We start from the raw sequence: 72,089 nt of genomic DNA on the forward strand, positions 1-72,089 counted from the left end.
TTTGGGGAACAGCTTTCCCCAAATTTGAATCTCCAGATGTTGTTGTACTACAAATCCATGATACTCAGGGGAATGTTTGGAGTTGTAGTCCAACAACATCTGAGGGCCCCAGATTCAGAAAAAGATTGTCTGAAATGCTCCACGTAGATTATCATCTAGTGTGACCCATTCAGACAATATTGCCTTAGCAATGTTCCAGGTTCACTGGCTATCTAATCGTTTTCAGGCCTGATTCAAAGTGTTGCTCTTGACCTTAAGGCCCTGTGTCCCCCTCTCTGAGAGGTTCCCCATTTGTGGAATGCTCGCATGGCTAGATGAGCCACAAAGTCCCTCCCAACTCTACAATTCTGTGAATCTATAAACATCTGGAGGGCTAAAGGCTTGATAGACCTTCTCCCTCTCTCCCTTCCTTCCTAGCGGGCTGCAAGGAATATGCAAGTGGCTGTCTGCAAAAGTCTGAACTGATGGCTTGCAGAGTTAACATTAGACCAAGGGCCACATAAAGGGCCATGCTTTCTCGTAGCCACTTTTGGCCATGTCCCACCACCTGAAGTCCACCATACTGAATGGCCATGCCAGAGAAGCAGATCACCTCTCCCTAAGTCACAACCTTGTTACCCTTTCTCTCCTTCTTGATGTGCGGCACACTTTATAAACAGCTTCTCTAAAAGGGAACACCAGAGCCATGCACAATGTGTTCTTTATCTTGTGAGAGCCCCATTTCCTCTGACATGGGTGGAAGTATGGAGCTGATAACGCCGAGGTTGCAAGCTCGATCCCCATGTGGGACAGCTGCAAATTCACACATTGCAGGGGGTTGGACTAGATGATCCTCGGAGTCCCTTCTGACTCTAAAATTCTATAAGATTCTATGTCTCCCCTCCTTTCCCCCTCCCTTTTTCATCTACTGCATTTTAATGAGACAAGCCAGTCACGTCTTGTATGGATTGCATTGCCGGTGAAACTGACAGAAGGACAAAATGAATCGGGCAGTATATGATTTGTGTACTATGTATAGATATATATATATGCACACACATACACTAAATACCAAGGGATGGAAGTATAATAAAGTAAGAATTCTATAAAAGTTTTATGATTTTAATACTTTCTGCTAGTAAGTTCCATTTTTCTGGGGGCTCGGCCAATTTTCCTGGAATACAGTTTGTCTGACAGCTGAAATCGGGGTGGTTTATTATTGGTGTCTTGTTTTTTTAAAGACCCAAGTCTGTGGTGCAAAGAGTAATTCACAGAGGCAGAGTGTTTGTGGAGGGGGAGCGTCGGGGCTTTAAAACCAACCCTCCTTTTCTGCCCCTGATGCCATTGCAGCCCGGTGAGAAACACAAGCAAAGCACAGTCTTGCAATCTTGAGGTTCAAGTTTCTTCAAATCCATTTGCTTGGCTGGTTTTAACTAAGTAAGTGCATCCCATTGTATCAGCTCAAAGCTTGTGGATGCCTTCCAAAGAGCACAGGAGGAAGGGAATTATTACTGCAAGACTTATGAAGAGTCTGGTATGGTGGATTAAATCAAAGTTGTGTGGGTAGATGTTGTTGTTGTTTAGTCGTTTAGTCGTGTCCGGCTCTTCGTGACCCCATGGACCAGAGCACGCCAGGCACTCCTGTCTTCCACTACCTCCCACAGTTTGGTCAAACTCATGTCCATAGCTTCCAAAGAAATAGATAGGTAGATAGAGGACAGTAATTATAAAAATACTGATTTACTTTGCGGAGTTGTTCTGGGGATTATAACTAATACAAAACACACTGAATGCTTCAAATCAACATATAAATGCAATGGAAATTTGGGGTCCCTTTGAACAACGTGCAACAAGACACAGGGGGCTGTTTTGAGGAGGTGACAAGAGATTTTCCATCCACGAATTTCCTTAACTTAATCTATTTTAGGTTCTAAGCCCAATTTGGGGCAATTCTCCCTTCCCCCAGCAGCCCCCTGTGTCTTGTTGTTCAGAATTCAAAAAATCAATTTAAGGGGGAAATCCATCCAATAAACATTAGATGATCACCAGGGCTAGCTGGCTAAATTAGTCCTATTTGGGCCAATGAGGAGACCAGGGGAGAATTAGCTGTGGGATCCCAGAGCAGATAATCTTCATAAAAAGGGGAAAGGGAGGGAAGGAAGGGGAATAAAAGATCAGGCTAAGTTCAAATTGAAAGCCAGGAGGAATAGCTCTGTCTTACAGGCCCTGTGGAAGGAGGTTAAATCCTGCAGGGGCTGGTCTCATGGGAGAGAGCATTCCACCAGGTCGGAGCCATCACTGAGAAGGCCCTGGCCCTGGTGGAGGATAATCTGACTTCCTTAGGACCTCTTGGGACCTCTAAGGTATGATTATTCATGGACCTTAAGGTCCTCTGCGGGGCATACCAGGAGAGGCGGTCCTGTAAATATGAGGGCCCTAAGCCACAAAGGGCTTTAAAGGTCAAAACCAGCACCTTAATCCTGACCCAATACTCCACCGGGAGCCAGTGCAAGCACACAAGTTGTCCATGCATACTGCTTCAGGTTACTTTCTTGAATTGTTCTGCCAAATAACAATTCTGGCAAAATTCAAGACAATGGCTTCCATCCTGAGGCATGTCAGTTCACCTACAGTCACCTTAGATGTCCCCCCACCAAAAAAACAACAACAACACATGACTCCCTGATGGATGCTAGTGGTGGCTTTTGAACAATGAGAGCTAGTGTGGTGTAGTGGTTGGAGCATCATACCAGGACCTGGGGGACCGGGGTTCAAATCTCCACTCAGCCATGAAGCTCACTGGGTGACCTTGGGCCAATCACTGCCTTTCAGCCTAACCTACCTCACAGGGTTGTTGTGACAAGGAGAATTGTGTACACCACCCTGAACTCCATTTGTGCTCAGAATTGTGCTCGGAAATATAAATATAAATATAAATATAAATATAAATATAAATATAAGTATAAATATAAATATAAATATAAATATAAATATAAATATACCACTCAAGGCCATAGAGCAGGAGCCAGTGAGCAATTGGATCCAGTAAGAAAAGGTGTGATCTGGGGAGCATATGATGCTTGGACCAAATCTGGAGAGCCAGATGAAAATTCCTGGAGGGCCACAGTTGACCACAGGGGCTTCCCACTCCTCTTCTAATGTAAAAGGTAAAGGTAAAGGACCCCTGGACTGTTAAGTCCAGTCAAAGGTGACTATGGGGTTGTGGTGCTCATCTCACTTTCAGGCCGAGGGAGCCGGCGTTTGTCTACAGACAGTTTTCCGGGTCATGTGGCCAGCAGAACTAAACCGCTTCTGGTGCAATGGAACATTGTGACAGAAACCAGAGTGCATGGAAATGCTATTTACCTTCCCGCTAGAGTGGTGCCTATTTATCTACTTGCACTGGTGTGCTTTCAAACTGCTAGGTTAGCAGGAGCTGGGACAGAGCAATGGGAGCTCACCCCGTCATGGGGATTCGAACCACCGACCTTCTGATCGACAAGCCCAAGAAGCTCAGTGATTTAGACCACAGTGCCACCTGTGTCCCCCTTATCATCCACTTATCATCTAATGTTTCATCCAAGAAAGACCCTTCAAGTTCACTTCCCGTTTTGTTCTGGCTGATGTGCTGGCAGTGACTCTAATCCAAATTGCATTAAATCGCAAAGGCACCATGGGATGAAATCGCCAGATGAGCAGCAGGATCTGCCATGTGAACAACAGCTCTCTCTGAATTGGGCTGAGCTAAACCCCAGAAACGGATGCATGAGTCTGTGCGCACCGTGTAGGCTGATTTCGACGTGATGCACTAATTGTGGTGCCACCTGTGCTGGCTGTGTGTTAACCCTGTTATAAAAATATCACAAAATCATATTTTCCAGCTTTGCCATTGCTAATTCGTCAAGCAGCTGGGTTTCCACATAAAACTAAATGAGACCATTTCTTTGTACCTTGCCAGTCCTCCAAAATAATAATAATAATGTGTGTGTGTGTGTATAAAATCACATAGCTGAATGCATGAATGTAGTTAAACAGCAGACAAGTAAGCCTTAGGAAGATGAACTATTTCATTCCCTGCAAGTGTCCCAGTTTTCCAGGGATAGTCATGGAATTACAGAAGCTATCCAGGTTTCAGTTTGACCCTGGAATGTCCTGTTTTCCCTTTTTCGTCTCCTCCACATCTCAGAGAACAATTAAAACTGGTGCATGGGTTTGTGTAGATGCAAAAATTGAGACCTGTTTACAGTGCTTTTTTTTCCCCTTGAAAAAATATAAATGTTTAGGGGTACTCTCATTTTGACTCAAGAAAATCACCATTTTGTAGTTCAAATCGAGGGAAATAAATACAGTAAGCGTACAAAAGTACAAAGATTCACAAAATGTTTAGGGGTATACGTCCCCCAGTGCCCCCCCCCCCAGAAAAAAGCACTGCCTGTTTATAATGAAAATATCTGCACTGAAATGAAGGAAATGGCGAAGCTGGAGTATGAAGTCCTTCCTGTAATTTTGAAGGAAGAGGTCACCAATCCGCTTTAAATTCTTTCATTGAAATGGTTCAGGAGCCGGCCCTAATTCACTCCCTTTTAAAATGTTGCTTTCAGGAATGCCTGCATTTTAATGTGCAATTTCCCACAATATATACATTTTTGTACACGTTTTGGGTCGGAGAATGGCATTAAGAATGCTGCGAGAATATTACTGGCGAAGAATTGGAAGAAACAAGATTTACCAACTATCAAAGAATGGCAGATGAAGATGATGGACTATATGGAGAGAAGAGACGGTGGAAGAAGATTGGAAGAAGTTTAAAGAATATTTGAAAAAATATGTTAATATTTAAATCTTAGAATAGCTTTGGAAAGGGATATAGGCTGTAGGGTTAGAAGTAGAAGATAGTGTATTTTAAAATAGTATTGTTTGTAAGGGATAATATGTGAAGATTTTTATGGTAAAAGTAAGTGTGATAGAAAAGAAAATGGTTAAAAATTATGACATATGTAAACTGCTAAAGATGAGGTAAAATGAAAATCAGATGGGAGGACTTGGGGATGCTCATCTAACAATGTTTAGAAAAAATAAGGACAAGACAAGAATTTGTTTGTTTTTCTGTTTGTGTTGTTTATTTGTGTTATAAAATGTATAATTTTTTGGGGGGTGGGGAAAGAAAGAAATTCAAAGTACTGCATGGAGGAGACGAATATCAACGGCTATCAATCAGCTACGCTCTTTCCTCCACAGTGGGAGAAAGCAAGGCTTCTGAATTTCAGCTGCTAGAAACCACAGGACGAGAGAGGGCTCTTGTCTTGAATCCTTCTTGTGGGTTTCCCACAGGAAGCTAGTTGGCCACTCTGAGAACAAGATGCTGGACTAGTTGCCTATTGGCCTGATCCTGCAGGGTCTTCTTGTGTTCTTTTGTCAATTTCAAAGGAAATCTATGTTTCAGTTCATGCATTCTTCCTGGAAGCACAAATGAGATAGGTTCTTATTCAAATGTGGGCCAAGCCAAATTTCTCCCCCTAACCCTAACTGCAGATATCGAAACAACAGGTTTATAGCAAAAATGTGCATAATACACTCCAGTCGGCAAGCACACACCCAAGCCATGTGCTCACAGCTGTTCCCGAGAAAGGCTTGGGTGGAAGCCAGGGGAACAGACAGAAGTGAGAGCAGAAGAAAATAAGGCTGGGGAAGATCAAGGAGAGCTTCTGAACTCCTGCATGGAGACCCGTGATAATCAACTGGAATTACCCATGATTCATCTGGAGGTGTGGGAAGCAGCTGTCTGCGATAATACTAGAATCTGCATCTGCTAAAAGCAAGGGAGGGGAGCAACCCATCAAAGGAACACTTTGTAGTTGGGCTTGAATAGAAGACTGAAGAAGTTCTCTAGACTGGCAGACTCGGTTCTCAAAGTGCGAAGGGGGCCTCCCTAGGAAAGATGCCTTGGAAATGGCTAAGAATGGGCCTTAACTGGGTTGGAGATCAGAGTCTGGAGCACCTCTCATAGAAGAAGCTACAAGACTGAGCTCAGATTCCTCCAGGATCTTTCTGGTAACACATGTATCTCAGAACCTGGAACCTTTTACATACAAAGCAGAAGCTCACTCTGCCACTGAGCTATGGCCCTTCTTCCCAGTTATAGCTTAATCAATTGCTGTATCTTAATCGAGGATTAATGGTGGGCAATGAAAAAGAGTGCCTTGGAAACATCCACACACAGATGGGATTGCATAGATCATACTGCAAGGTCAATCTTGTTAGGCATAATTGGGACTTAATTACAGAAGAAAAGATCCCATTATCATTGACTGTGAGAGGATCATTTCAGCTGTACTTAAGGCTAGATGGTCAGAAGAACAGAACTAGACTTGTAGGACCAACATGTTGAGTAGTGTGTGTGATCTGAAATTTTCTGAATGGGGTCCTCTTATAACTTCTGCCATTATTATTTTTTACAATGTACAGATTCAGTACATTTTGAAAATAATCTTCACAGAAATTAAATGGTTTTACAGTGGATGAGCTTGGGCAGAAGTTAGATGAGCTAGGAATAATTAAGCCTCAGACCATAAGTTCATCACCACCTGGGAAAGGGAGAGAAATCCATCCTCCCCACTCTAACCCAGTCTGTCTCCAATGCTTTTATGGATATAACATTACAGAATTAACAGCCTGGACAGGATTTGCAACTTCCGCTTAAAGCATTTGGAGTGGAACGAATTCTGGGTTGACTTCACCCCTTGGCCAGATGGTCCATTGTTTGCTCAGATGACATGCCCTATATGATCATGGCTTTAATCCTGGAACACTTCCAGGCCCTTTCTGCACCTACAAAGTGACCCAGGGCTGGCTGGTTCCCACTCCATCATACTCTCAGATGAAATGCTTTATTATTCTTTTATTTCATTTAAAACACAACCAAAAAACCCTCTCCACTGCGGTTTGTCAAACGATGCCAAGGCGGTGTACGAAAGGGGAATGGCCATGACTCAGTGGAAGGAAGGGTTGTGGCTCAGTGACAAAGCATCTGTCTTTGCATGCAGAAGGTCCCAGGTTCACTCCCCAGCACCTCCAAGTAGACCTAGGAGAGACTCCTTGCCTAATCCTGGAGAGCCACTGCCAGTCTGTGTAGGAAGTGCTGAGCTAGGCTGACTAACGGTCCAACACAGCATCAGGCAGCTTTCTAGGTTCTAGAGTGTGGGGGAAAAAATCCATATAAATAAAACTAAAAAGCAACAAATGAGCATTAAAAAATAAAGCAAGAGAGACTATGCCGAAATGGCAAAACTAACTGGGAAGCTCAGAAACCAAGAGGACAAGAACTGTAAAAAAGAATGGGAAAAATTTATAATTTACGTACTTACGAGACCACTGTAAGCAGGTCAAAACATTAGCAGGATTTTAATCACGCTTGTAAAGTAACAGAAAGTATGGATAATTTGGGTGGTTAAAATTTGGATAAGTATTGATATGCCATTGTAAATATTATGATTAGGACCTATGGAAGGGATGGGGGAAGTCAAGAGATTCAGAGCAATCTTGATATATGATATATATGAATTATTTATATATATATATGTTTAGATTTGTTAAAAAACAAATATAACATTTATATATATATATATATATATATATATATATACACACACACATATATAATATATATATATATATATATATATATATATATATATATATATGCAGGTTTTGGTGTCCTCGGGTGTCTTCCCGTGTAAAAGTTGGGGTGTCTAGGCGACGTTTCGACGAGGTCTCACTCGTCATCTTCAGGCTGGTGCTTTCGGCTTCTTGTTACTGGAACAGAGCGGGATCTCAATGTTTGAGTTCCTATAAATACTGTAGAGGGGGTGTGGTGTCTAGCCTCCAATGTTCTGGGCAGAGAGGAAGTTCCCAGGCTAGTGTGCCTTTTCTTCTTTTGTTCCTTAATTACTTGAGAGATAACTTGAGTGATTTCTTGAGTGATATCCTGAGTACCACTTAGGTGTATATATATATACACAGCTGGCTTTCTCTTGATATATATATATATATATATATATATATATATATATATATATATATCAAGAGAAAGCCAGCTGTGTACACACCATACACTGAAAGCACATGGCTTCACCCTAAAAGTGCTGGGAACTGCTATGGGCGCTGGGAATTGTGGTCCTATGAGGGGTAAACCATGGTTCCCATAATTCTTTGGGAGAAGCAGTGCACTTTAACTGCACCCTGATTCTATGCAGACTTAATCACGCTTGCTGCTTTGATTGCATATTAGATGTAGAAAAGTAGGAGAATACGATATGATACTATAGAAAGTGGGAGGGAATGGTGTCAACATCTGGTAATCACAATTTTCTTCACAGTCCCCTTTTCATCATCACTGTGGAAGACAGGGGCTTGCAAGTCTTTGCCATGTCCTATGCAATTGAGTTGCAAGTATCAGCAGCTCCACTACTAGTGAGCACTGATCTTACTTACATATTCTTGTGAAAAATATTGGGTACGTACCTTTCTTTATACACTTTGTTTTGTATATTCTGTTTTACTATACAATGTGTATGTGGGTAGCTCAATTCTGTTATCATTCATTGGTTGTATACTTTGTACTGTATTTTCAGCTGATGAAGACTATCACGAAACAGTAGTATCATTCTGGAAACACTGCCCTTGAGACTTTTGGGACATCTTCCACTGAAACTTTTGAAAAACTATTGAGAAAAGTTTACTTTTTAGACTTTTGAGACGTCTTCTGTTGTAACCTCTGAATAACCATTGTAAGACTGACCTTTGACTTTTGACACCTATCTTGAACACATGCCTTGGCGTTCTGCGCCACTAGTCTATTACATTGTATATATGAACTCCTATTGATTTATTTCTACTTTTTGAATGATATCATTATTCTATTATATATGCTCTAACAGTTATTAGCCTACATGTTGTGTCTATATTCAGTGATTGATGTCCTCAGCATGGCAGACTTCCAGTCCTGTGTTGGCTTTTGGTTTACAAAGATCCCAAGAAGCTCAAGATCAGTGTATCTGCCAGCTTCGTGACACTCTTCCTAATTCGACGAAGATGCTTCACAAAGTGTGCACAACAGGGTCTGGTAATCACATGTTTTAATGGACAGCCATCCAGGTGGTGAAAAGATGTGTGGAGAACCCAGTGCAGCTGCAGAAATAGCTTCCTGCTGGTATCACTTCCTGAACTCCTTTCTGATGGCTTGCTCCTGCATCTAACAAAGAATGTGGAAATCAGTTTTTAGGGGCAATTAATACATGCAGAAATAGTGCATGGTGCAAATTCTTCCTGGCCTTTATCATTTCAACCTATGGGTGGATAGGACTTTAATGTGTGGGTGGATGTGCATCTGTCTGTTGATAATATTGACCTGCTGCTGGCATCTGTCTTTGCGTGGCAAGGTCCTGAAATGACACGACCAGGAACTCCCCGTGATGCGGAGCTACCTAGAAGAGTTTGGATTTGCTATCCCGCTTTATCACTACTCAAAGGAGTATCAAAGTGGCTAACATTCTCCTTTCCATTCCTCCCCCACAACAAACACTCTGTGAGGTAAGTGGGGCTGAGAGACTTCAAAGAAGTGTGACTGGCCCAAGGTCACCCAGCAGCTGCATGTGGAGGAGCAGAGACACGAACCCGGTTCACCAGATTACAAGTCCACTGCTCTTAACCACTACACCACACTGGCTTCACCTAAGCCCCGTCTGCATGGGTTGGGCTCATGATCTGCCCGCAACGTCAACTCCCTGCGAGGGGAATCGGCTTTCTCAGGGGGTGTTAGAAGAGTGCTTCTTTGGAGCTAAAGCCAAACCATTGGAGAGTTGCAGTACCTGCTGTGGCTGTAGACACTTGTGGAGGAAGGGGAGTGCCCCCCAGTATGCACTCCCTGCCCCTGAAGGTGATGCGCCCCACCCACAGGACATGAGCCAGCCCCGCCCCCGCCTGCTCTCTGCCCCCGGTGCCGGAGCATGAAGCTTTGCCACTGGCTGTAGAGAACGATAGGAGAGAGACATGTTTCATTGCAGGTGGGGCAGATGAAAGCACCTAGTTTTGTTGCCACAGGTGCACCATGGTGTTTCTTCTCTGTGATTCTCCCAGCTGTCATTCCTCCTCTCTTCACTGCCTTGGATACACGACCTGACTCCCTGTCTCTTGGCACTGTGGGATTCCCTCATGGTGGGGTTAATGTTGACAGCCTTCATGTCACATTGAGGATCCTGCCATCTTCCATTCTGTGGACAAGACCAAACCAGCATAGACAGGGAGAAGTGTGAACATGCTGGGATTGTGGACTTGGGAGAGCGCATCTTTTGAGACTCATTCCTGCCACGTGAGGCCCCAAATCTTCCTGGCACGGTGCATACGGAAGGCATTGAGGCGTTGTTCCTGGCAAGTGTAAGTTTCCCGCAAGTCACTTCCATGAAGCAGCATGCAAGCTTGGAAAACCTACATCTTCTTCGGCATTAGCATCACATGCTCCCAAAACCTCTGGAGAAGGGAGCCATTGTCGAAGTTGCCTTGCTAATATGCTTGTCCAGCTCAGTGTTGATGGAGAGATTGCTGGTGATGGTTGAGCCTAGGAAGACAAAATGATCTACCATCACAAGTATGTAGTCTATCAATCTATCTACTTTGCATATTGTACATAGAGAGGATCTCTCTCTCTCTCTCTCTCTCTCTCTCTCTCTCTCTTTCTCTTTCTCTTTCTCTCTCTCCCTCTGCCTCTCCCCCTCCCCCTCCCCCTCCCCCTCTCTTTGACCTGAAGAGCATCCTGGATAGCACATCAGACAAATGGGCCAAGTTCTGAGCCCTGCTGGATACTCTAATGTGTCTCACTCCAAATACTCTATTCCCATAGTGATGAGTTACATTTGTCTTTGCAACACAGAAGCAGGAAGCTGAAGTCATTCAAACGGGTTGTTCCTGGATGCATTTACAAAGGCCCATAGCCGTTCTTACAGTAAGAGAGCTTAAAAATTGTCCCACCTTCTCTGAAATCTCTTAAAGATGTTCCAAGTGACCTGGGCAACCTTTGAATACTTACACCACTTCAAAAATATTATGAAGTTAATAGCAGGGAGCGCAGCAACTCAAATTCACAGGGCTAAACTAATTGTGATGTTAAATGCATTTTATTTTATTGCTCTTAGAGTGCGTGTTTCAAATGGGTTTATTTTTAAAAAAATTCTATGCTGCCATTCATTTCAAAATTTCTAGGGGGTGGTAGTTACAATTAGGAATAGAGGAGAAATTCAGTTAGGTTCACACTGAAAAGTGAAGTGACCTAATTTATGCTTTCAGAAGCGTGCACCAAAGTGCAGCCATTATTTAAAATTTGTACTTCTCTGAATTTTGCAATTCAGTTTTCCAGCCAAGTGATGTGTACAGAAATATTTATACTAGGGTAAAGCATGCATAAAATTGCATATGTTAGTGAAAATAACTAACTCAAATGCATTATACTGGGGAAAACTGCTTTGGGGAAAAATGTATATATTGAGCATGTGTACATGAGGAGGAATTTGCGCTTAAGCAATGATGAATTTTCATGAGAACTTAAAAATAATAATCTCAAACTGATTTGGAAATGTGGAGAACGGAATTTAGGTTCAACTGAACTTAGTCAGCCTGGAAAAGTAGCCCATCTAGGAGAAGGGAAACTCTGATCCTAAGCCTCTGCTGCCTTGTGGAATATCCTCAGGGGAAGAAAAGGCTAAGGAGTGAACCAAACACAAATCTGGAGTGGAGTCCCTAAGACAGTTGAATGGTGCCTTGTATGCTTCCTTCTGGCAACTCCTGCAGTAAGCTGGTGCCAAATATATTGCTCTGCTTTCCTTTGATCACATCAGCAACACCAGGAGGGGGTCTTGTTGCCTGGGCAGCCCAGGACCTCCATACACACTGCTTACATTCTGGGGAGGTCACTTGTTGTTGCTTTTAGTTATTTAGTCGTGTCCGACTCTTCGTGACCCTATGGACCAGAGCACGCCAGGCACTCCTGTCTTCCACTGCCTCCTGCAGTTTGGTCAAACTCATGCTGGTAGCTTCGAGAACACTGTCCAGCCATCTCGTCCTGTCAGTCCCTTCTCCTTGTGCCCTCCATCTTTCTCAACATCAGGGTCTTTTCCAGGGAGTCTTCTCTTCTCATCAGTTGGCCAAAGTATTGGAGCCTCAGCTTCAGGATCTGTCCTTCCAGTGAGCACTCAGGGCTGATTTCCTTCAGAATTGATAGGTTTGATCTTCTTGCAGTCCATGGGACTCTCAAGAGTCTCCTCCAGCACCATAATTCAAAAGCATCAATTCTTCAGTGATCAGCCTTGTTTATGGTCTAGCTCTCACTTCCATACATCACTACTGGGGAAACCATAGCTTTAACTATACAGACTTTTGTTGGCAAGGTGATGTCTCTGCTTTTTAAGATGCTGACTATGCCGTGCAGGGAGGTCACTTAGATCCTGCTAACTCAGTGATTTGACTTCACCCCTGGAGGTGTACTCCACTGTCTCTTGAGACAGACAGATGCCAACAACAGTGCATGGCTCCTTTATGTTCAGGACGTGCCTTCGGCTGAAACCATGATACTGGGCTGAAATGATCATGCTGAAATTAATGGACATGATTAAAGCTGCAAACCAAATCCCACTACCTGGGAATGAGGCCCATTAAATTTAATAGGCTTTACTTTTGAGTAGACATGGTTAGGACTGGAACCTCAATCCTATCAATGTCAGTAGGTTGTGCAGAAGGCAACCCTCTCTGTCTTTTCCAAAAATGAAAATGTCAATCCAACTTTGGGGAAATGGGGCCCTAGGCATTGAAGATAACATGCAAGATATTTGCTATCGGGCTACATCAAAAAGAATACAGAATTAGGCCATCCAGCAAGATCTGCAAGCAGCTTCTTTCAAGATAAAGTGAAATGATTAACACATTTTGTGATACCATTTGGGAAACAGAGAGTGTGTGTGTGTGTGTGTGTGTGTGTGTGTGTGTGTAAGCAAGGAGCCAAGTTCTTTTATTGCTTTCTGTACATCCGGTATCTAAAATAGCTCACTGCTTTGAGCCTAAGAATAGCTCTTTCCTCCACCTCAGATCTCTTTCATTTCATCTTTTTCTCCTGCCTCTAAGACAGATGTGCTTAAACCGTTCTTAATATTGTGTAATGTTCTGCTTTAATGCCAATGTTGTGTTTTAATTGTTGTAAACAGCACTGGAGCTTTAGGGTGAAAGGTGGGTAATACTAACTCTACAGACCCTCCAAGTGTCCCTATTTTCCAGAGGCAGTCCCAGAGTTAGAGAAGCCATAGCTATTTCTGATTTGATCCTGGAATGTCCTGCTTCTCCTTGGAACTTCTCTATTTCCAGCAGAGAAAAATGTTGGAGAGTATGGTAGGATCATAGCTGTCAACGTTTCCCTTTTTTAAAGGGAAATTCCTTTATTCCGAATAGGATTCCTCGCAAGAAAAAGGAAAAGTTGACAGCTATGGGTAGGATGCCCATATTTTTATCAAAGAAATGTTGGAGGGTATGATACTAATACTAATAAACATTCCTCAGAAATGCCTGGACTGCCTGAATCCCAGATGGGGATGACGGAGTACCACTTATTCCTCTCCATAATGCACATGTGATGAACCCCTGATTCTTCCACCCTTCTTCATCCATGTGTTTGCGGTATGTCCATCCAAACACCTCTACTCCCCCTGTGAGGGTCTGCAATGGACAAATGGGAGCCCATCATTGTAATTTGCAAAATTACCATTAACAGCTGCCCCTCTGAAGGTCTGGATTTCAGTCAACCCTAATGGATCAGAGAGCAAACAAATTTACTGTGGATTTGCCCTTATCTTTGTGTGACACGTTTTGTCAAGTAATACGGGAGTTCCCCTTTCCCTTCTGGTAGGTCACCAATAAGAAGTAACAAGCATTTGGTAGATTTATAGTCCTTTTATTACAGCATTATCTTGCAAGCGCAAAAAGGCAACCCTCCGCAAGGATATCAGTTGCTCACTCTGACTCCCCCCCCCACACTTCCTCAGCAAGAGCGCCAACAGGAAGTTGCCCCTCCCCTGCATTTCCTTTGTTCTCTGACATGCTCGGTCCTCTGAGTTTGGGGGGAGGGAGGGATTCCCCCCACTCTTGATTGATGTCTTGCCCAGCTGCTCCCTCCCTTCTGGTTGCTTAGCTACTATCTCATAGTTGGGTAGCTCCTGTCTCAGCTGTGCAGCTTCTGAGTCTGCCTGTCTCTCTGCTTCTGGAAACTCTGGAATATTTCCCCTCCTCTTCTGTTAGAAGCTGGTCTTCCTGTGATTGCAATCCAGAGCCACCTCCGACAAATTTCCTGGTGAGGAAGACTGTTGAATTGCATGTCAGGAAGGTCCATGCAATAACGCAATGGAAAGATCTTTTCTTTTTTTAACTCAACTATTGTTACATTTAGTATTCCATTCCTCCTTCGTGGCAGGACCTGTTGTGATGAAGGTTAGGCTATAAAGAATATGCCAAATATATAAAGTGGTGTGGGGTTTGTGCAAATAGAATAAACTTGACTTGGCCAGGCTGAAAAGATGTTATTAAGGACTCCTTCAATAAATGTTCCCTGACCTCTGAATGAACCAACAGGTCTTAAAAGCCTTTGTGCTAGCCAAAGCAAATTATTGTAGCAAAGAAGACATTTAAATGATTCTTTCTTTCTGTCCCCCCCATTTCCTAGTGCTGCTTGAAGCAGGACATTTCATCCTGCTGAGGCCCCTTCCGCACCACACATTTAAAGCGGGATTATGCAATTTATAAAGAGACATGGCTTGCCCCTAAGAATTCTGGGAAATGTAGTTTGTTAAAGTTCTCGAGAGTTCTTCCGAGACCCCCTATTCTCCTTGCAGAGCTGCAATTCCCTGAGTGGTTTAGCAATCAATCCTTCTTCCCCGGGGAAGTCTGGAAAAGCCACTTCCTGTTCCCGGGGAAATGACACTGTGGGCTAGGAGCAAGCCCTCCCCACGCACAAGGGGGGGGGGATAGCTCCTCCACCATCAGGGGGTCCTCAGCCACATCATCCCTAGGCTGTCCAATCCAGATGGTCTGGGGGCATGGCATGGGCTATTTAAACAGCCCGTGGCCAAGGACTCACCCCCCTTTTTTTCCTCCCTCCCTCCCTCCCTTAGGTTAGGCTCTTTATTACTTGACCTTGCTATGGACCTCGGTTGGTTGCCTTGGTTGTCCAAGGGGCCTGGTAGGAATTTTTTCCACTTGGCAAATTGGCACCGGCCATTTGGTTTTTCGCCTACCTCATAGCAAATCGTCACAACTTTGTAAGGTTTGGCGGTTAGGCATTGGAGTATTTGGTTGGAGGGGAGGGGAGGTAATGGCCATCACTTACCCTTCCTAATTCAAGGGTATTCCATCAAAGGAATCCGAGGGACGTGGTCTCTGTCCGAAGCCCCAGACAGGGGGCTAGGACCATGGCACAACCCCTAGCAGTGACCCTGGGGGAGTTCCTAGTTGATGTGCATCAGCAGGGCTCCCCCTACTGCTGGTTAACCCTTCCAAGACTTCCTGCGGACGGGCAGGAGTCAGATATAGTCGTGTGGTTTCCAAAGCCTAAGCCAATACCACTCACATTCTGTAACCAATAAAGTTGTGGTCTTTTTCGCCCATTAACCTAAAATGCTGTTTCGTGTGTCTTTATTCCACTTCCCGGGATGGTTTGGACCTTGCCACACAATGGTAGATTGCACAAGAACGAGAGCTGATGTGCAGCCAGAACTAGCACAACCATTGCCTTGGATTCCTTTGTGGTGTGACGTTTAAACTGTACCATCCACTAGTGCAAGGACTCTTGTGTGCTGGTGGACAGAGAATATTAGGTTCAACCCTAATTAGGCAAGCAGTGCCAACCCAATTTCATGTGGCCTTGGGGAAAGCAGGTGAGCAAGCACTCTGATGGAAATAGTGTTTTCCTCTGAAAAATCCACAATTCATTACTTGGGCCCAGGCTACCTGAAAGATCATATCTCCCTACAGAAACCTTCCCAGTTGCTAAGATCTCCAGTTGCTAAGACCTTCTCTCGGCCGCATCAACATCAGTGGCATGGTTGGTGCTGATATGAGAGAGTCTTTCCTGTGGCTGCTCCTATGTTGTGGAATTCGCTCCCAGGAGAAGTTAGACTGGCTCCTTCTTTGTTATCCTTCTGCTGGAAGCTGAAGAACTCCCCGTTCAGACAGGCTTTTGGAAAATACGATGCAAATGTTGCATTCTTACTTGGCTGCTGTCAGGACAAACTGTGTCTTAATTGCTGGTTCTAAATGTGTTTTGGTGTATTTTAACTGCTTCGTTTGCATTACTATGTATTTCATAATGATGTTTTTAAATGTTGGAAGTCACCTTGAATTCCAGCTCAGGAGGAAGGTGGGCTACAAAAACATTAACCAGATTTATTAAAGAAATAAATTAAACAAGATTAAAAATTGGGCATGGGGAGAAGACTGTTTGCCCTTATATGGGACCAATAATCTCAGCTGCTTATTCTCTTCAGAGTCTGGCTACATTTGATCATAGAAGGTTGGAAGTACAGTTGGAAGGGGCCAAAAAACATCTAGTCTAACCCCCTCCAATGATTGGTTTGACGAGTTATGGCTTATTAAACATTTTTGGAAAGCAACAGACAGATAACAATCTTATTTTATTTATTTCATTAATTGTTGTAGTTACGATATTATGGCAAAAAGTTCTGGGATTTTTTTTTCTTTCTTGATTGTAATCGTATACAAACCATTCATTTAATAACGTTTCTTTTGAAAATTAAAAAGAAATGGGTGGGAGAAAGAGATGGGATCACCAGGACTTATGCTACCAATCCAGTTGAAGGTGCAAAAAATAAGAAAGCAAGAACAGCTTGCTTATTTTATTCTGCTGGATCTTTGCACAGCTTCTTTGAACAAAGCTCAAGGTGCATTTCTTCATCACCCCCCGCCCTCCTTTGGTGAAGAACTGTATCTAAGGCCAACAAGTTTTTGCTTGCTTGTGTGATGTCTAGCCATATTGAAGGGCAAAAGATGCAGCTGCAAGGAGAATAGGACAGGATCATGCCAACAGAGCACATAACATACTGCAGGAAAGCTGGTTGCTATTAGCCTCAAGATGGAGAGCCAATAAGCATTCCAAATGTAACACTGTTGTCAGCGGTTCACAAGCCTGACAGCTTGGAGAAACCAGTGACTGGACACCACCTTTTATTATTATTGTTATATTGCAGGGATAGGGAACTTATGCCCTCTCTCTTGCAGACAATGTGGGACTCCAACTCCCATCAGCTCCTGCCAGCAGGGCCAATGGTCAGGGATAATGGGAGATGGAGCCCAAGAACATCTGGAGAGCCAAAGGTCCCCTTTCCTAGTTCAGTAGGCATAGCCCATTGGAGAACAGCCATAGCTCAGTGGTAGAGCATCCGCTTTGCGTGCAGAAGGTCCCAGGTTCAATCCCTGGCATCTCCAGGTAGAGCCAGGAGAAACTTCCTGCCTGGAAAGCAGCTGCCGGTCAGTGCAGACAGAACTGAACTAGGTGGACCCAATGGTCTGGTTCTGATCCTATGCCCCTATTTTTATTTCACTTTAAAGACATCACTGCAGTTGCCACCAATTTTACCGGTGGTAAAATCCTGGAGGGGTTTCCCATCATAAATCTGAGCAACTGAGATCATACCTTTTAAATATCCCCGGAAACAATTTAGCGTTTGTTTGCCCCACTCCCCTAGGAATAATGAAACCCATCTATAGATCAACTGACTTTCAGCTTTTAAATCGAACACTCTTTCTAAGGCAGAGGGAGGGAGGGCTGCATGCCCTTGAATGATTTAATGCTAATGTTACAGACTACAAGCGTACTAATGAGGTCAAATTCTACAAACATGTGGAGACAATTTGAGAGGAAAACAGAAATTGCACTCCTGAATTCCACCAAGTGGAAGTCATTTAGACTTTGCTTGATTTTTTATTTTATTTTTTTAAGAGATGTATATGCTCAGGCTGATTATAGGTGGAAAACAAAAGCGAAGCTGTGAATGAGACTGAGAGCTCAATGAGATATATTCCAAAGGCAGTGCTTGCAACTGACAGCCGACTGTCACATCAACACTCATTGAACAGCTGGAACTGGTTCTCAGTGTTTAGCTGACTACCTGTTTGTGATTCAGTCAAGAGACAATGGAGTGCACCTCTGGGGGTGAGGTCAAATCGCTGTGTTACCAGCACCAAAGTGACCTCCCTGGGGCACAAGTCTGGGCACAAGTCTTATAACTGTATACCTGGAAGGGACCACAAGGGTCATCCAGACCAAGTCCCTGCAATGCAGGAATCTCAACTAAAGCAGCCATGACACACAGCCATCTAACTCCCATCAGCACCAGCCAACCAGCATAGCCAGTGTTCAGGGATGAAGAGTCACAAGTTCCCCATCCCTGTATGAGAAACGTAGGAAGTGTCAGGAGCTCGGCCTACACTCGAGTAGGACCTTGACAGAGACACATGCCCAACTGGCATGTTCTCTTCCTCCTGGTCGATCGTTTGGGAGCTTCAAAAGCTTTCTTCTGCCCAAACACCACAGTGACCGATGCCAACTGACATCGGCACACTTAGGGATCCGCAGAGTTTGCACATCATGTGCAACAGACCTCAGCAACTCAGCATTTTGACTAATCTACTTTATTTACATATAAACACACATGGAGCACTGCAACATGGCTCCCTCTCTCTCTAGCATCAGACAGCAAAGAGAAAAAGAAAAAAAGGACAATAGTCCCACTTCACGGAACACAGTAACACAAACATCCTGTCTCCGTCACTTCCCACTCTTTGGAGTCGAAACATATACCGTCATGTGATAGACAACAATCCCATGACTGCAATCATGGAGCAGGAATTCTAACAGGAAGTTGCCTTACACTGAGTCAGACCATTGGTTCCATCCAGTTCAGGGTTGTCTGCACCTCTGGGCAGCAGTTCTCTAGGGTTTCACAAAGAGATGTTCCCAGCCCAATTTGGAGATGCCAGGGACTGAACCCAGGAACTCTTGCATGCAAGGCAGATCCCTACACCACTGAGCTATGGCCTGTCCCAGTACTGGCAGTGGAGTCCTTGCTGGAGTCTGGGCTTTGACAGCTGCCTGGTGTTGACTTTCTTCTGCCGCAGGTGCTGCTCCCTGTGGTCTCTGCCTGTTCACCTGCCACCTCTGCAAAGTCCAGCAAAGGAATGAGCAAGGAGAAGGAGTGGTAACTTCAGCATCCCTTCTCCAGAGCAGAGGTGGATTTAATGGAGTGCAACTAGTTCAGTCGCACTGAGGGCAGAGACTCAGAGGTGCCACAGGGGATGCAGCAATTATTATTTAGAACGGTGTGTGAGAGGCAGGGGTGCCAAATTTTGGGGTTGCACAGGGCACCCTGCAATCTGAGACCCCAGGGTCACCACTGCTCAGACCAAGAGGCCAGCAAAAGGCTAGTAAGGTAAAGGTAAAGGGACCCCCGACCATTAGGTCCAGTCTTGACCAACTCTGAGGTTGCGCCGCTCATCTCGCTTTATTGGCCGAGGGAGCCGGTGTACAGCTTCCGGGTCATGTGGCCAGCAGGACTGAGCTGCTTCTGGCGAGCCAGAGCAGCGCACGGAAACCCGTTTACCTTCCTGCTGGAGTGGTACCTATTTATCTACTTGCACTTTGATGTGCTTTCGAACTGCTAGGTTGGCAGGAGCAGGGACTGAGCAATGGGAGCTCACCCCATCATGGGGATTCGAACCGCCGACCTTCCGATTGGCAAGTCCTAGGCTCTGTGGTTTAACCCACAACGCCACCCGCATCCCTAGTAGCTCACATCTAATCCCCAGCAACAGCTCTGCCAGGGCTCATTTCAGGTGCAATCTTCTGGTGCAATGCTGGCCTCATGTGTGTTTCGGCAGCGCTGGCTCCTCATCAAAAAGTCCTTCTCAGAAGCTGCTTTTATAAACAAGAGCCTCAGACTCGGCTTTCGAATCAAGAACAAAAGGCCTAAGAGCATCAAATCCTTCAACTCCTCACTCACAAAACACACAGAGAGATTTTACAAAAAAGAAACCCAATTGTTTGCTTTAAACCCATTTTTCTCTGGGTCATCAGCAAAACTGTGCAGTCAAGTATTTGCTTGGTTTATCCAAGGAGACATAGCTGACCCTTTCTAAAGAAAGCACCAGCATGTGTCAACTGGTTCCTTCCCAAGGCTCTGCTCAGAGCATGGACACCTGCTGGAGATTTGAATGGCCAGCTAAAGGATGAGGTAGTGACAGGTGCCTCCTGAGAGACCTTCTCTCTCCTGCTCTGCAAATATTCCAGTGGTGCGATGCCATTTCCTTGTGAAATCCCCTGCTACCCGTTGCCCACGTCAACGAAAGCATAGTACCCCGTTCTCTGCCTAGGCAGCATCACTGTTTTCGGAGCAAAGAGAGCGAGATGAGGCCAGATGCCCTTTTCGGCTGAAATACTGTACCACCGCGATACACAACATTCTTTCCCCTGTTTCTCCTGGAAGTTAACAGTGAAGCGGGTGCTTTATAGGTGAATAATTTCCAGTAAAGCTTCCCACAAGAATGTGCTGTTCGTGCAGAAGGAAAGGAGAGTGGAAGTTTGTGTGTGTGTGTGTGTGTGTGTGTGTGTGTGTGAGAGAGAGAGAGAGAGAGAGAGAGAGAGAGAGAGAGAGAGAGAGAGACTTGCATCAGATCTAAACAGCAGATATGCAGGTGACGGAAAACACAAACCACACACAAACACACAATATTCAACAGACTCTCTGAGTGGCTGTAGTTTCTTTAGGACACTGGGAATCCTAGGTCTGTGATGAGTAAACCTGAGTTCCCAGAATTCTTGGGAGTGAATGAAATTTGCTGATTTAGAACAAGCTTTTAGTGATAAGATAAAAAGTTTTAAAAAAACCTAATGTTTTCTGTCATGGATTGCTGCAATTGTAATTTTTAAATGTCAAATGTATTGTTTCATTAATGCATTGTGTACAGTGTCCTAGTCTGTGTGTGCTTCCTAGAGCAAAATATACATCAGGAGGCTTAGTTTTGTCAGAATCGACTCTGCACTTCCAGAATTAACACTAAATACTTTGCTTCTGGTAAATAAGCCACCCTAGCTGCCAGAGGGCCATGCAAATTTGTGTCTCCTGGCTTTTTAGACTTGAGTGGCACTGTGGGTTGAACCACTGAGCCTAGGGCTTGCCGATCAGAAGGTTGGTGGTTCAAATCCCTGCAACAGGGTGAACTCCCGTTGCTTGGTCCCTGCTCCTGCCAACCTAGCAGTTCAAAAGCAAGTCAAAGTGCAAGTAGATAAATAGGTACCACTTCGGTGGGAAGGTAAATGGCATTTCCGTGCGCTGCTCTGGTTTGCCAAAAGCGGCTTAGTCATGCTGGCCACATGAGCTGTATGCTGGCTCCCTCGGCCAATAAAGCGAGATGAGCGCCGCAACCCCAGAGTTGGCCATGACTGGACCTAATGGTTAGGGGTCCCTTTACCTTTACCCATGTACTATCTGAAACCAAAGATGATTCCTGCATTGCTGGGAGTTGGAGTCCCAACTCTACCCTTCTGTGAGAAGGAAAGCAAACTCCCGTCTGAATCTCTACATAGGAACATAGAAAACTGACTTATACCACTGCTCCATTTAGCTCAGTAGTGTTCTCAATGACTAGCATTTGCCTTGCAGGAGTCACTTCCAGCCCTAATCTGGAGATGGCCAGGGTTGAACCTTGGGTTTTCTGCATGCAAAGCAGATGTTCCGCAGTCTCTTTGGGATGCTTTCCTTTTCTGCGCTCGCCTTTTGCTCAGTGCTGCCAGGGCCTTCATGATTTGACTGAATCTTGGCATGATGTACTGAGTTTAGTTAAACGCTGGTCCAGCAGCTCAGTAAGTAAACAAACCCAAGAGGCAGAAGGGATCCATTCTTCTCCCAGCTGGGCACCTTCCTACAAACACAGAGGGCTTTGCAAAGACAGCCAGTCCAACGAGGCGGGATTGTGCGGACACCTGGCAATGTCCACTGGTCCTCTCTGTCCCCGAGAGGCAGATCAGCGAGGTTGGTTCTCCTCCATTCTTCCAAAGATCAGGTTAAAACCCTGGGCTGCATCAAAGGCTCACTGCAATGAAGTGGAAAAGCAGCGAGCAGATGTTGGAAAGGGTGGGTTAAAGTCTGAAAGAGCAGCAAGATGAAATGAAGAGACAGATAAAACATGAATTTGGCGTAAATTCATTGCTGCTGCTCACTGACAATCGGTAAAACAAGAGAGTCAATGTAGCGTAGTGGTTAGCGTGTCGGCCTAGGACCGGGAAGACCAGAGTTCGAATCCCCACTGAGCTATGAAGCTCACTGGTGGCCTTTAGCCAATTACTGCCTCTCAGTCCAACCTACCTTACAGGGTTGTCCTGGGGATTAGATCTCTAATTCTAATGAACAACCACCAGGGCTTATTTAATTTTCCAGAAGCTTGTGTGCCCCCTTGCAGACCAGGAGTTTATAACTGAAATCATCATTGATCTGACAACTGTTGGAAATAAAATATTAGGTGAAATGACCCTCTGGCCTGCTGTGGCAGGGCTCTTCTGGCCATAGCTGTCAAAGTTTCCCATTTTTAAAAGGGAAATTCCCTTATTCCGAATAGGATTCCTCGCTATGCTTCTGGCTAACCCATCATGCATCCTATTTCCAGTTGTTGGTAGCCAAACTTTGCTAGGATGTCTACAAGCAGAATATATGAATTTCTCCCCTCCGGTTTGTCTTCACCTCTGGATATTCCAAAATACACTGCTGCTGAACAAGGAGGCTCCATTCAGCTGTCACGAACAACAGACTGATCCTCCATATATATTTCCCCCAATTCATCTTTGAAAGTAGTCCTCTTTTGCTTGAAAGTTGGGAGAAAAGAGAGAGGCAAACTGATACTATGCCTTTCTGAAAAGTCACTGTGGGATGTCTTGTTTTGTTGCTTTTTAAACTGGGCTGAGACAGTTCTGCCCTCTGCTTTCCCTCTGCCTTTTAAGCACGAGTCCCCATGTTGCAAAGGGCAAAGTGAAATCATTTCTTTATGCAAGTGGGTGCCTACCCTTTGAGAACAGTCTCAAAACTGAATCAGGCCTTTACACAATGGAATACTAGTGACACCTGGTGGACTTTTGAGGCATGGTGGCAAATAGTGAGACACATTTCTAAAGACCTATCAATGCTATAGGTTTAAAGTTGGTTTAATAGACATCTCCCCCTTGGCCAAAACCCCCACAAACAAACCCAGGGAACAGATGCTCTAGAGCAGCGGTTCTCAACCTGTGGGTCCCCAGATGTTGTTGGACTACAACACCCATCATCCCTGAGCCCTGGCCTTGCTAGCTAGGGGTGATGGGAGTTGTAGCTCAACAACATCTGGGAACCCACAGGTTGAGAAAAGCTGCTCTAGAGAAATCTGAGCACCCTTCTCATAATTAAATTCCAGGGTGTTATTTGGGTTGTTGTTGTTTTTTGTGGGGCGGGGGCATTCCAGCTGCATTAATATATAAATCTCCTTATTTATTCCCTGGCTGCAGACCAGCACTCATAGGAAGCAGAGTTCTTCAGGAACTGTAGCTCAGAGGATGGGATAGTTCTGCTTCCTGGTCTGCTCCAAGTGGGCCTGTAGATGTTGGAGCTCACATGTCTTCCCCTGGGGAGTCGCTTATGCCTTGGTGATTGGTCCACAGGCTTCTCAGGGGGTCAAGAGAACTGGAGACCCCATTGCCTCAAAGGAGGCAATGACTTCTGAAGGTGGCACCAGCCCTTTATCTAGCCAGGAATAGGGATGTGAAGATATATGGGGTGGTAAACAGCTTCTTTCCCTATTTTTCTTCCAGGTTTCTCCATCTCTAGCTAGGAGACATAACATGGAGGGGGAGGCTACAGTCAATGACCGCCTAACTGGTTCTGCTGCTGCAGGGACTTGCTGAGACAAGTTTGATGCTTGACCTCTAAGGCAAGGGCACTATCCATGGTCCTGAAATTGTAACATGATCTCCCTCCAAGGTGCCTCTGCTTCCCCCCAAATAATCTTGGAAACTGTAGTTTAAGGGTATGAAGAATTGTTAGGGCAGTGTTTCTCAAACTTGGGTCCCCAGCTGCTGTTGGACTACAATTCCCATCCTTCCTGATCACTGGTCCTGCTAGCTAGGGATGATGGGAGTTGTAGTCCAACAACACCTGGGGACCCTAGTTTGAGAAACACTGATTTAAAGGGTAGCCAGTCCCTCTCAAGAACATTTTTTGCTATCACATTCTCCTTCATAACATTTATTATTTACATTTAGATCCCATCTTTCCTTCAAGGAGCTCAAGATGGTATACATGGTTTTCCTCCTCCCTATTTTATCCTCACAACAACCCTGTGAGGTAGGTTAGGCTGAGAGGTTAGACTGAAAAAACAAAGATTATTGCCACTGGTCCCATCACCTCCTGGCAAATAGAAGGGGATGAAATAGAGGCAGTGAGAGATTTTACTTTCTCGGGCTCCATGATCACTGCAGATGGTGACAGCAGCCACAAAATTAAAAGACTCCTGCTTCTTGGGAGAAAAGCGATGACAAACCTAATATCTTAAAAAGCAGAGACATCACCTTGCCGACAAAGGTCTGTATAGTTAAAGCTCTGGTTTTCCCAGTAGTGATGTATGGAAGTGAGAACTGGACCATAAACAAGGCTGATCACTGAAGAATTGATGCTTTTGAATTATGGTGCTGGAGGAGACTCTTGAGAGTCCCATGGACTGCAAGAAGATCAAACCGATCCATTCTGAAGGAAATCAGCCCTGAGTGCTCACTGGAAGGACAGATCCTGAAGCTGAGGCTCCAAGACTTTGGCCACCTCATGAGAAGAGAAGACTCCCTGGAAAAGACCCTGATGTTGGGAAAGATGGAGGGCACAAGGAGAAGGGGACAACAGAGGGCAAGATGGTTGGACAGTGTTCTCGAAGCTACTAGCATGAGTTTGACCCAACTGCGGGAGGCAATGGAAGACAGGAGTGCCTGACGTGCTCTGCTCCATGGGGTCACGAAGAGTCAGACACGACTAAACAACAAGAAGAAGATAGATAGATGCATAGAGATAGATACAGTGGTACCTCAGGTTAAGTACTTAATTCATTCCGGAGCTCCGTTCTTAACCTGAAGCACCACTTTAGCTAATGGGGCTTCCTGCTGCCACCGCGCCGCCACAGCACGATTTCTGTTCTCATCCTGAAGCAAAGTTCTTAACCCGAGGTACTATTTCTGGGTTAGCAGAGTCTGTAACCTGAAGCGTATGTAACCTGAAGTATATGTAACCCGAGGTACCACTGTAGATGATAGATAGATAGATAGATAGATAGATAGATAGATAGATAGATGATAGATGATAGATAGATGATAGATAGATTTGTGGTGCCAGAGTTTGTGGGCGCAAGTCACCCATCATTCTTCGGCTCTGTGAAGCTAAAATTTATCAATATTTGACTGAACTGTGCCACTGCGGCACATCTTTTAAGTTTCCATATTGCATATACCTTGCATCCCTTATAATTACATCACCAAACTTGTTTTTTTTCTTTTCTGGAATCACTACTGGGAATAAACATAATTAAAAGCGGTGGAAGGGTTATGCCCACATCCCTCCTAGAGAGCAGTTCTTGGCTTCAGAAGCCTTTGCACACTCCATGACTTTCTTCATCTTTTTGAAACAGACGGGAAAGGAGCAAAGTCTAGCCTGCCTTTCAAGGCCTTTGGTTTATTTTTCGGTTTTCTTTGAGTTCATAGCCTTTGAAGACAGTGTTTACCTACAGCCCAGAAGCAATTCTTGGAGTGAATTTTTGTTTTCTTAAGTGTTTTACAGCCCCGGGCACCTTCCCAGCAAGGACAAACACTCCTTGGGGTTATCCACATCTGAGGATAAAGTATGTTAAGATGATAAGAAGAAGTTGCATTAGGCCAAAGGCCCATCCAACCCAGAATGCTGTTCTCACAGCAGCCAACCAGATTCTTATAGGAATCCCACTAGCAGGACCTGCAGCAACTGATATTCAGAAGAAATTTGCTGTCTCCAACCTTTGAGGCAGAGTACAGCCATAATAGTTTGTATCCATTGATGGCCGTACCCTCCATGAATTTATCCAATCCTCTTTTAAAGCTATCCAAGTTGGTGGCCATCATTGTCTCTTGTGGGAACGAGATGCAAAGCTGCATCTGGCGAGCAAGAGCTGCACACGGAAACGCCGTTTACCTTCCCGCTGGTAAGCGGTCCCTATTTATCTACTTGCACCCAGAGGTGCTTTCGAACTGCTAGGTTGGCAGGCGCTGGGACCGAGCAGCGGGAGCGCACCCCGCCGCAGGGATTCGAACCGCTGACCTTTCAATCGGCAAGTCCTAGGTGCTGAGGTTTTAACCCACAGCGCCACCTGCGTCCCAGATCCACCTGCATCACATATGGGTAGGCTTGTCTAAATAAGATCATCTGCAGCGGACGCCGAAAAAAATAAAGTGAAGGCACCTGCCAGAGATCAATAGGCAGGGAGTTCCAAAGTGTTGATGCTGCCATATTAAGTGACCGAGTTCTTACAGATGCGGTGCAGATGTTTTGCCCCTGTCCTGACTCTACCGCCAATAAGAAGATTATAAATTATTAATATTAATTGTTATTAATATTGATTATTAATATTAATTATTAATGCATATTAAGGAAATCCCTAATAAATGCAATAAAAAAAATACCTGCTCAGAGGTAAATTCTATTAGGGTTCATTGGACTTTGATCACTTGGTCTGGGACTTACAGCCATGCACCACACTCACATGCACGCTTACTCAGGAGTAAACCTAGCCGGATACAATGGGACTTAACTTCAGGCACGCGTGCGTGGGGTTTTCTGGCAGCAAGCAATGCCTGCAAACCTATGCACACTTACTTCGGAGTAAACCTCATTTGAACGCACTGGGATTCCCAAGGAAGCCTGCATATAAGCAGACTGCAGCGCTATGAAATCTTGTATTTAATTACCAGCTGAGCAATATGCCTCCCTTAAGGGCGCAGCGAACTACCCAACTACCATTGAGTGCAACGTAGCTTCCCACATGCCTTTCAACGCCAGAACTACAGCCCCCACAACCCCTTGCGCCAGCGTGGAACGCTTCGGGAGGCCGGGGTCCTCCGGTCCCATTGGCTTTCCCACCGCGGCTGCCCGTGGTCCCGCCTGATTCTCTTGCCCTTCGCGTCCTCTCCGATACAGCTTCTAGCCCGGGAAACCTTGCCCCGAAATAAGCAAATCACGCCCGTACCGTAATAGGCCACTTACCCACCTCTGTGGGTGTATATATGTATATACACAAACTTCCTTTGTCAGGCACTTTCGTCGTGTGCCTGCAGAAGCCCCGCTGGCGCATGCGCACCGGGTGGCGATGTCGTGACAGGAAGGGGCCGGCCTCGCAAGGCCCCCCCTTGTCATTGGCAGCCAGGGCGAAGGCGCCGGGGCGATGTCTTGCTGCGGGAGCGGCGCCGTGGGCGCGCGAGGCCTCGGTCGCCTCCTCCTGCTCCGTGAGTGAGGGGCTGCCGGCGGGGGGGGGGCGGGGCCAGGCCGGTGGAGGCGGGGCCAACGGGAGGGGGGGTCTCGTCACGTGACGCTGAGCTACTTTTCCTCCCCCCCATTTAACCCTTCTCTCTGCCCTTTACGGGGGGGGGGTTCCCTCTCTCTCTCTCCCCCCTTTCTGTTCTGAAATGCAATTAAAGGTAAGGGAAGCAGGTATGGATATTGCACATTCGGGGAATTTGCAACCATACAAATAATAATAATTTATACCCCGCCCATCATTAAAAACTTCCCTAAACAGGGCTGCCTTCAGATGAGTTAAGAGCTGTCCTTGGCCACAAATAAAACATGTAGGGCTGCATATGCCAGAATGGTGCATGCTCTAGTTATCTCCCACTTGGGCTACTGCAATGCGCTCTACGTGGGGCTACCTTTGAAGGTGACCCGGAAACTACAACTAATCCAGAATGCAGCAGCTAGACTGGTGACTGGGAGCGGCTGCTGAGACCACATAACACCGGTCTTGAAAGGCCTACATTGGCTCCCAGTATGTTTCCGAGCACAATTCAAAGTGTTGGTGCTGACCTTTAAAGCCCTAAATGGCCTCGGCCCAGTATACCTGAAGGAGCGTCTCCACCCCCATCATTCTGCCCGGACACTGAGGTCCAGTACTGAGGGCCTTCTGGCAGTTCCCTCGCTGCAAGAAGCCAAGTTACAGGGAACCAGGCAGAGGGCCTTCTTGGTAGTGGCACCCATCCTGTGGAACGCCCTCCCACCAATTGCCAAAGAGAGAAACCTGACATTTGTGACATTTTAATGCATTTTTAATCTTTGTTGGAAGCCACCCAGTGTGGCTGGGGAAACCCAGCCAGATGGGCGGGGTACAAATAATAAATTATTATTATTATTATATGAATTCAATAAATGCTAATAATGATAGTGTGGGGTTTTTTGGGTGGGCAAGAACCTCAGTTAAGTATTTTTTATGGATTTACTTGATTTAGTGGGTGGCTGCTGCCTCCCCTCTTGGCTACACCCATGTCTGCATATCAGAGCCACAGCTCAGGACCGCAGTACCTCAAGGATCACCTCTTTCCATATCAACCTACCCGGATCCTGAGATCATCTTCTGTGGCAACACTAGAACAGGGCCTTTTCTGCAGTGGCTCCCCGTCTGTGGAATGCTCTCCCCAGGGAAGTTCGCCTGGCACCTTCTTTGTACACCTTTTCAACCAGGCCTTTGGGTGATACGATTGGCATCCTATGCCCTTTTTAAAACGTGGCTCTTTTGGGTGTGTGTGTGTGTGCTATTGGGTTATTGTTTTTATTTTTATTTTATATATTGTGATCTTTTCTGTGAACTGCCCTGAGACCTCCGGGTATAGGGTGGTATACGAATTCAATAATAGATCAATTATATAAATTCAATCAATCAATAAGCAAGCTATGGGGTGTGGGTGTGTGGTAGACAGGGTTTTTCCCCCAGAGGGGTGTCCTTGAGGCTCCCAGCCTCTGTGTGTATACAAATACACATAGGTATTTGTGCCAAACTGAGTCTTTGACCTGGGTGGATTAAAGCCTAGTTATGTGTGTTTATACTTCCACTGGTGCAGAAGTTCAGCCGTTTGGTCGCTTACTGGAGAAAGATGGTTTGAGCATCTTGCACCCATCCTGGTCCGACTGCGCTGGCGTCCACTCAGCTTCTGGGCACTGGTTTAGACCTAGAAAGCCTTAAACGGCTCAGGACCACAGTACCTCAAAGACAGCCTCTCCCCATATGAACTGACCTGGACCCTGTGATCATCCTCAGAGGTCTTTCTTCGTTTGCCTCTTCCGCAGGTCTGGAAGGCGGCGACATGAGAAGACGACCTTTTCTGTGGTTCTTCCCTGTTTGTGGAAGGCTCTCCCCAGGGAGGCTCGCCTGGTGCAATCATGAAATTTAGGTGCTATCGATCTCAAGAAAACACTAGTTTCTGGCTTGGGCTAGGCTAATTTTGCCAGGGAATTTTAGTTCCAGTGGCGTAGCTAGGCGTGAACCCCAGATTTTTATTTTATTTTTTTGCTTCACCCCAGATCTCCGCCTTCTTCCCACCTTGTAAGAATTACTGTTATCAATCCTTTTTTGTTTCCATAGTCACTGGGCATGCTGCAAAGCATAGTGACACCTGCCAACTTAAGTTGATCTCTGCCCTAAATTTTTATTTGTAGGTTTAAAATAAGTACTTAGGAAGATAGGAAGCTGCCTTATATCGAGTCATACCCTTGATCCATCTACCTTAGTGTTGTCTACACTGATTGGAAGAGGCTCTCCGGGGTTTCAGAAGGGGCTTTCCAAGTCCAAAGATGCTGCCGGGGGGGGGGGGGGGGCTTGAACCTGCAACTTTGCTATGCAAAACATGTGCTCTACCCATGAGTTGTAGCCCTTCGCTGTAACACAGCTGGGTAGCTTCAGATGTATGCAAGCAGGTGTTTGTGACATGCTTGTACAGTCATACCTCATGCTTGTACAGTCATACCACCAATAAGAGGGAGGGGGGAGGAGAGAGAACAAGAAAACGTGCACAACACAGACACCTTTTTAAAAATTCTACACTCTTCATCCAGGCAAACGTGAACAGCACCCAGGAATATATCCAGGAACAAAAGAAAATATGAGAGCATGCAGAAAGGCGCCACTCAACTTTCATGATATTGTTCCACTGCAAATGTGTACTCTTGGTTTTCTCATTGTTAAACTATAGCTATAAAGCCATAAAAAGCAATTATGGTTGAGATGCGGTGCCTTTCCTCCAGTAAGCATTCAACTATGCACCAAACCTCACATGGCCTGTGGTTTTTATTTTACCTGGGTTTTGTTTTTTAGTTTAATGGAAGAGGGGGACTACATCTCAAGGAGCAGCAAAGTGTTTAACTACTGTACTGTATTTTTAATTCTGAGGTAGCACTGAGTGTGTGGTCTGGGGAATTAAGATCTGCACCAATGAGTGCCCAGGCAACAAACAAAACAACCCAGGGGGAGTGGAAGATTGTGCAGTATAGTGGAACCTCGGGTTGCGGGCGTAATCCGTGATGGAGGCACATCCGCATCAGTTTTTCTCTTTTGATTGCATCCTTTGCTGTTCCTGCATGAGCAGAATGGACTTTTGCTTGTGAAACGGGACCTCACCTCCCTTTTCTCTTCTTGCATATACATGGAATCTGCTGGGGGGGAGGAGGGATTTAGGGACCCTCTGGAGCAGATTTGAGGGGTGCACGGGGTTGAGGGTGGTGCAGAAGGGAGGATGATAAAATCCCATTGGCCAAGGGAACATTCACTCACACAGCATTGGATTCCACCCAGTTTATATGCATCTATCTAGTTTGACCGACATGAGTTTTTACTGAGTTCTTAGTAAACAGCTGTGACTTGTGGTTGCAGCCCAAAAAACCCCTCTCCAGTCTCCTGGCATGTGCAGGGGTTGAACACTGCAGACACGTATCTGCTTAAACTAGAGCACAATGAACAATGCTGGTTTATAGCAATTGCTACAGTAATTTGTTTTGTGAGTCTCAGACTTTGTTTGGTGAAGTTAATATTTCAGGATGATGAGTGTATAGTGCCCACCCATTCTGGAGTTCATTGGGACTAGAATACTTGGATTTAAGCCCATTGATTAAATTGTGCCATCTTAAAACTAAAGCATTTCAGCTTTATTAGATTGTTGATCAGCCTAATTAGAGCTAATTGGAGCTTCAAGGGCTCTGAGCCATCCCTAACTGCTTTTTGAATGACAGGTACTTGCACTTGTGCAAAAGGAAGCGCATAGTTTCGAATGCTGCCCCTTACACAATTTTAGATTTCATTCTCTTGCTGTTGAAAATCCAAATTTGATGGGGGGGGGGTGGAAACAACATATGACTTGATGTGTTAGAACACAAATTATAAATTATTATTGGGGCCTGAATGAAGTTTATGATTTCTTCCTTATACTGCAAATGTTAGGGTCCAGTTAAAATGTGATTGCTAGAACCTGTCCTAAGAACAAGGCAGAACTATTTGCAAAACTGCTTTGAAGCAGCACCCAGCAGGATTGAAAGTCTCCACTCATCAGTTGATAAGCGGAGACTTCAGTCCTGCTCCCTGCCATGATCTCAGCGGGATTCAATCCCGCACTGATGAGCCTGGGTCAAATACTGCTGCTTTTGCTGCACATGTCAGTTCCATGTGGGGAATTGACACAATCAGCCAGTGCAGAATTGAACACCGACCATCAGCTGATGTCACCCATCATTCAGAGTGATGTCAGCTAATTGGCAGATGGACATGGTTTTGGAAAAATAGCATCGTGCTCTGAAAGTTACTTTGGTAATTGCTTTTGAAAGCTCCTATTCTTTCAATAAAATTGTTTGAGTTAATATTAAAGGTGCAATGATCTTTCTTTTTTCTTTTTAAAAAGCAGACTAACATGGCTGTCCTGCAATTTGTCAAAAAAAGTATGATAAAGTTTAATTTTCTGAGTTGTGCATTTATCCTGCGTTCACAAAATAAGGTGATCGAGCTTTCTCTGTATTTTTTTCCCCTAGTGCAGAAAAATGGGGTACGGCATTGTTCCTATTTGGCCACACGAAAGAATCTCTACATCACTAAAGACACAAAGGTCGTTTGTCAGGGTTTTACCGGCAAACAGGTACGTGTTTGGCTGTACCTTTTCTCATACTGTTGAAGAGTGGTTTTCAAACTGGGTTTGAGGAGCCCTGGGGTTCCTTCGGTGAACTTTGCAATGGTCCATTAGCAAGATTTGGGATGGCAGACCAGCTTCCTTGAAAGACAGCTTGCTGCTGCTGTTTGTCTTCCCCTGTAATGCACAGCTGGGATGAAATTTCTGGTGTATTCTAGGACATGTTCCCAGCTTGTACAGAGCACTAGCTGCAAATGGCATATTGTGGCATATTGTGAGTGTGCAGTTGTGCTGGCTGTTAAAGAGGAGATCTCAGTCACTCTGCACCTCCCCAGACTTTTTAGGTCTCCTTGGCAGTGAAGCCAAGATTTGACTTCATGAGTTCTCTGAATCCAGGATTGTGGTTAAGGTCTCTCCTGAATCACAAACGGTAGCCAATGTTTGTTCAATGGTTTCAGGTCTTGTTTCAGAAGGAGACACCTTAATAACGATCCCAGGTTCAGAAGACATGCTAAGTCAATCCTTGATGTTCCACACTGACCCATACACCCCCCCTCCCAGCCTGGCGTCAAAAATGGGTGGTGCAACACCTCCTCTCATCTACTCAGAAGAAGGAGAAGCGTTCAGCAGAGCCTGCATAAAGGCTGCAAGCTCTTCTCCAGGAGCCAGCATAGTTTTGCAGTCACATTGAGCCATGTGATGTATGAACCATACCAGTGCTGCCCCATAGGCCTAACCACTTACCTGCACTCAGTAAGAACTGGGCACTCATTAAGACGTTTGGGGGCACCAGGTCTTCTGATACACACATGGATTTGTTGTTAGGAATGCTGATGTTTGTAGGGATCCCTGGAGGTAGAATAACATGAACATCATAAGAGGCCTGCTGGCTTACAGCGAAGGACCGCAGTAGCTAATTAGATGCTCCTGAGATCTTCCGAGTTTGAAGGCAACATCGCTCCCTTTTTGCCCAACGTGGGGCTCAAACCCACGGCTCTAATAACTAAGAGTTTCCTGCTCTAGTGACTGAGCTAGTGGATTGGGAGAAGACTTAGTCCAACTAATAGAGAGCCCAAGGTCATAGATAGTTAATTTTATGTGTTGTAATTAGAACTGGTCGACAGATCTAGTTCTGAAACCATTTTTCAAGTTGTAAACAGCAGTACAAACTAGAGGAAACACATGTTTTGTTTTCCTGCATACAGTTTGTATCTGCCTATACTGCAAATGGTGTCTTCTATTTTTAGCTTCTCATGCCACACTTAATGTTTGGAATGCTGATCCATCATGGGTCACAGAAATGAAGCTGTGCCTTAGTTCTAGAAAGCAGTAGGACATATTCCTTGTCTGTTAACTTGTGGATTTTTCTGGTTTCGACTTTTCAGTTTTTAAGGAAAGCAGCAGAATTGACTTGGGAGTATTTGGTTTAGTCCAGGAGTGAGGAGCTTGTGCTTTTGCAGTTATCATTGGGCTTCCATTAATCCCAGCCAGCATAATGGTCAGAAGTCATGGAATTGCAGTCCAAAAACATCTGTAGGTACACAGGTTCCTTACCCCTAGTTTAGTCCAAGACCCAGACTGACTATACAGAATTTACTGTTTAGAACAATTGAATATCTCTGTTTGGACCATGCCACTTAATATTGCAGGTTTGAGATGGCACATTTACATGCTTCCCAGGCTTGATAAAAATAGCCAAGCATTTATTCCTCTGCACTTAGAAATCTAGCACCTTATGCTAGCAGCGTATGCTTGTTTTTTTAAAAAAATTGGATCATGGTTACTGGCTCTCATGCATTTCTTTCACTGGCCTTGTGCAGGAGACGTCTAGCTTTGGATCACTTTTGTCCTCCTATCTTAACCTAGTTTTTGTTATGTTTGATTTTCTCTTGCAGGGTACCTTTCACAGTCAACAGGCATTGGAATATGGCACCAATCTAGTAGGAGGGATTTCTCCTGGCAAAGGGGGCAAAACTCACCTGGGGCTTCCGGTCTTTAACTCCGTGAGGGAGGTAATAATATATTGCTATATGAGAACTCATCTGACATCTTGGTTACATCCAGACTAGATCATCTAAATGTTTCACCCAATATCTGTGCAGTAGAAGGGAAATTTCTGCTTCGGATGATGAGAATATTCTTTTGGCATGCCAAACAATTTGAAAGATCGATGATTTCTTCTTCTTTTTTAAAATGTAATTGTATCTTAGGCTAAAGAGAAAACAGGTGCTTCTGCCTCTGCAATATATGTGCCGCCACCATTTGCCGCCGCCGCCATCAATGAAGCCATTGACGCAGAAATCCCCCTCGTTGTGTGCATTACAGAAGGTATTCCCCAGCAGGACATGGTGCGTGTCAAACACAGATTGCTTCGTCAGGACAAGACTCGGCTCGTTGGCCCAAATTGCCCAGGAGTGATCAACGTAAGGGCTCAAGCGAAGTTAAAACTAGCGGAGATCTTCTTAAGAGAGTAGAAGCCTATATATTTTGGCTAAAGGCAAGCGTGCCGCCTGATTAACATTCTTGCCTGTCCTGTAGGCGCCATCCTCGTGAGCTGTAGTGTTCTCCCAGTGTTGCTTGACTCCACTTTCCAGCTTCCCTGACCATTTTAAAAAATATATATGTATATAATTTTTATTAATTTTTTCTGTTTTACAATTTACAATACTCGTTTTTGCATCCTTAAGATATCAATGACTTCCCTTCTCTTTCCATGGTTCATTTTGCATATCATAAATCCCTGCGTATTTTACAAAAACTAAAGAATTCAGTATTCCATTAATACATCCATCAAACCTTATTTACACTGTTGAATTTATCTGAACGCTGCCAACGTTTTCAGGTGTGCACAATTCCCACCCCATATATTCAATAAACGTTTTCCAATCTTCTCTAAACGTATATTCTTGTTCTCTAATTCTATACAGTGGTAGCTCGGGTTACGAACTTAATTTGTTCCAGAGGTCCGTTCTTAACCTGAAACCATTCTTAACCTGAGGCGCGCTTTCACTAATGGAGCCTCCCACTGCCACCACCACACAATTTCCGTTCTCATTATCTATGATAAGCAAAATGAACCATGGAAGGAGAAGAAAGGAGGTCATTGATATTTTAAGGATGTTAAAATGGGCATTTTAGTATAACAAAAAAATATATAGAAAAGATGGGTTACTACTACTACTACTACTACTACTACTATAATGAAAAACCATCCTTTTCCAAACTTCGTTTTGGGGACCCCTGGAGCTTAATAGCGAGAAGGTCAGCTTTCTTGCACCGTGCTTTGCATGCTGCAGCTGATCTTCCTGGAGCCATGGGGTCAGTGTGCTCTGTTCATGCAAGGTGTAATGAACACTCCATAAGGATTGAATGCATATCCTCTTCCATCAGCATCTGGAGGGCACTAGGGTGCCTACCTCTGCCCTGGAACATGCCCCGCAAATCCGTGCAAAGTACAGAGGACTTGTAGCAAGTTTAGAGGTCGCTTTGGGCAGGCTTGACACACTGGGAAGGAGTCTTATAGAGGAAGGTTGTGGTTGTGACTTCGGATAAGTGTATGAAATGATGCCGATCACGTTTGTTTTGTTTTTAGCCTGGAGAATGTAAAATTGGTATCATGCCTGGCCACATACACAAGAAAGGAAGAATTGGTAAGATCTCAAAAGATTTTTCTGGTGTGTTTTTGAAAAATAATAACAACAATAACAAAAACCTGCAGTTGTATTCGCTCTAATACAATAGGGTGTGTATTTGGCTTAACACCCTAGCCTTCAAGATATTAGTCAATGTTGACGATGTGAACCCATGCCATGACATATTCACGCTTCAAAAGAGAGATAACCCCCAGGTTGGCTTGAGTGCTCCCTCCCCAACCTAAGGACTGGATTTTAGATTCCTCAAGTGGTGATGCGCTGTTATTTTTGCACATGCAGCAAAGGCAGACACTTCATATAAAAATGATTTGCCGTATGGGTGAGCATTACTGTATATCGAAACTCAAGCGCCATGCTCTTTTAAATGGGCAGTTTGAAAGTCGACTGCTGTCCTCTTTTAAGTTTCAAACAGTGGTTGGTAACACAATGGGCTTTGCTGAGTTCTTGTGGGATTTGATTTCTTCAGTGTCACAATCAGGACACCCTCCTGCACACTCTACACTTTTGAATAAGTAAACGCCAGACAACGGGAAATCTTTGCAAAGCTGCCCTTGGTGTGGGTTTGTTTCATTGGGGCTTATTCTTCAGGGGCTGCTGGTATAATGCTCCTACATTGCTCTTACGTTGCATTGTGTGGCTCAGGAATCTCTAGTGTAACTTAACTTACATGACCTTCAGCTTATGGCAAGGATACTTTTTGAATGTTATGTGCTGATCATGAAATTAGAACTTACAAGGTTCAAAGGTCAGCTTGTTACATAAGTTGCTATATGTAAATTTGTATAGCTATATCTATCTATATATCTTTTTTTTTCCCCCTCCTTTCCAAACCCTTCAGGTATTGTGTCGAGATCGGGCACTCTGACATACGAAGCTGTTCATCAGACAACTCAAGTTGGACTGGGACAATCCTTCTGTGTTGGTGGGTTTGAGAGAGGCTCAGTCAATGTGTAAGAAAATACATATGATCTTAGAAACCACTTAAGAAATGCTAACTCACATCCCACTTTGCATTAAATGTGCGTTTTGCAGTAGTGCTAAACCAAATTGCCCCCCATGGCAGCCTGTGAAGAGGGTGGGGAGACACAACTGGGGAGGTTCAGTCTGATGACTGGGGCCACAAATGGATGGATTATATGTATGAGAGTTCAATTTTGCAAGTGAGAGTGAAAGATCAGTCTCTCTTAGAAGAGGAGATGAGTGAATCCTCACTCTTTTATCCTGTATCTGTTTTGGCATCCCTTTGGTTCCACTCTAGTTGAATTCCAGAATTCCAGATTTAGGAGGTTCAGTCTGTAGTTTGCACATGTCTCCCAAACTGGTGTTATTGTGCAAATAAAAAGAAAGAGTTGCCTCCACGAATTCACTGTCTAATTTACTTTTGGCATTTTTGATTGAAAAGAGGCAGAAAAGGAAGCAGGAATTCTCTCTCACTTGACTTGAAAAATTCTGGCAGTTTACCTCTGGAACAGTTAATTGAGTCTGACATTTTGAGTTCTTCTCTGGTAAATGTGCCCAGCACAAGAGAATTTCAACACCAGGGTGAGAATCCAGAAGAGGAGGATTTCATAAGTTCCCAAAGGTTTTATCTTATTTTAACTGCTACAAATGAAGTTGGGGACTTAAGCCAAGTCTTAGATACTGCATTCCTCCTTCAAAGTTGTAGCCTGCTGAAGGATTGCCATGGTAGCCTTAGGCCTTGGGTACCAATTCCTCTGCTAAAAGAGGGTATTCATAAATACGATTTGTGCTAAATATGTAATGTAAAGGAAAGGAATGATGCTTCAATCTTCTTTTAACTTAATCTGAGGGCTGTATTCTTCACAATTTTTGCTGGAAACAGATTGTAATTTTACATCATTTTGGTAGTTCTGCATCTACCGTAACTGAATATATGGGGTTATGCCCAACTAACTTCTATGCAAAGTTGACCCATCAAAATTAACTGACCAAAGCAAATAATGTACCTTAATTTCAGTGGGTCTGCTCAGAGTATGAGTAACATTGGCTACCAAATAAAATGTTTCCCTCAGCTCTTTTGGTTGGTGTTTGCAGCCATATTTCCCAACCTGTAGGGCAGCATCCATCAAAGTAGTTGCACTTGTGCAAGGTTTTCCATTTTCACAATGGAACTTTCCCTCTCCTCTCCCTGGGCACCTTCTTCATCTCCCCCAAATCTGCTTCCAAAGGCAACCCCTGGAACAGGGGAAGAGAACAGAGTGGGAAGGAAAGTTCCTATACAGAGGCAAAGATCCTTGCTCTGGCAGGACTACTTCATTGGAGAATGCTCTGTATCACAAGGTACAAGTTGGGAACTGGCTTAAAGATCTGTGAAAAGGCAACTTAAAATCTCTGCATGTAAAGGTTGTGGTTCAGCCCTTTGGAGGCGTAGATATTTAGATGTAAAAGGCCCCAAATTCAATCCTCAAGATCCCTTCTTAAAGGTTTGCAGGTCATAGGGTTAAGAATGACTTCTCTTGAGAACCTATCAACATAGATGGTTTCAAGGCAGCTACTTATATTTTATAACTCCCTTTTTATTAGCCATATACCAACTTTTTGTTGTCCTTTTCTGAAACCAGAAATATTGGTAGGGGCAGAACTGAACGACCCAATTGCCAGCTATTTAATAGCTGAAATGACGCTCCAAGACTGTTTCTTATCCTTAACTGAAAGTGGGCAACTCAAGTTGGTGATTCTGTAGCTCCTGTTAGTAGAATTGGTCTCTGGAAGAAATGTGCTACTCTTAATAGGACTCTTTGAAACCTTTCAGGCATCGGAGGAGACCCATTCAATGGAACAAATTTTATTGACTGCCTGGATGTCTTCCTGAAGGATCCGCACACTGAAGGAATTATACTGATAGGCGAGATTGGTGGAAACGCAGAAGAGGATGCCGCTCAGTTCCTTAGGGAAAACAATTCTGTAAGCTTAAATGTTTTGAGAGAGTGTCTCCTGTGCACATTCTGCTTATTGAGCAAGGAGGAGGGATAACCGTTCTAAAAGTTCACCTGTTTGTATTCCACTCTTTTAAAGTCAATGGGTTGGGTCGAAAGGGTCCCCTTGGAAGGAATTTACACCCTTCGCTAGAATGTTGCACGAGGAAGATGAAGGTAAATCCCAAAGATGTACTTGAGTGACCTCTTAAGTACAAGAACTGAGGTTGCTTTCAGATGGCATGTATGTTGGAACATTCATCCTGATTCCTTTGCATAAAATTTGCGATGTCACACTTCGCAGCGCATTTTCCTGTCCCTTTCCTTACTGCCAAAACACCAAAAGCCCAGTCCGAGGTGGATTTGTTGCACACAAGCACCAAATCAACTATATTGTAACTCTGCAACCTGAATTTGCCACTGTGCAGTTGTATCCCATCAACAGAATAGCTGCCATCCAGAAGCATCCCAAATCCCTCTTCATCACTCAAACGAAAGTTGTCTATAGCACAATTAAGTACACCAAGCCCAGCAGAGAGATTAATCAATAACCTTTGGAAAGCCTGGCATTTGCAGGGTAAAAGCATTTAGTGGTTATTACATGCGGCTACATATTCGCTAGCTCCTCACCGTTCCCTGTTAAACATGATGGAAATAACGATGTAGACTATCTCACCAAATGGAAATAAATTTAACCTGCAGGCTCATTTCTGGTGGTACAATTTTGCAGCAAATACTGCAGTTCCCCAAATTGCCTACACAGGCAAATGGGCAATGAGTGAGTGAAATTTGCTCAAACAACCAGACTGAGCCCATACACTTGGGAATGGTTCACAGGATTGAGAGTCGTGTGTGTGGATTACTTATTTGTGACATACAAGGTGGTATTCAGAAGCTAATTGGCATGACTTGACATATGTGTGGGGACGCGTGTGGTGCTGTGCTCTAAACCACTGAGCCTAGGGCTTGCCGATTGGAAGGTCGGCAGTTCGAATCCCTGCAACGGGGTGAGCTCCTGTTGCTCGGTCCCTGCTCCTGCCAACCTAGCAGTTTGAAAGCATGTCAAAGTGCAAGTAGATAAATACAGTGGTATCTCGGGTTAAGAACTTAATTCGTTCTGGAGGTCTGTTCTTAACCTGAAACTGTTCATAACCTGAAGCACCACTTTAGCTAATGGGGCTTCCTGCTGCCACTGCGTGGCACTTGCACAATTTCTGTTCTCATCCTGAAGCAAAGTTCTTAACCCGAGGTAATATTTCTGGGTTAGCGGAGTCTGTAACCTGAAGCGTATGTAACCTGAAGCGTATGTAACCCGAGGCACCACTGTAGGTACCACTCCGGCAGGAAGGTAAACGGTGTTTCTGTGCGCTGCTCTGGTTCGCCAGAAGTGGCTTAGTCATGCTGGCCACATGACCCGGAAAAACTGCGGACAAACGTCAGCTCCCTGGGGCAGTAAAACAGGATGAGCGCTGCAACCTCAGAGTCATTTGCAATTGGACTTAACTGTCAGGGGTCCTTTACCTTTTTTTAACATATGTGTATTTTAATTTCAGTGGGTCTACAATGAGTAGGACTTGGTTGAATATCACCCACAGTGTTGCATGAATTGTTTTAGGGGCAGCTTTAAGGCATTCAGAATCCGTGTTTGTCCCATAAGGAAAATGTAATACCTGACCCAGATGTGGTTTTTTTGCACACAGTCACATTTTACTTGGAAGTGATTTCCCATGTTCATGGAATATGTTGGCAGGAAGCTGTGGTCAGGTCCAGACGTGGCCAGAGTTGCATGATTGTTTCTCTGGAAACTCTTGGGCGGATCATATTGAGGTTTCTTGAATAACTGGACCAGTCCCAGGAGCTTCTTCAAGGCCACAAAACATGGCTAGATTTGGATTTTGGTTTCTTGAGTCAGCCTTTGCACATCATTCTTCACTCAAAAGCTTTTATGGCCCAGCTACTACACATCTACAGTGGTACCTCTGGTTAAGAACTTAATTCGTTCTGGAGGTCTGTTCTTAACCTGAGGTAAAGTGCTAATGGGGCCTCCCGCTGCCGTTGCACTGCTCCCACGCGATTTCTGTTCTCATCCTGAAGCAAAGTACTTGACCCGAGGTACTATTTTTGGGTTAGTGGAGTCTGTAACCCGAGGTACCACTGTACTTCAATTTTACACTTTGGCTTGCAAAACAATTAGCAAACAGACCAAAGATGAAATTGTAACTGTGATCATCATCACCTCTCCCTCAAAGTGGGCTTTTTCTTGGTATATCTACCGCAGGAGCTGGCTTCTAAAATCAAAACTACTTAAATATTTCCTTGGTGGCCTATACGTGAGCTATACAAGCTTGATCCTTACGGGAATTTTGTTGCACTCGCTTCCCTCCTTTTCTCTGCCCAGAACGCTCAGGCCGTTTCCTTATCTCTGCCCCTAATCCTCAGGCTGGTGCTTCGGTTTGGATGTCTTTTTCTTGTCCAGCAATAACTGTGCTCACTGGGGTAGTTGCAACTCTGCTTTCTCTCTCTCGCCCCTCTATTAAATGATTCCTCTTTTGTCACAGGGTCCAGACGCCAAGCCAGTCGTCTCGTTTATAGCTGGAGTCACCGCACCTCCAGGCAGAAGGATGGGCCACGCGGGGGCTATCATTGCCGGTGGGAAAGGTGGAGCGAAAGAGAAAATCGCTGCCCTACAGAATGCTGGCGTCGTCGTCAGTATGTCTCCTGCTCAGCTGGGCTCTACTATATACAAGGTTAGTTCAGCAGCCATTTAGAAGTTCAAGGACACAGTGCTGCTCCTCTGCAACTTGATGGCAATGGAGCTTGCCAAGATGTTGCCAGAAACATTGGGCACTGTGAAAGATGTTCTGCTTCATTCCTATGAACAAGGTTTTTGTTGGGTTGGGTTTCTTTCAATGCAACAGGCGTGGTAGAAGTATGCAGATTTAGGTTGTTGGATGGCGAATTCGCAAGGCATGATATGCTGGCAGGCGAAGCGGGAAACTGGTTTTATCAAGGAAAAATGTATAACTGTGTCCAAAAGAACATTGGTTTTGCTTAATGAAAGCAAAAATCCCCTGATAAAAACAGGACGGAACTGGCGATGGACAACAGTAATAAATATTCTCAGAAAAGAGCAAAGACAAGGAGGAACTGGCAGTGGGCCACGGACAGATGCTAAAGTCCTGAAACATGTTGTATGTATTTCTGAGGTACAACAGCAAAGGTGTCGTGGTGGCCCAGAAGAACAGGAGGAGAGTGGCAGAAACTTAGTCGTTCTAAAAGCCAGCCCATAGATGTCAAGGGGGAAGAAGACTATAAAAAGGGCACTCTGCTTACCCTCAGCGTGGTAACTTGGTTCTCTTGAAATCCAAAGAGACAAGTGATATCCCGTATGCTATAGGAATTTCAATAAGACACGTCGGAGACCAGATCTGGGTTTACACACCTTTCATGTAACATTCATATAGTCAAGTATACATTAATAAATTGGTACCAAGAGGTTCAAACACTCACACATTCACTCAAATATTCACACAAGGCCCTTCATGTGGGTTGATCAAGCCTCATGTAAGAGCTGTGGGTGTCTGGTTGTAGAGCTGGTCCTGGTGACGCTGAGGGTAGGCAGAGTGCCCTTTTTTATTTTTTTATTACTGCTGTTCATCACCAGTTCCATCCTGTTTTTATCAGGGGATTTTTGCTTTCATTAAGCAAAACCAATGTTCTTTTGGACACAGTTATACATTTTTCCTTGATAAAACCAGTTTCTCACTTCGCCTGCCAGCATATCATGCCTTGTGAATTCTCCATCATCTTTTGGGCCTAACATTCATACTTGACATATACCGATATCTCACTGTGTCTGATACAAGGGTGGAGCTGCGCAGAGGCATTGCCTGGCTTCACGGCTTTCCCCGCATCATGATTTTTGCCGGCGCCTGCTCTTGTTAATCGCTGGCCCCTACAGGAGGCGGGAGAGAGCTGAGCCGGCAGAGTTTTCCACTTGCAATGTGGGTTAGGAAAAATAGCGAAAGTCATAGTTGGGACATTGAAGATTGCAGTCAGTTTGCCAAAAGTTGCCATGGACCCTCAGAGTCTAAAGCTGTCCATTGAGCTCCCTGCAGCGAAGCAACCTGGCCTCTCTGTGACAACAGAGCATGTTCCTAGTGTTCTCCAGCTACGTCACTGCAAGCCCATTGTGAGCCTGAGAACAGGCCAGCCAATATCATTGAGAAGAGCAGAGCAGCCAGAGAGGGCCCAGGGTATGGAAGAGATTGCAGATAAGGTGGTAAACTGACAGAAAGGATAGTTTGGCAAATGCTTGTCCCAACTCTAATGAAATCTTGCCTCCGTCTTTATCCCTCAAGGAGTTTGAGAAGAGGAAAATGCTGTGAGAGGAGGAGGAGGAGGGGATCCGTCCGAACATGCCACTGCAGAAATACCACCTCCCTCTGTGCTGCTCACCTGCTGATTTTTCTTTTCTCGAATATAATTGAGAACGGTCTTCTGAATTCAGCTTTAAAGCCATCAGGTTTCATTTCAGTGGCTCCTTTGTCCAGACATAATTGTACATCATAGCAAACGAATAAATCTACCACTAAATGTGATTATTTGAAATCCTGGAGCTTGGTAGCTTTTTCTTACAACTTTCCTCAAATCACTTTATTAAAACTCTTTAACTATCTGGAAGCTTTAAGAATGGATATACTTTAAAGTAAAACTGCTTTTTGTTTCTGCTATGGGCTTTTCAGCTTTTATTTTTGGTGGACAATTGTACTTGACATAGAAATTGGTGCCAAATCCTATTGGTCTAGTACATCAGGCAGAACTTAGTGGCGTGCAAACGAATTATTAAGCTTTGCTGAGTCCGTAGAGTCTTTAGGTCCAGCACTGGTGGCAATCACAGGTATCTTCAGGAGGGAACTGTAATGTATGCAGCTTTCACAAAACACCGAATTTATTCACCAGCAGTGCAGTGAGGTCTGAAGACTCAGTTGGACGTAGTAGAGTGGTCTTCGCCAACCTGATGCCCTCCAGATATTTTGGACTGCAGCTGCTATTAATCCTACCCTCCATTGGCCTTGTTGTAATCAACTCCAGCACTTCATGGGCATGCTGGCTAGGACAGGTGGGAGTTATAGTCCAGTGTACCTGTAGGGTGCCAGTTGGCAGAGGCTGTAAGTGGTGCCTGAGGCCAGCTGTGTCTTTCTCACACTGTGTCCAGATGTTTTATCTGAATGCCAAGCCCTGCCCATATTGTACAGGTAGGTGGGGCTGTAGCTTTTAGATCAACTTGCATAGATGAAAATGATTTAAAACACACTCCAAAGTGCATGCAGGGAGAGCAAAGAGGAGTGTTCTCCCTGGATGTTTTTAATTGTTTCATTGATCAGCAAATGCTTTAGCAAAAGGCATACTGGGTCTGTCCCACAGCAAGTGACCTTAAGCCATCTGAGTTGCATTCTGGGAGGGGCAAGGTGATGGTGAGGTTGGTGCGGTGCAAGGATGTCAGCGGAGCCAATCCTGGCAACACGTGTACACCGCACCAACCTCGCCACCGCTTCCCCCTCTCCATGCTAGTATGCAGCAGTGACTCAGCCACAGAACCCCCCTACTTGCTATAGGGAATTTGCTGCAGCCATGACAGATCTGATATTTTCCCTGTCCGCTTCTTGAAAACAAGCCACTGTCCATTGGATGATGGCAGGTCCTTGATTTTTACTAAACGGATCTCTTATTATTTCTAAAGCATGTAATGAGTTCTGTGTATAGTTGCTCAGAAGCAACTGCTGCTGTTGGTATCCTCCAGAATGTATTTTCTCCTAAGCTGGTTCCAACAGGCATGCCAACTTCATACATAAATCCTGCTTCAGAAAAAGTCCTTTCATAGCCCTTGTGTTTTTTCTTTTTTTTAGGTTCAGCCCCCTTTGCTTTTGTCTCTCTGCTGCTTTCTCTTTAATTGCAAACTGCTTGTGCAATTTTCTGTGTGGGCTATCAACAACACGGACTTCAGTTGCAAAATGTCTGAGGGAAACAACACATTTCCCCATTTATAAAAAAGCCTGATTTTCTTCTACTTTTTACTATTAGTATTTTCACCTTGGAAGTTTTTATGGTTCCAAAGAGCCACACAGCAAATTCTGAAGCCCGTGAGGTGTTTAACCTTCCTGGCCATCAGTCTGCGAAATGGGAGGGAGTTTCAGCTAATCAAAGGCACAAAGTATCGAGACACCCCCCCCCCCCCCATGAGCATGTCTAAAGGTGGTTCTTTTCCATCGCAAACGTAGTTATCCCGAGAGAAGCTATATTTATACCTCTTTGTACAATGCTGGCCTAATACTTCTCTTGCTCTTACTTGTGTTGTACCCTAGCTTTTTCTGTGCAACCGCTAATGAGTTATTGCAGCTTTTCAAAGAGAGAGAGAGAGAGAGAGAGAGAGAGAGAGAGAGAGAGAGAGAAAGAAATCTACGGGAATATATTTTCTGCAAATAATGATTCTCTGCTGACAAGTTTTGCTACTTATAGGCATACATAAAATGTTACGCTCGTAAATGAGCTTTACAAGCTATAGCGGAATTTGATGGTGTTTCGGTTTGCTTTCATTATGAACAGAAATAAAATCAAGTAACGCAAAATGGAGCTGGTTGCTTGTGTAGATTGGGGTACCTTTAAAAAGAAAGCCAATCTGTAAAGGAGGACCTTTGGGAAAGGGGGAAGCTGGGATGGGGGAGAGAAAACCTGTGGATATGATTTGCAAAATGTCGATGTTGCTCGTTTTTATCAAACATACCCCAGAGTGCTTTCTGTATACAAATTGAGACCGATTCCCAACTTCCTCTTGTCCACTGCCTGCCTTTCATGGGAAAACTAAAACAACAAATTCCGAGCCCATCTCAAAGTGCCGGTGTCATTCCTAATTAAAAAGGTGTGGCAGGCTCTGGTGTTTCAATGCAGAGGGACTTGCACTCTGTGCAGACTCAGAGACTGTGTGCCCCCTGAGCAAACCATGCCAGCATAGAATTTGGTATTACTGAAAATGACAGCTTGCAAGATTTCTGGGGGTTTTTTTGGGGGGGGGAATGCTACTAGGAGTCAAGGCTGTGATGGAAGTATGTGGGTGCAATCCAGCGCAGAGAACCAGCTCTAAAAGTCCTGTTGGAACAAGTTAGAATGCTTAAGGGTGTCCCTTGTGAATAGCCATTGAAATCAATGGACAAACGGCTTAACATCATTCAATTTCTGAGTATAATCATGTTGGATATCACCTCTCTAACAATCCAACACATCATGTGTGTGTTTTTTTTATAAAAGCAAAAATTATTTTGGGGGAGTAGGGTCCTAATTGGAGTTTGCTCACCTGCTTTTGAGTTCAACGGCAGTTGCTGACTCTAGCGACACTTAACTAGAAACAACATAAGGAGCTGCATCTGAGCCAGTGGTCCATCTAGCGCAATATTTTATGCACTGATTGGTGCTCCAGGTTTTCAGATGGGAAACAACTCTGGTTCTACCTGGAGATCATAGAATTGTAGAGTTTGAAGGAACCACAAGGATCATCTAGTCCAACCTCCTGCAATACAGGAATCTTTTGCCCAATGTGGGGCTCAAACTCATGACCCTAAGATTATTAGTCTCATGCTCTACAGACTGAGCTATCCCTGCATTCAGCACACCCCTTCCCCCAGGAGCAGCTGTATGCAGGTATATACTTCCCATGCTGGAGGTTAGGGTTGCCATGTGTCCTCCTTTACAGAGAGCTACTGTCTGTTTGAAGGGATGTCATAGGAACCTGTCATACACTGAGTCAGACTGTTGATCCCTCTAGCCTGTATTGTCTACTCTGAATGGCAGCAGCTCTCCATTTCAGACATCCCCAGCCTGAAGATTGTCATTGGCATCTTTTGCATGTGGAGAAGGTGCTCTGCTGCTGAGCTTTGCCCTTCTCCAAAGTCTTGTTCTCTTTTCTGCCCACGCCAACCAACATGGAGCTCAAAGCCAGGGGTGCGATGTTATTAGCACGACACTGTGACCACCACCATTGGTCTTATTTCCTGCTCTCAACTGCTAGGCAACACAGAAGAAGGGGAATCCATATTGGTCCTGTCCATAGTTACTGAAGGGATCCTGAGATTCATCCACACGCTGCAACACAGGAATCACAATTAAGAATCCCTGGCAGGTGGCCATCTAACCTGTGCTTAAAAACCTCCAATGAAGGAGAGCCCACCACTTTCCGAGGTCATCTCTAACTGTTCCTCAACCCTTGGCGGGTTATCCAACGTCGTATCCAGTGTTGCTCTTCCACTTGCATAGCAGACTTCCACTGCACAACATTGGATACAGCCCACATTGCCTGTATGCTGTAGAGACGGGCATTTAAATTGTGCAGCAAGATACCATTGCATGGAGCTTGCTTGGATAAAACAAGGAGCCAACTATTTTATTTATTGCATTCATATCCCATCTTTTCCTCCAAGGAGCTCAAGGTAGCACACATGGTTCTCTCCTCTTCATTTTCTCCCCACAGCAACCTGGTGAGGGAAATTAGACTGAGAGGCAGTGACTGGCCCAAGCTTCGTGGTTGGATGGGATTTTGAACCCTGCTCTCCCACACTAACCACTACACCACACTGCCTGTCTTCTACTCTGGGTGTAGATCTACTCCTTCCCACTCTCTCCTTTTTAGCTTTGCAGCAAAACCATTTTAGCTGAGGATGCTTGCTGGAGGTGGAGCACATGTCCTCTCCTGGCATGAGATACTTCTCTGTCTAGGCCAGTGGTTCTCAACCTGTGGGTCCCCAGATGTTGTTGGACTACAACTCCCATCATCCCTGACCACTGGTCATGCTGGCTAGGAATGATGGGAGTTGTAGTCTAACAACATCTGGGGTTGGGATGCTGACAACATCCACAGGTTGAGAACCACTGGTCTAGGCAATAGATGTGTGGGAGGATCTGCAGCCAAAGTACAAATGCTTGATTGCTAGAAGGTCACAAACAGAGGACTCTATGATGCCATAGCTAAACTTTCGTGTGGGGAGGAAGAACAATAGAAACTTAATCTTCCTGCCACGGCACACTCTTCTCACCTGTGATGGCATAGAATCCCTGTAGCTAAGCACACCTCCAGGGAGCACACTCTATTTTGAACTGGAGTATGGACTTTTGTAACGTTCAAGGGTTATTGCCTGGCTTCTTTTCAACACTGCAACTGTTGAATCCTGGTAATACTTTTAAGTGAGTAAACTTCATATTTTTCTTGTTCACTTAAACAGCCTGAGAGTGATTTCTTTGTTAAGAGAGAAACATAAAGTGGGAAGATGACCTAAGTCTGCCTACAGCATCCTTTGATATCATAATTGTTCTAGAAGGTTATGCAATTTTCTCCTTAAAAAAGGCTTCTTAAGATGGTGATATTACCCTGCTGAAATAGGCAATTGCTTTCTCACACAAGTGAGAAAAGGAAAATGTTAATAAATAAATAATATATCCTTTCCTACTCATATAAAACCATACAGCAAGATAGACAGCTGAGAGTCTTTCTGATCAAATGCTAGGGAGCCGAGGAACCTGGGAGAAAATCAAGACTGCACCCCCTCGCCCTACAGCTCACTGCTTTTTAGTACAGCAGCCTTTATCGCTGGACTTTGCCCTTTGCTATTCTGTGCTCCAGCAAATGCAGAAGCCGGAGTTTATTGCATCCAGTTTTATGGTTGGTATAAAAGCAATAGCAGCGGGGGTTTTCTGCAGGAGCCTTGCATTCATAAATCTGAAATGCAAAGTGTTCAGAACCTCCGCAGTGTCAGGGATGCCTGAGTCCACAGAAACCAATGGACTCAGGTGTGCTTAAGATTGGGCTGTCTGGCATTTAGAATGGCCAGACGCTGAAAACAAAACTTCTCCGTTGTTGACAATCAGGGTCTGGGGAAACTGTTATCACAAGCAGAGGCTTGGGACATTTTTCACCCAAGACGACCATACTCCTTTCAGGGGGTGGGAGTAGGGGACATGCCAGTGGTGGGCAAGACCAGAGGCAAAAGTAGGTGGAGAAACAAAATATACTGTTGTGCATTAGGCTATGCTCTCTCTCTCTCTCTCTCTCTCTCTCTCTCTCTCTCTCTCTCTCTCTCCTCCTTATCCAAGCATGGAAGAGTCTTTATCGGGGTTCAGGGCCCCACTCCAGCCAAGCAAATATTCTGAAGGAGGAAGCAAAGCAGGGGAAGATAAGGGCATGTCTTGGGAGGGGTGGGATGCGGGTGGCACTGTGGATTAAACCACAGAGCCTAGGGCTTGCCGATTGGAAGTTTGAATCCCCGCGACAGGGTGAGCTCCCGTTGCTCGGTCCCTGCTGCTGCCAACCTAGCAGTTCGAAAGCTGCAAACTGCTAGTAGATAAATAGGTACCACTCTGGTGGGAAGGTAAAGGGCATTTCTGTGCACTGCTCTGGTTTGCCAGAAGCGGCTTAGTCATGCTGGCCACATGACCCAGAAGCTGTACACCGGCTCCCTTGGCCAATAGAGCGAGATGAGCACCGCAACCCCAGAATCGGCCACGACTGGACCTAGTGGTCAGGGCTCCCTTTACCTTTACCTAGGGAGGGGGTGCAGTGTGGGGAGAGCACCAGGGGCCAGGTCGTTGTGAAAGCTAATGCATCCAGACGCTTCAAAGTAGTTCAAGAAGTTCACCTGTTGGAGAGGATAAAAGGAAAGGAATGTCTTTGCAACTTTCTAAAACGCTCGATTTTGCTGTCTTGTTAAAAGTTTTGAAACAGTAAAAAAAAAATAAAGCCAGCATGGAGATAGGCGCCATCATCCTAACGATGTGTTGCTCTGATTCCTCTGAGAGTTGTTAAAAAGCTAGGAATTATTTTCTCATGATGAAAAGGGAAATGGAAACAGCTCATGTGAAAAGGTTGCTTTGTCAGGTCCTGTTTTAATGTCTGAGCAATAACAGTATTAGAGGGGAAATGTATTCTCCTGCAGTGTTGTTCATCACGCTCCTAGAATTTCCGTACTGACTTCTGTCTGATTTCTGGCAGAAATTGATTTAAAGAGCATCATCATCCCGTTCAAAGATGTGGAAGGCTCCGAGCTAGAGAAACGTGAAGGTTGTTTGAGATTTCTTCAAAGATTTAAGGGCCGAGTTGCTGCAATGATACTGGATTGTCTCTGAAAAGAGCAGCTGGCTGGGCACAAATGGATTTTGCCAGATGCAATAATAATAATGATCAGCTGTCATCTAACAGAGAGAACTTCCCATCATATCTGGGATCTTGCATGCAAAAGATGCAGCCTGGTTTTTCTCTCTCAACACCTTAGGGTGCTTCCAGATGACCTGTCTCTTGAGCGTTCATCCTGTTTTGTTTGCTGGGAGATTAGCAACTTAAGAAGTATTCATTCCAATTTGTTTGTGGAAAGGTTAGATGGTGATGCATCAAAGCAAGTGCTATCTCACACTTTCAGCTGCATTTCTCCATCACTTAACTCAAAAAAAATGCCTCATCTGTTGGAGAAGGGGTCTTGTTGAGTGAAACTTCCAAATCAACTCTGATTGCGCAGCCTGAATTTGCTGGTATGTCATTGAATCAACCCCCAAATGGCAGTTATCTAGAAGAACCCTTAGTTAAAATTGGAAAGTGCTACCTTGGGCCAATCCCAGCCCACACACTGCCCACTGGGAATGATGGTCATGTTCAATGACATGAATTGCTGCCATGTAGTAGTAGTAATAGTAGTTGTTGTTTAGTCATTTAGTCGTGTCCGACTCTTCGTGACCCCATGGACCAGAGCACACCAGGCACTCCTGTCTTCCACTGCCTCCCGAACTTTGGTCAAACTCATGCTGGTAGCTTCGAGAACACTGTCCCACCATCTTGTCCTCTGTCGTCCCCTTCTCCTTTTCCCAACATCAGGGTCTTTTCCAGGGATCAGCCTAGAATACTATTAGCTTTTTTTTTTTTTTTTTAGTATTCTAGCAGCCTAGAATACTATTAGCTCCCCCTCCCCTGGTGCATTATGTGTTGACTCACATTAAGCTTGTGGTCTGCTAAGACCCTTAGATCCTTTTCACATGTACTGCTGGTAAGCCAAGTGTCCCCCATCCTATATTTGTGCGTCTTGTTCTTCCTGCCTAAGTGTAGAACCTTACATTTGTCCCTGCTTAAATTCATTTTGTTAGTTCGCAGCGGGTTGAGCTAGATCAGTGTTTTTCAACCTTTTTTGGGCAAAGGCACACTTGTTTCATGAAAAAAATCACGAGGCACACCACCATTAGAAAATGTTAAAAAAATTAACTCTGTGCCTATATTGACTATATATAAAGTAATTCTCTTGAATAGGAATCAAATAAACACAATAAACATTTTATAATTACTTTATTGTGAAATAGTAAGTAAACAGAAATATGAAAAATTATAAAATACTTTATTTTTAAATCTTCCAAATTTTTCAATTTTTCCCACGGCACACCAGGCAACATCTCGCGGCACACTAGTGTGCCGCGGAACAGTGGTTGAAAAACACTGAGCTAGATAACCTATGGCATCCCTTCCAACTCTACAGTTCTATAATAGTGGTCTTCATGTGGATTCTAGTGGCCCTTGTAAACCAGTCAGCAGATTAAGCCGAAACACAGGGGGACCAGTGACTCTTTGGCAACTCCTTAACTTTGCACTGAATTTGCAAGAAATGAAATGGAGTCCCTTTGTATAGCTATGCCAGATCAATCCAGGCCATTTTCATGAAGTGCAATCACAGATACACTGACAACTACACTTTAACAATGGGGGGGGGGGAACCAGGGGCAAGTGCTTTTTCATGTTCACCAATAAACAATCCTTCCAGCCTAAACTCACTTATATAACTACTATGAGTCATCCCCGCAATTGTAGCCTTTCAGTGTTTCAAAGCACACCAGCCACCTAGACCGTCAGGGACTTGTATAATTCCCTCCCCAGAGCGGCATCAGTTTAAAGAGCACCATCCTCTCTTCACAGAGCCAATCTTTCTTCCCGTAATTAGGAAAAATGGCACCAAATAAAAGTGTTGAACGGGTAGCTAGTCCTTGGCGGATCGACTCTGAGCATCTTAGAAGCTGTAAGGCAGGGAGAAGGAATTTCAGGCCCAGATTCCAAATGTGGCCCTCAGGCTTCTCCATCTGGCCCTCAGGATTCTCTCCAGGCCACACACCCTCTTGAGCTGCACCACTCACCAGTCCAGCTTTGCACCTTCCTTTGGTGTACTTGCCTAACTGGAATATGTCCTTGTACTCTGCTGATATTTGTTGCTTGTCTGGAGGACAGAGATAAATGTATGAGTATGGGGGGGAAAACCTCTCCTAGTGTACACAGGTAAAAATCTTATTTATTGCTGTCCCTGCTTTTGCTCCTGATGCTGTCCATCACTGGCAATTGGCCCCCAAATGTTTCCCAGGAGGAAATGTGGCCCTCAAGCTTGTCGCTCCCTGTGCTGTACTGAAGTAAGTGTGTCTTTTGCCTTATAATGAATCTTTGCAGCCAACTGGGTACGAAACCAACAAGACATCCATCCCTAGGGGTGGATTTGGCGAATGTCCAAGAATGTGCTGCACAGAGTTCTACCAGTCAGTGTTATTAGATCCCTTACATTCTCAGCAGAGTTTTAGTTCCAAGAGATATTGGAGTAGCTGGTCTACCATGACTACCATATCTGCTCTAGGAAGAAATCATCCAAGTCTTCAGTCTGCCTGGGAAATCTATAGCAGACACCTATAGTAAGGTCAGGGTTGTTTCTTTTTTTCTACAATTTTTACTCATATGCTCACAATCTGCCTTCCATGCACCAGGTCATGGATCTCTTCACAAGTGTACACATCCCTTACATATAGTTTTACTCCTCCTCCCTTCCTGTTTGGTTTATTCCTTTTGGACAGGTTATACCCCTCAATTCCTCCATTTCAGTCATGAGACTCATCCCGCCAGTTTTTAGTAAAAGGTAACAGTAAAGGACCCCTGGATGGCCAAATCCAGTCAAAGGTGACTATGGGGTTGTGGTGTTCATCTCGCTTCAGGTCGAGGGAGCCAGCATTTGTCCACAGACAGCTTTCTGGGTCATGTGACCAGCATGACTAAACTGCTTCTGGCGTGAGAGGACACCGTGACGGAAACCAGAGTGCACAGAAATGCTGTTTACCTTCCCGCCGCAGCGGTACCTATTTATCTACTTGCACTGTTGTGCTTTTGAACTGCTAGGTTGGCAGGAGCTGGGGCAGAGCAATGGGAGCTCATATTTGCCATCCTGTTTTAAGAGCTCAGATTCGTCTTGCTTGTTTCCTATACTCTGTCAACCAATAACAGCATCCTGGAGAATTTACAACAGAGGGAATGTCATCTGGAAATGAAAGCAGGAAGGGAATGCAGCTTGAGTGGCAGATTCCTCTTCTTGGATGAGGGTTATTTAATGTGAAATAAACACTCTTTTCCCCTCCAGTGTGGTGTAGTGGTTAAGAGCGGTAGTCTTGTAATCTGGGGAACCGGGTTCGAGTCTCCGCTCCTCCACCTGCAGCTGCTGGGTGACCTTGGGCCAGTCACACTTCTTTGAAGTCTCTCAGCCCCACTCACCTCACAGAGTGTTTGTTGTGGGGGAGGAAGGGAAAGGAGAATGTTAGCCGCTTTGAGACTCCTGAAGGGGAGTGAAAGGCGGGATATCAAATCCAAACTCTTCTTCTTCTTCTTCTTCCAGGGCCAGTAAGCATTCTTCCAGCAGTTCTCAGCATGCAAGCCAAAGCAATGAATCAGGACCAGTCTGGAAGATTAAGAAACTTAATAAAACCTAGTTTCCCCCTTCTGCTGCTGGTACAAGTAGGTGCGTGGTAGATTATTGTCCCAAGCAGGGTAAAAACATTAGAAGAGTTAAGCTGGATGAGATCAAAACATACAAATAAAAACAGTGTGATGCAACAGCAAAAACAAAACAAAAACCTAATGCTGTTCTGGGCTGCATTACCAGAGGTGCCCCGATCAAGGGAAGTAATAGTACCACCATTTTATTAGGGTTCTCTCACACTTTGGAGGAAAAGGGGAGAATGACTGGGACACATTTGAGCAAGGTCAATTTGCGTTCAGAGTTAGAAATGTCAGAAGCAGCATTTTGACTTGTGTAGCCACTTCTGACTCTTAGTTATCTCACAGAATCATAGAATTGCAGCGTTGGAAGGGACCATGAGAGTAAAAATATTTTGCCGAACCTGGGGCTTGAACCCAGGACCCCAAGGTTAAGAATCTCCTGCCCCACCAACTGAACTATCCCAGCTGAACTGCCGTTGTGAGTGAGATGCAGAGAGAACCCTGGAAGGATTGCCAGTGATGAGCAACAGCCTCCCTCTGCCCCCAGATGCTAGGACAGATGGAGAAATCCTGCTGCCCAAAACTCAGTGGAAAAGACCACGCAGAGAACCTCTGAAGGCAAATCTCCACATCTGTCAACCTGGCCTGGTGTTCTGCAGGCCTGCGTCTTCCCCTGAAGAAAAGTCCTTTGGCCTCTAAATCTTTCAACAGCGGCTTCAGCTCCGGAGCTCGTCTCCCTCGCGAGCTTTTGTACCTGTGCTTCAGAGATAGGAAACCATTAATCCTCCAGCTAATCCGTGTTGTTGGCACTTCAGCCAGCCAGCCCTGCAAAGATAGCTGGGCCTTATGGAATTTCATTCTTTTTTAGAGAGAGAGAGAAGATGCGATTAAGGTGGAATGCATCTTTGCAGGCAACGAAAGCCAAGCGGCCCTCTCTCCTGTGCCCATGATGTGTAGAAGTATAGGAAGCTACATTATGATGAATAAACCTCTTGATCCATTTAGCTCAGTATTTTATACACCAACCAGAAGAGGCTCTCCAGAGTTTCAGTTCCAACCCTACCTGGAGATGCTGGGGGATGGAACCTGGACCTTTTGCATGCAAGAGCTGCGTCCCTTTATTTCACTTCTTACTGTTGGCATCTGCCTGTCTCGGGAGACAATGCAGTGCGCCTCTGGGAGTGAAGTCAAAGCACTGTGTTAGCAGCACCGAAGTCACCTCCTTGGGCACAAACCTGGCTGGGCAGAGTGTTTGGAGGTTCTGGGCTGCCCTGGACAAGATAAAGGACCCCTGGGCGGTTAAGTCCAATCAAAGGTGACTATGGGGTTGTGGCACTCATCTTGCTTTCAGGCCAAGGGAGCTGGCGTTTGTCCACAGACAGCTTTCTGGATCACATGGCCAGCATGACCAAGCTGCTTCTGGCGCAATGGAACATTGTCATGGAAACCAGAGTGCACAGAAACGCCATTTACCTTCCCGCTACAGTGGTACCGATTTATCTACTTGCGCTGGTGTGCTTTCAAACTGCTAGGCTGGCAGGAGCTGGGACAGAGCAACGGGAGCTCCCCCCATCACGGGGATTCGAACCGCCAACCTTCTGATTGGCAAGCCCAAGAGGCTCGGTGGTTTAGACCACAGCACCACCCGCATCCCCAGGACAAGGCCCTCCTCTCAGCTATGCAAGTGTGATCTTAAGGAACACGTTTGGCACCAGGAGTTGACTTCACTCCAAATTTGGGTAGAGTTTACTCCTCCTCCTCCAACAACAACAACAATTTATATGCTGCCTATCTGACTGGGTTGCCTCAGTCACTCTGGGCAGCTTCCAACAGATTAAACACATTAAGCACAGTAAAACATCGAACATTAAAAACTTCCCTATATTTCTTTTCCTGAACATTTCCCAGAAGGCAGTGGAAGTTTAGGAGCAGAGTTTTCCCTCTCCGATATGGGCTACCTTCCCAAGTTGACAAACCTCACCTGCCCCTCACTTCCCTCTTCAGCACGTGCAGAAACTGCCTTCTTGACTTTTGGACCCACTATTGGTCTGCTGAATTCTCCAGAGCCTGTCTTCGCATGCAGTGGAAGTCCCTAACTCACAGAGACCCAGTAGAAACCCTCACCTGGTTTAGCTCACTAGTTGAAGCTTCTAGAAGCCACAGATGAGAGATGAGTGCAGGTAGACTTCTTCATATTACTTCATTTCATTTTTTCAGATCGTTCATGCTCCACCTTATTTAAAAGGGCATCAAGGAGTTTAAGAACAGGCAGCCTCCCCAGAAAAAAATACAAACGGTATCAAAAGCGGCTGAGAAGTCTAGGAAACTTGACACTCCCTGTCTATCTTCAGGGCAAAGGCAGTTTCAGTCACAAAACCAGGCCTGACCCCCAGTTGAAATAGATCTAGAAAATCAGTTTTTTCAAAGGGTGGGTTTGGACATTATTGTTGTTGACGCTTAACATCTGAGTTTTCTGATATTAATGACTGATCGTGACTTCTTTTTGAGACCACATGTTGACTTTGGCAGCAAAGCATAAGAACAAAAGTGGATCCGGACCAGTGTCTTCTTTTCCACAGTGGCCAGCCTGATTTCTCTGCAAAGCTGACCAAGAGGACAAGAGCACAACCAGTTGTTCCATGAAGTGGTGTTCAGCTGCATACTGCCTCAGGTCCTGGGGAGGGCACATAGCCCCCTTGGCATTGACCCATGACAGGGACTTCTTGGTGGTAGCTCCCTATCTCTGAAATGCCCCTCTCGGTGAGGTACTGTACATCTGTATTCCTCATTAATAACATTCAGGAGCAACACAGAAACATTTGTGCTTTTCCAAGCGCTTGATGACTGAAAAATACAGTTCCTGGCAACCCTGAAATTATGTGATTGGTTTTTTATTGTTCTTACATGTTCTTAATTTGTTTTTTACAACTATTTTAAATATGGTTTTCTTTTCTTTTTAATTGCATTGTCTTAAATGTTTGGTGTTTGCAACCTTTTGCTCCTTTGGCAGGAAGGGTGGGCTTTAGATTAAATAAAATAATAATAATTCCGCCCAAATTAAAATTAAATTAAATTTAAATTGCGGAAGGTGGTAGAGCAGGCTCAGCCCCCCGCAACTGTCTATATAGCCACCAGCTTTAATTATGCTTATATAGATCAATAACATATACTGGCTGCATTGTAATAAACTTTTGCAAGCACTAGAGGGTAGCATGTACTGTGAGAAGAAGGGGAAAAACCAGCCCCCCCCCCAATAAGTTCCAAGTGCAGTTCAGGGGAAAACATTGTAAGCATCGAGATCAATGCTGGTTTTCACAAACTGCAGTGTACAGGCAGCAGCATGGGCTTACCTGTCTCACACACATCATCTCAGCTCTGTTCTCCGTGAGATAGAATCTGTTGCCAGCCCTACCATGAGGTGAACAGCTCAGGCAAGTGGTTTTTGGTGTTGTTATGAAAAATAAATAAATCACAAATCTCTAACAATAATAATTTTCAGCACATTAAAACAGACAGATTTGTTCTAATTGCTTTTGTTTTGTTTTTTACTGCCTGGGAAAGCTGCTCATAGTATTTCCTGCATCAAAATAACTTGTCCAGCCTTTGGGTGCTCTGCATATCGATCAGATGAGATGGGGAGAAAAGTCATTTGTTGTACCACTTCTAGGACTTACCTGCCCCCCCCCCAATATTTTATTCAAGTTGGCACTCCTGCTGGAGAAGAAGGGTAGGACTTGAATAGACAGTCCTCTAGGGACACAGGTGGTGCTGTGGTCTAAACCACCGAGCCTCTTGGGCTCGCTGATTGGAAGGTTGGTGGTTAGTATCCCCACAACAGGGTGAGCTCCAGTTGCTCTGTCCCAGCTTCTGCCAACCTGACGGTTTGAAAGCATACCAGTGCAAGTAGATAAATAGGTACCTCTGCAGCGGGAAGGTAAACCGTGTTTCCGTGCTGTCAGGGGTTCAGGAGCAGAGGCACAGGGGAGAGAGGAGATGGAGAGCGAGGGGGAGGAATCCGAGGGGAGCGTAGGAGATGACAGTGGTCCGAGGGATTCCATGAGCCTCTCCAGCGAATCGGAAGATTCACAGAAGGGGGCGCCGGTGGCCAGGGGTAGGGGGTTCCCAAGGGGAACGCCCCAGGAGCAAGGCAGCAGCAGGGACTCCCAGAGTAGTAGTTGGAAATCAGGACCGGCTTCCCCACCAGAGCGGAGTGGGGGGGAAGAGTCCCAAGCATCGGGGCCAGTGCATTCCCCACCAGGAAGAGAAGACGAGACAGGGCTGACCACACCTCCATTGGAGAGTCAGACAACGGGGGGGAGGTCAGATCCGGCCAGCGTCCCGGAAGGGGGAAGCAGTGACACAAGTAGTGTGACGGTTAGGAGAAAGGTCACTGGGTTGGCGCGAGAGGCAAGTTCAAATGTACAGGAGCGCGGGACAGCAGAGAATGAGGATTGGGAACCGGGTCCTAAAGCCCGCCGGAGGCAGGGGGAGGAGCTAAGCGACTCAGCGTCGGAAGAGTCCAGAAAGGGCAATGCCCCAGCGGGCAGAAGGACCCAGAGGAGGAGAGAGCAGCGCAAGAGGTGGAGCAGGGCTAGGATCTTAAACTGGTGTCAGGGTGGAGGAGACTCAGACGGGACTTCGCCGATCTAGGGTTTAAGACGTAGGGCTGCACGCTGTGGCTTTAAAATGGAAACTGAACTTCAATAAAGACTTTTGTACATTACGACAGCCTAGCGTTGGTCCTCTGTGAGCTGGGACCTAGAGACAGCTCTGACACGTGCGCTTTAGCTGCCCAGAGTGGCTGGGGAAACCCAGCCAGGTGGGCAGCGTATAAATAATATATTATTATTATAGCTTCCGTCACGGTGTTCCGTTGCCCCAGAAGTGGTTTAGTTTTGCTGGCCACATGACTCGGAAAGCTGTCTGCGGACAAATGCGGGCTCACTCAGCCTGAAGCGAGATGAGCGCTGCAACCCCATAGTCGCCTTTGCCTGGATTTAACTGTCCAGGGGTCCTTTACCTTTCACCTTTAGACAGTCCTCTATTCAGATAGCTTGCTCCACCTTCCATGTGACAACCCTGCAGATATTTTAAGACGTATTGCTACTGTTTCTCTCTTTTTAAGCAAAGACTCTATATGTCAAGCAAAAGAAATGGCTTGCCACAGGGGCTGCTAATGCTTGCTGCAAATGGCTGCTGGCTACGATGACTATGTTCTCCTTCCATTGTTGGAAACAACATACCTCTCCTAGGAATCAGAAATGGGAAAAGCGGTGCTGAATTCAGGCTTCCCATAGAAGCATCTGATTGGCCATCTGGTGTGCTCTTCTTATGCTACTGAAGATTAAACTTCCCAGGTCTATTGGCCAGCTGAGTCATTTCTCCCCCTTTCTTGGATAACGTTTTCTCTCGCTTCATACAGTTTCTGAACAAATCCTTAAATGGGTTGTTCTTTTCACCTCCGAGAAGAGACTGCCAGGCTAACTCACTGCCCGCACTCCCTACTGAGCTTTAAAATGTGGCCGAGAGACTGCATCCACTTTGTATTCTAGCAGTTGCTGCATAATTATATTGCAATACTACCTTTCATTTTATTTTCTTTTTCTTTTAAAGACCTTATTATTTCCAGGACTTTATGCCTGCAAGCCAATGGCTCAAGACCATGCCCAACAAGCAGAACCCCATGCCAATAATATGCAAATAAAACTGTTAACATAAAACACCACAGTCAGTGTAAAGTAGTCACGGTGGTACATGTGGGGACTGGATATGCTTGGCTGCAAAGGAAATCAGGAGGAAAGCATTGCTATCCTTAATAGTAGGTACCACTAGGCAGAGCATAGGAAGGTGCTTTATACTGAATCAGACCACTGGTCCCTCATTCATGCACCCCTAGACGATGCTGGGACTACAACTCCCATCATCCTTGACTCTTGGTCATGCTGTCTGGGGCAGGTGGGAGTTGGAGTCCAGTCACAACAACCTCTGAAGCAAAGCAGGTTCCCCATCACATCCCTGCCCTGCTCTGACTGGCAGTGGTTTTACAGGTTTTCAGACAAGAATTTACCATCCCTGAGGATTGAAACTGGGATCTTCTGAATGCAAAGCAGAGACTCTGACACTGAGCTATGGCTTTTGCCCTCTGGCGGCAAAGAGGACCAAGCTAAACCAGAAAATATTTTGATTCAGTCTGTTTATATCACACTCCAAGGAACTTAAGGAGCTACAAACTGTAGGTCTCAGTGGTGTAGCATGGGACAAGCTGTAGGGGGATTGCTCTGGGCACAAAACTGTTAGGGGCACAACATTTCAACATCCGGTGCTGCCTTATTACAGCTTCACACTTCTATCCCTGGGCTCCACTGGAAACAGCTTCTCTGTGTGAACAAGGAAGTGACCTCTCCAGATAATGGAACAACTCTGCTTTTCTTATCTCTGTAGCTGTGATCTCCTGGGTTACGTGGATGCCATTAGGCCATTGAGTGCACATGCATTTTCCTCCCTTCCCCATCCTCTGTGTGGGCACAGGTGCTGGCAACCCCCGCTATGGCACTGGTAGGTTTCCCACCTACTGCATCGTCACAGCAACACTTTGAAGTAGGTCAGGCTGAGAAATGGTGCCTGGCCCAAGATCAAAATTAGGCAGGACTGCATACAAAAATGTGCATGTTAGAATAAATTTGCGCAAACATGCTAATGAATTTCCATGAGGACTTTAAAAAAAAGAAAGAAAGAAAAATGATGTGCAATATGGAGAACTGAATTGAAGGTGGGGGAAATAAGAAACCAAGAGAAACCAAAACTGACAGATTCGTCCATCCCAGAATTCCTTGAGCAAGCTATGCAAATTTAACAGAATTTTGAAACATGGTTGTGTTTGTAGTGCCAACATGTCTTCAAAACATTTTTGGGGAGTCCTTGGTAGGATGGGCTAAGTAAGGAAAGTAGGATGTAGAAGTGAATTGGAACGAGTCACCACAACTAAGCCTGTGAAGACCTTTGAAGCAGACACTCTTAAGGCGGGGCTTCTGGTCTCCTCCATTAGCAACTTTGCTAAACCACTGAGTAAAGCAAATGGGATACAGAACACTTAACAAACTGGCCCGGGAGCCCTTTCTTTTCGGTATTCTTAGCAGTAAGCACTCGCGGCAGCACTTGTATTTTGAAGTGTTATGAATACCGGATTCCCCAAATGCATTGCAGTTTCAATATAGTCTTTGAGACTCCGGTTAACTTAGAGGCTTTTGATCTGTGTTAATCACAGCTCTTTGATGCACTTGGACCTTTGGGCTTTGCACTAGTCATTCACTTGCAGCTTACGTGAAAAAGTTGCGTTCCAACCTTTAGAGGAGGCATGGCGATTAGGGTGATTTATAGGCTGGTTTACCTGATCCAGGCAAGGATATGGCGACAGGGATCTCTCATCCTCTGTCAAGTGAGCCATTAATTCTAGCCTTGTAAAGATGTTTGGCTTAACTTTTCTGGTGGTCCCAAGTCTCCTATGCTATGCTCTTTTTCCTTAGATGGATGAAGTCAATTAAATAGCCCATTAAGGTTTCTTTTATAACTCCTCCACCCTCCCCATAACAGATTATCTTCTTGTATTTTCATCCTACGATAATCATATTAAAATTGCATGCAGAGTCATTTGTAGTTTGGAAGATCACCTTCTTCCCTGCTTCAGCATCAGTGTGATTTCTAGTGCACATAGATGTCAGGATGCTTGGGGGCAAGGAATGGCAGTGAGGTGTAAGATGACAGAGTGGAGTGTGCCACAGAGCCTGCCCTGAACGCCTAAGCTAGTTTGCTGCCTTCAGGGGCTGTGGAGGCAGTAGCGGTTAGAGGGGAGGGGCAACAGCACTCACCTGACCCCATGTCACCATCATCACTGCAGCTTACCAGGTGTCATGGACTGGCTGGATGCAGAGGAATGGTGGGAGGAACCAGCTGGGGAACCACCAAGGGAAGAAGACTCAGAGCCCAGGGATTGGTGGTGGGACAACCATGAGTGGTCAGAGGGAGAAGACTGGGAAGAGGAGGTATCAGAAGCTGAAGAGATAACAGGGCTAGGAGAGTTTGTCAGAGAGAGATCTAGAAGCAGAGTCAGGCTGAAGCAGGGGAGGAGAGAGGCCAAGAGGCAGAGATGAGTCAGGCTGGTGAAGCATCATGGGTGTCTTCCCCTCCTGCTGTGACAAGCTTCCCCCGGTCTCCCTGAACCAGAAGAGGGATGAAAAGGGTGGAGAAGAGGTTAGCTTCACGCAGGCGCAGTCTCTGATTGCTTGGGGGGAAACCTGGAGAGAAAGGGACTTAGGCAGTTGTGGGGAGGTGGGGACTCTCAATCGCAGCAACTGATCCATTGGCAAGACCTAACAGGGATGAGCTGCTGTGCTCATCAGGCCCGTCAACCCACCAAGTCTGTGCAGATCATGATCTTGCTAATAAAGATATAACTCCAACTTGCACAGCATGATTTATTGTGGGCTCCTTCCTGACACCAGGAGGAGGAAAGGCAAGGTGACTGGCACAGTGCAAACACATTGTGGGATTGGCTCCAGCAATGAGTTTGAACCACACCAACCTCACCACTTTCTTACCCTTCCGATAAGCCACAGCAATGCCAAGACTGGTAAGTGCTGCTGCCCTACCATAGGTGACAACTCTCTGGGGCCCTGGGGCCCTGAGCAACCACAAAATTGCCCATGTAGGGGCCAGGCACCCAAAAAAATTCAGTGCCAGGGCCATGCATGCTGTATGGCACCCATGGCCCTGGGCACTCACATTCGTGGGGCCAAGCTGGCACTCCTGTGACCTTCCAACAGCTACTGAGTGGGGGATGCTGTCCTGTCCTGGATGATGGAAGAATTTATAACTGCCAGCTCAGTAGGAACTACGGGGATGGCGCTGCCATCTTGCCCATTGTTTCAGGCAACAAACTTGTCTTCTCTCCAACTGTCCTTCTTTACCAAGAATTTAGTATAGTGGACGCTCAGATTGTGAACGTGATCCGTGCGGGAGGCACGTTTGCAACCTGCAGCGTCGCGTCTGTTCACGCGTGGGTCACGATTTGGCACTTCTGCGCATGCACAAAGCACAATTTAGCACTTCTGTGCATGTGTGAGCACAAAAACCTGGAAGTAACCCATTCCGGTACTTCTGGGTTCAGTGCGGTGCCCAAAAATGCACAGCCTGAAGCATCTGTAACCTGAGGTATGACTGTATATGATTCCTATTTTCAGATACCTTACTCCTGTCCAGGCTCCCACTTTCAGATTCAGAACTCAAGCTCTAAAAACATTTAGAGCACAATGCTGTGGTCCATTAATCCCCATTGAACTCAGTAGGGCTCCCTTCTGAGAAGACATTGTACTATTAGGCATTCTTGGTTAGGAGAACACACTGTTCATGTCTTTGTTGGAGTGTGTCCATAGCCCTGGGCTGCCCTTGACCCTGTATTTATTGACTGCAGGAGCAGCTAATCACTGCCAGGTCAACAATGAGTGGCCAACATGGCTAATAAAGGCTTTTCAAAAAGCGAGTCTCTGATTTTCAGAGCTCCAGGGCAGAACCATCATTAAGATTTCAAGAAGAATGAAGGTTCATCCTGTTTATTTGGACTTAAGACATTGCCGACAATGGGCTTGGCTTCAGTTATTTATTTCACGAACACTGAGACCTCAAAATTCTTTTTCAGTCTGGAGGATTTGGTGTGTGCAGTGCTTTTTTTCCTTAACAAAATGTTTAGGGGTACTCTCATTTGGACTCGGGGACGCAGGTGGCGCTGTGGGTTAAAGCCTCAGCGCCTAGGACTTGCCGATCGAAAGGTCGGCGGTTCGAATCCCTGCGGCGGGGTGCGCTCCCGCTGCTCGGTCCCAGCGCCTGCCAACCTAGCAGTTCGAAAGCACCTCCGGATGCAAGTAGATAAATAGGGACCGCTTACCAGCGGGAAGGTAAACGGCATTTCCGTGTGCGGCTCTGGCTCTGGCCAGAGCAGCGATGTCACGCTGGCCACGTGACCCGGAAGTGTCTCCGGACAGCGCTGGCCCCTGGCCTCTTGAGTGAGATGGGCGCACAACCCCAGAGTCTGTCAAGACTGGCCCGTACGGGCAGGGGTACCTTTACCTTTACTTTACATTTGGACTCAAGAAAATCACCATTTTATAGTTCAAATCAGGAAAAATAAATACAGTAAATGGACAAAAGCACAAAGATTCACAAAACATTTACGGGTATGCATACCCCTGTGTCCCCTCAGAAAAAAAGCACACATATATTCAGTTTTTCACTGATGCTTCGTGCTGTTTATGTATCATTTATACTATATATATTTTTTATCACAGCTAGAAATGAAACTGTGGGAGCCCCACCCCCTTTCTCTTTGGAGAAATCCTTTCTGAGCAATGAAAAAGACCTCTGATTCTGTTCCTATAGAAACAGACTTTAATGAGCACGATTTTAAACTGTGGGATAATCTCTGTCCACACGAAGGAAAGCCTGTTTTATTCCTTCCCACAGTTTCTCCCCTCCTTCGCCTTTGGCCCCTGAAATCCCTTTTGGGAAGAGAGAACCAAGAGCCTCTTAAAGAAAGGCAAATGATACATTGGAAGACGAATCACAATTAGCTCATGCTGACTCTCCCCAAGATGCCAGTCATCACCAAAAAGTAGGACTGGACAAATTGATCTGTTTCTTATCCTTCTCATTTTCTGACAGTAGGAGCTTTTTGACAGTGGAACGGACTCCCTTGGGAGGTTGTGGACTCCTTCATTGGAGGTTTTTAAGCAGAGGTTGAATGACCATCCTTCTTGGATGCTTTCGTTGAGATTCCTGCATAGCAGGGGTTTGGACTAGATCACCCTTGGGGTCCCTTCCAAGTCTATGATTCTATGATTCACACATGCCTACCTGTAAGTCTGCTCTGTCCCATTTTTACATTTTCTTTTTTTAAAAAAAAATCACTATTTGAACATTCACATTTAAGTACCTATTTAAATATGAATCTCAAGTGTATTTTCTCTCAAAGTATGCATTTTAATCACATTTTGATCCATGCTTCTTTGGCCAATTACTCTGCCGGAAAATTCAGGAAATGCAAAATCGAATGAATAGCTTGAGACCCTGCTCCCTTGGGAAACTCACCCAAGCACACCTGCTGTAGACTGGAACTGGGTATGTGAAGTGCAGCTGAATGAGACACAACTGTGGGCAGCTAGAGGAAGTCACAACAATCCTGGTGTATGCCCACAAAAACACCTAGAGTGAGAGACAAGGGTGATATCAGCAGGTTCCAGGGACCTTCTGTGTTGTGCGATTTTGGGAGTGAGCTTTGAGTTTGTTTTTTTCCTGAGTGAGAGCCAGTAGGCTGAGAGCTGATGCGTGGGAAGATATATCAGGAGAAAGGAGTGATATCATTATGTATTTATTAGTAATTTGTATCAATCTATTTATTTATTTACAGTGGTACCTTGGGTTAAGATCTTAATTCATTCTGGAGGTCCGTTCTTAACCTGAAACTGTTCTTAACCTGAGGTACCACTTTAGTTAATGGGGCCTCCCACTGCCGCTGAGCCTCCACCACACGATTTCTGTTCTCATCCTGAAGCAAAGTTCTTAACCTGAGGTACTATTTCTGGGTTAGCAGCGTCTGTAACCTGAGATACCACTGTATTTTTAAAAAATAGTGGTTATTTTTTCTTTTCCGTGCATTGTTTGGTGCTATTTTAGTACACGTGCTTCAACTTATGAACTTTCCTCTAGATATGAACAGAGGCCTTGTCAGCAGCCTGGAGCATGCCTGGCCAGCTGCGGAGCAGCGCTGGGGCCTCTGCCACCAGGGAGAGGGCCCCCATTCCACCCCCAAAACTGTGGAAGAGCTGCCACCTGCAAGAGACACAGCAGGGCGCACTGCAACCCAAACCCCACTGAGGAACTAACCTGAGGAAGTCCAGAGAAGAACCTGGACTGGCAAGAAAAAAAGTGACGCTGGCCGAAGTGAATCAGCTCTTTACTGACCCTCACCCCCCCACCCCCAGCTTGTAGCCAGGTAGGCCCACCCACCCTCAGTGCACGAAAGAAAAAAAATGTTATTTTTTTTCAACTACAATACTGTCTTATTCATTTTATTGTGCAGTACGTTGATTATTGCCTTCATTTTATGGATCTATGGTCTCGTTAGACAGTAAAATCCATGTTAAATCACTGTTTTAGGGGGTGTTTTTCATCGTCTAGAACGGATCAATTCACTTTTCCATTACTTTCTATGGAAAAGTGTGCCTCTACTTATGTACATTTCTAGTTATGACCGGTTGTAAGTAGAGGTTCCATTGTATTGCCATTGTTTGTTCTCAGAGATCTTCTCCTAAACCCCTGGATTGTTATAATACTAAACCCAGCAGTGAAGGAAACTAAATGTTGTTGCACTTTCAACACATTCCTCCCTCCATTTTATCCTCACAAACATCCCTGTGAGGTGGGTAAGACTAACTGGTTCAAGATTCATGGATGAGTGAGGGTTTGAACCCTGATCTTTCAGGTCCTGGTCCCAAATGCTAACCACTGTGCCAAACTTAAACTTACTGCAATATCATTCCAACTTTTACTAGTTATGCCGGTAAGAGATGCTCCTGCTGTTATTTTTTGCTGTTCTTCCTTTGATTGCAGCACTAAAAAGGTTTTTTTTAATGCTATTAATTGATGGCTTTAAACTCTGCTTGATGGTTTTAGCCTTACCGTTAGCCATGTTGTAAACTGTTACAACTGAAAGAGGGCTATAAATACTAGTTTAATTAAAAACAAACAAACAGTTTTATTATCCACTTGTGAATGTGAGAAAATTATATATATATATATATATATATATATATATATATATATATATATATATGCTTTCGTAGATTTTCACGGGTACAGGAATGCAGGTTTTGGTGTCCTCGGGTGTCTTCCCGTGTAAAAGTTGGGGTGTCTAGGCGACGTTTCGACGAGGTCTCACTCGTCATCTTCAGGCTGGTGCTTTCGGCTTCTTGTTACTGGAACAGAGCGGGATCTCAATGTTTGAGTTCCTATAAATACTGTAGAGGGGGTGTGGTGTCTAGCCTCCAATGTTCTGGGCAGAGAGGAAGTTCCCAGGCTAGTGTGCCTTTTCTTCTTTTGTTCCTTAATTACTTGAGAGATACCTTGAGTGATTTCTTGAGTGATATCCTGAGTACCACTTAGGTGGGTCATTAGGTGTGGATTAGTTGCTAAAGTCTTTGTGTCTTGACCTCTTGAACTTTGTGAAGAGTTTTCCTGAGAAGATGGCTGTATTGCACTTAGTTGTGCTTTGGCTTGGCTTCGTGTATAGGGGCGAGCTGTGGTTTTGTGGCTTGTGTCAGCCAGATCTGTGTAGGGATTGCAGGGGGGTGCAGCATCCGGAGGTGCCACCATGGATTGGCTACTGGATGGTGTCAGTAATTCATCTGTGGAGAGGGTCTGGGTTTGGGTCTGGTGTGGTTGATTGGTGTTGGCGTTCTGTGTGCCTCTGGATCTGGTGTCAGTTTTTGTGGGGAGGGCTAATTTCCAGATGTCTGGCAAGCGGGATGTGTCGTCACGCTTGTTCATGTTGTGAGGGTGTTTCTCTATCTCGATGGCTTCCATGATTATTCTCTTGTGGTGATGTTCCGTGTTAAAGAGCAATTTGGAATCTGCAAAATTAATTTCGTGTCCTGTTTCTTTCATGTGTTGGAAAAGAGAGGAAGTTTTTTCTTCTTTTTTGACGGCATTCTTGTGTTCTGCGATACGTGCATTTATTCGTCTGTTTGTTTGTCCAATGTACGTGGCTGGGCAGACTTTGCAGGGTATTTCATAGATCCCTTGGTTTTCCAACTGGATTTTATCCTTGGGGTTTCTGAGGATATTGGCTATTTTTTGGTTGGTGCAAAAGGCTGTTTTGATATTGTGTTTATGGAGGATTTTGCTAATTTTATCTGTAGTGCCCTTGATATAAGGAAGGAGGGCCATGCCATTGTTTTCTTCTGTGTCTTGGTTTTTGGGGGGTGTTTCCTTTTGGATTAGCTTCGTAATCCTGTTTTGCTGGTATCCATTGGCAATTAACACATTTGAGAGATTCTGTAACTCAGTTGTCAAGTGGTCTTTGTCAGCCAGGCGTTTGGTTCTGGAGATGAGAGTCTTGGCTACGGAGTTTATTTGTGCAGGGTGGTGGTGTGATTGTGCATGTAAGTAGCGGTTGGTGTGTGTTTTTTTCTGGTAGATAGTGTGTCCTAGGGAGCCATCAGGTTTTTTGTAGATTAGGACGTCAAGGAAGGGAAGTTGGTTGTTGGCTTCTATTTCCATAGTGAATTGTATTTTGGGGTGTAAGTTGTTGAGATGTGTGAGGAAGCTATCCAGTTTTTCCTTCCCGTGTGGCCAAATTACAAAGGTGTCGTCAACATATCTGAGCCAAAGTTTGGGTTTGTGTTCTGACTTGTCTAAAGCATTGGTTTCAAAGTGTTCCATGTACAGGTTTGCGATGACCGGTGAGAGGGGTGATCCCATAGGTGCTCCTTCTATCTGTTTGTATCTTTGTCCATTGTGGATGAAGTACGTGTTGGTTAGGCAGTGGTTGGTCAGGTCCAAGATGTATTCGGGGGGATTGTATTTGTTTTGAATAGCTGTCAAGGCTTCATTAATGGGCACTTGTGTGAAGAGAGATACAACATCGAAGCTCACAAGTAGGTCATTAGGATGTAGGTTTTGCTTCTTTATTGTTTCTATGAACTGGAAGGAGTTTGGTACGTGTGAAGAGATGGATTCTGCATAGGGCTGAAGTTGCTTGGCGAGAAATTTAGCGAGATTTTGTAGCCTCTCCTATCAGTGAAGAAATCCAGCTAAGAATCATCCCCAGAGAAAAATCATCCAGATGCCCCAAACTCTACGGCCTCCCCAAGATACACAAAGAAGGAACACCACTCAGACCAATAGTCAGCTCCATAGGCTCACCTCTACAAAATCTCGCTAAATTTCTCGCCAAGCAACTTCAGCCCTATGCAGAATCCATCTCTTCACACGTACCAAACTCCTTCCAGTTCATAGAAACAATAAAGAAGCAAAACCTACATCCTAATGACCTACTTGTGAGCTTCGATGTTGTATCTCTCTTCACACAAGTGCCCATTAATGAAGCCTTGACAGCTATTCAAAACAAATACAATCCCCCCGAATACATCTTGGACCTGACCAACCACTGCCTAACCAACACGTACTTCATCCACAATGGACAAAGATACAAACAGATAGAAGGAGCACCTATGGGATCACCCCTCTCACCGGTCATCGCAAACCTGTACATGGAACACTTTGAAACCAATGCTTTAGACAAGTCAGAACACAAACCCAAACTTTGGCTCAGATATGTTGACGACACCTTTGTAATTTGGCCACACGGGAAGGAAAAACTGGATAGCTTCCTCACACATCTCAACAACTTACACCCCAAAATACAATTCACTATGGAAATAGAAGCCAACAACCAACTTCCCTTCCTTGACGTCCTAATCTACAAAAAACCTGATGGCTCCCTAGGACACACTATCTACCAGAAAAAAACACACACCAACCGCTACTTACATGCACAATCACACCACCACCCTGCACAAATAAACTCCGTAGCCAAGACTCTCATCTCCAGAACCAAACGCCTGGCTGACAAAGACCACTTGACAACTGAGTTACAGAATCTCTCAAATGTGTTAATTGCCAATGGATACCAGCAAAACAGGATTACGAAGCTAATCCAAAAGGAAACACCCCCCAAAAACCAAGACACAGAAGAAAACAATGGCATGGCCCTCCTTCCTTATATCAAGGGCACTACAGATAAAATTAGCAAAATCCTCCATAAACACAATATCAAAACAGCCTTTTGCACCAACCAAAAAATAGCCAATATCCTCAGAAACCCCAAGGATAAAATCCAGTTGGAAAACCAAGGGATCTATGAAATACCCTGCAAAGTCTGCCCAGCCACGTACATTGGACAAACAAACAGACGAATAAATGCACGTATCGCAGAACACAAGAATGCCGTCAAAAAAGAAGAAAAAACTTCCTCTCTTTTCCAACACATGAAAGAAACAGGACACGAAATTAATTTTGCAGATTCCAAATTGCTCTTTAACACGGAACATCACCACAAGAGAATAATCATGGAAGCCATCGAGATAGAGAAACACCCTCACAACATGAACAAGCGTGACGACACATCCCGCTTGCCAGACATCTGGAAATTAGCCCTCCCCACAAAAACTGACACCAGATCCAGAGGCACACAGAACGCCAACACCAATCAACCACACCAGACCCAAACCCAGACCCTCTCCACAGATGAATTACTGACACCATCCAGTAGCCAATCCATGGTGGCACCTCCGGATGCTGCACCCCCCTGCAATCCCTACACAGATCTGGCTGACACAAGCCACAAAACCACAGCTCGCCCCTATACACGAAGCCAAGCCAAAGCACAACTAAGTGCAATACAGCCATCTTCTCAGGAAAACTCTTCACAAAGTTCAAGAGGTCAAGACACAAAGACTTTAGCAACTAATCCACACCTAATGACCCACCTAAGTGGTACTCAGGATATCACTCAAGAAATCACTCAAGGTATCTCTCAAGTAATTAAGGAACAAAAGAAGAAAAGGCACACTAGCCTGGGAACTTCCTCTCTGCCCAGAACATTGGAGGCTAGACACCACACCCCCTCTACAGTATTTATAGGAACTCAAACATTGAGATCCCGCTCTGTTCCAGTAACAAGAAGCCGAAAGCACCAGCCTGAAGATGACGAGTGAGACCTCGTCGAAACGTCGCCTAGACACCCCAACTTTTACACGGGAAGACACCCGAGGACACCAAAACCTGCATATATATATATATATATATATGCATGCATACACCCCATAATATCAAGTAAGACCAATATTCATTATAAAGTAGGTTGCATTTCTTGAGATATTTCCTTTACAATTGAATTACAAAGGTTACTGTTGCTTTCTTTATAAAGTATGCAAAATATTTAAACACAAGCCCTCTCTACAAGCTTACAGTCTAAAGGCTGTAAAGAAGGAAAGAAGAATCAAATCAGGAAATTGTCCATTTTTTAAAAAAATTCTGTGTCACAAACAAATAAAAAAGGGAAAGTACATATATCATCTCCAATTTTGATTCATGGAGTCTTTTTCACAGTTCATTTACATTTGGGGCTGATAATAAGGCAGGTGTAAAGGGGCAAATTTATTACAGTCATGGGTTGGGCTGAGACCAGGGGGCATAGCCATCTTTGAGCTCTCAGGTCGTATTTCTGGGAATCTGATATGGGACAGTGGATTTGCTGCTTGTCAACATACTTAACATACTCATGGTAGAGCCAGTGTGGTGTAGTGGTTAAGAGCGGTAGACTTGTAATCTGGTGAACCGGGTTCGTGTCTCCGCTCCTCCACATGCAGCTGCTGGGTGACCTTGGGCCAGTCACACTTCTCTGAAGTCTCTCAGCCCCACTCACCTCACAGAGTGTTTGCTGTAGGGGAGGAAGGGAAAAAGAGAATGTTAGCCACTTTGAGACTCCTTCGGGTAGTGATAAAGCGGGATATCAAATAAAATAAAAAAATGAGTGGAGAACCTGTGGCCCTCTAGATGTATTGGACTCCATCTCCCATAAGACTCAGCCAGCATGGCTTATGATTGGAGTGGGGTGGGAGCTGTGGTCCAATAACTTCTGGAGGACCACAACCACCTCATCTCTGCATTGAAAGAACCATAAGACTTGGAAGCAGGTCTCTAGGAACATCATAATTGGTTGTGTTTAGTTTGGTGAGGGTAAAGGTAATGGGACACAGGTGACACTGTGGTCTAAACCACAGAGTCACTTGGGCTTGCTGATCATAAGGTCAGCAGTTTGAATCTGAGCAATGGGATGAGCTCCCGTTGCTTTGTTCCAGCTCCTGCCAACCTAGCAGTTCAAAAGTATACCAGCATGAGTAGATAAAAAGGTACTGCTGCAGTGGGAAGGTAAATGGTGTTTCTGTGTGCTCTGGCACTCATCACAGTGTTTTGTGCACCAGAAGAAGTTTAGTCATGCTGGCCACATGACCTGGAAAAGCTGTTTACAGACAAATGCTGGCTCCCTTGGACTGAAAGTGGAGATGAGTGCCACACCCCATAGTTGATGTCTACTGGACTTAGCCATCCAGGAGTCCTTTACCTTTAGTTTGGTGACTTGCTATTGAGTTAGGTAAAGGTAAAGGGACCCCTGACCATTAGGTCCAGTCGTGACCGAATCTGGGGTTGCAGCACTCATCTTGCTTTATTGGCTGAGGGAGCCAGTGTACAGCTTCCGGGTCATGTGGCCAGCATGACTAAGCCGCTTCTGGCAAACCAGAGCAGCGCACAGAAGCACT

General features: G+C 45.1%; 1 protein-coding gene across 2 annotated transcripts; it reads left to right on the top strand.

Annotated features, from left to right (window-relative positions):
* Positions 1–27,454: 27,454 nt before the first annotated feature.
* On the top strand, positions 27,455–45,475 carry SUCLG1 (succinate-CoA ligase GDP/ADP-forming subunit alpha; the record flags this gene model as incomplete). 2 transcript variants are annotated; one of them, XM_083756774.1, is made up of 9 exons in its annotated part: positions 27,455–27,607; positions 32,168–32,266; positions 34,153–34,269; positions 34,468–34,680; positions 35,850–35,907; positions 36,749–36,832; positions 38,684–38,835; positions 41,405–41,593; positions 43,208–45,475. In XM_083756774.1, the coding sequence occupies 9 exons, from the start codon at positions 27,455–27,457 to the stop codon at positions 43,232–43,234; spliced, it is 1,092 nt and encodes a 363-aa protein (XP_083612900.1). In that variant the 3' UTR covers positions 43,235–45,475. The 2 variants fall into 2 exon arrangements, with proteins under 2 accessions (XP_083612900.1, XP_083612901.1); XM_083756775.1 differs by having other exon boundaries at positions 27,471–27,607; positions 32,163–32,266.
* Between the last annotated feature and the right edge of the window lie 26,614 nt (positions 45,476–72,089).

The sequence above is a fragment of the Podarcis gaigeae genome (genome assembly GCF_964106915.1).
Source record: "Podarcis gaigeae genome assembly, chromosome: 9".
Taxonomy (NCBI): domain Eukaryota; kingdom Metazoa; phylum Chordata; class Lepidosauria; order Squamata; family Lacertidae; genus Podarcis; species Podarcis gaigeae.